This window comes from Gobio gobio (genome assembly GCF_949357685.1).
Source record: "Gobio gobio genome assembly, chromosome: 17".
Classification (NCBI taxonomy): domain Eukaryota; kingdom Metazoa; phylum Chordata; class Actinopteri; order Cypriniformes; family Gobionidae; genus Gobio; species Gobio gobio.
This window is the reverse complement of record NC_137110.1, coordinates 4,502,342-4,574,430: the sequence shown is the minus strand read 5'-3', so window position 1 is coordinate 4,574,430 and position 72,089 is coordinate 4,502,342. Positions and strand designations below refer to the sequence as shown.

Genomic DNA, 72,089 nt, shown 5'->3' with positions numbered 1-72,089 from the left:
AGCCAAATAGTTGATAAAAATTGATAAAAATTAAAATACACTGTAAAAAATTCACCCGTATATTTACAGTAAATACTGGCAGCTGTGGTTCCAGCCCTTTACTGTAATTTTACGGTTTCAATAATGCTGTAATTTCACAGTAACGTACTGGCAGCTGTGGTTCAAGCCCTTTACCGTAATTCTACAGTTTTTAATTTTTATGGCTGTTCTGTAATTTCACAAAGTACTGGCAGCAATGGTTCCAGCTATAATTCTACAGTATAAAATATATATAAATACTGTTTTCTATTTACTATATTGTCTGATATCTATTAACATCCCTATATGTACCATAATGTATACAGACATTCCAAACAGACTTTTTAATGGAAAAATAAAGAAATAGATTATGGTGCACATTGTTTGCCATTTATTTAAAACAGGTTTTAACAATACATTCATTGCATTTTAAAATGTATTTTCTCTGACTTTCTTTCCTTAAATACTGTTTTATAGGCACCAGTAGGCAAAAACAGAAACCTTACAAAGAGGCAAAAAACAAAAACTAAAAACAGCAAACATGGTCTGAGAGGAAACCATTGAGAACCAATGGATCAATAATCCTTGATAGAGGCAAAAAACTGTCAAAACCTCCCAAACCTGCTTTTGAAAGAGCTGGCCTGAGAGGAAGTCCGGATCTGAGAGGACATAATCAAGAGAACCAATGGGTGAAAAAAAACGTAGGAAGAGACAAAAAACAGCCAACACGTCCCACATCAGCTTTTGACACATCTGGTCTGAGAGGAAATCCAGGTCTGAGAGGAAAGAAAATCAACTCAACTCAACTCAATTTATTTTTATAGCACTTTCAAAGCCATTAAAATGGACCAAAGTGCTGTCCATAATTGGTAAAAACAGTAAAAAACACATATAAACATATAAACACATATAAAAAATAAAATGCAAGTCGTACCAACATCAAATAACAGCACAACAAAACACCAAGAAGAACATGAAATGTCTCATAGTTTTCAGACCTAATCAAATGCCATAAGCTTGATAGAAAAGGTGAGTCTTCAAGTCTGTTTTAAAGATATCTATACTTGGAGAGGATTTAATATATAAGGGCAACACATTCCACAGAGCAGGAGCAGCGACAGAGAAGGCACGATCACCACTTCGCCTCAAGCGAGACCGTGGAACAGTTAGCAGCATGCTCTGAGAGGAGCGCAGTTGGCATTGGGGTTGGTAAGGGATCAACATGTCCTTTATGTACTGGGGAGCCTGGTCATGTAATGCTTTATAGACAAACATTAATACCTTGTACTGTATTCTGTATTTCACCGGTAACCAGTGAAGTGATATTAATGTAGGTGTTATGGGATTCCATTTTTTGTTTTTTGTTAAGATTCTCGCTGCAGCGTTTTGAACATACTGCAGACGAGCAACGAGAAATTAATTCATGCCCAAATAAAGAGCATTACAATAATCCAGCCGTGACGAAACAAAGGCATGTAGAACAACCTCTAAGTCCTTATTTAAAAGGATGGATTTCAATTTCGACAGTTTCCTTAACTGAAAAAACGATGTTTTCACAACACTTTTAACTTGGCGGTCAAAGCTAAATTCAGAATCGAAAATGACTCCTAGGTTCTTCACATGACTATGAAAGTTTTTTGGCAATAACCCGTAATTCCCAACTAGCCCATTCCCAAGCTGTTTGTTCCCAAACATTATAAACTCAGTCTTATCGTCATTTAGTTGCAAAAAGTTTTGGGCTAACCATCCCTTTACATCAGTCAGACACTTATAAAAATTATCAAAAGAGGTATGACTATCACACTCCAAAGGAAAATACATTTGTAGGTCATCTGCGTAAAGGTGATAATTGACATTGTATTGCCTAAAGATTGACCCCAGGGGTAACCTGTACAATGAAAACAGTGTCGGAGCAAGAATGGATCCCTGGGGAACACCCCAATAGATGGTCGCGGAAGCAGAAACATAGTTCTCAATTTTAACGGCGCATGTCCTGTCATGCAGGTAGGAGGAAAACCAGTCGAGGGCTACACCATTGATCCCTACATAATCTCTGAGGCGTTTTATTAATATCACATGATCTAAAGTATCAAAGGCTGCACTTAAATCTAACATCATTAAGGCAACACTTTTCCCGGAATCAATGCTTAACAAAATAACGTTTTGTAACCTTTAATAACGCTGATTCTGTACTATGTTTAGACCTAAATCCTGACTGAAAAATATCCATCATATTATTACCAATCAAGAAATCAACAAGTTGATTATGGACAACTTTCTCTAATATCTTATTTATAAAAGGCAGTTTAGAAATAGCCCTAAAATCAAGAAAATCTTAGTGGTAAATAAAGCACATGGCAAAAACTAGTGATCACATACTCGGCGAAAACTTTTAAAAGAGACATAAAATGATCATGTTAATGTACTAAACTAATCTTAAAGAGCAAACAAAGATGTATGTTTGTTACAGCATAGAGGAAAAACATCAAAAACATAATCTTAACAGAAAGATTATGGGGTCAAGACAAGACCAGAAAGTTTAGCTGTGTGTAAAAGAAAGCGATTGTGTGTTTTCCAGTTAGCCGGAAAGGAGTAGAAAGTTAAGTGATTGAGTGTGTGTATTATAAGTGTGTATATGTATAGAGATATGTTAAAGGGTTAGTTCACCCAAAAATGAAAATTCTGTCATTAATTACTCACCCTCATGTCGTTCGACACCCGTGAGACATTCGTTCATCTTCGGAACACAAATGAAGATATTTTTGTTGAAAGCTGATGCTGAGAAAGGCTTCAGACAGGCCTCCATAGGGATTCAGTACATTTACACTCACAAGACTCATAAAAGGCACTAAAAACATCGTTACAAAGTCCATCTCACTACAGTGGCTCTACAATAATCTTATGAAGCGACGATAATAGTTTTTGAGCGAAAAAAAAAAAAATCAAAATAACGACTTTATTCTACAAGTTCTGTCTTCCTCTGCCGTGAAGTCACGAAGCACCAGGACGCATGCGTGAGAATATGACGCAGAACCGGCGTTCGGACACGAGACCCAGAAGCGACGCACGTGCGAGAATATGACGCAGAACCGGCGTTCGGACACGTGACCCAGAAGCGACGCATGCGTGAGAATATGACGCAGAACCGGCGTTCGGACACGAGACCCAGAAGCGACGCATGCGTGAGAATATGACGCAGAACCGGCGTTCGGACACGAGACCCAGAAGCGACGCATGCGTGAGAATATGACGCAGAACCGGCGTTCGGACACGTGACCCAGAAGCGACGCATGCGCGAGAATATGACGCAGAACCGGCGTTCGGACACGTGACCCAGAAGCGACGCATGCGTGAGAATATGACGCAGAACCGGCATTCGGACACGTGACCCAGAAGCGACGCATGCGTGAGAATATGACGCAGAACCGCCGTTCGGACACGTGACCCAGAAGCGACGCATGCGTGAGAATATGACGCAGAACCGCCGTTCGGACACGTGACCCAGAAGCGAGAAGGAGATTTGTTTACAACGAGCAGAGGAAGACGCGCCGTATCTAAGCTGTTGAATTCTACATTGATCGTGCTTTAGGTCTCGGCGTAGAGCTCAAAATGGGACTAAAGTGTGTATTTCATGGATTCCCGAACAAGGGCGCTACGTCATATTCTCACGCATGCGTCCTGGTGCTTCGTGAGTTCACGGCAGAGGAAGACAGAACTTGTGGAATAAAGTCGTTATTTTGATTTTTTTTTTTCGCTCAAAAACTATTGTCGTCGCTTCGTAAAATTATTGTAGAGCCACTGTAGTGAGATGGACTTTGTAACGACGTTTTTAGTGCCTTTTATGAGTCTTGTGAGTGTGAATGTACTGAATCCCTATGGAGGCCTATCTGAAGCCTTTCTCAGCATCAGCTTTCAACAAAAATATCTTCATTTGTGTTCCGAAGATGAACGAATGTCTTCCAGGTGTCGAACGACATGAGGGTGAGGAATTAATGACATAATTTTCATTTTTGGGTGAACTAACCCTTTAAGTTATATGTGCAAACAAATGTTTAAAGCAGAATAGTACATAAATAGTACATAGTACATTTGAGAGTCCAGTGGAAAAAAAGTTGTGAATCCTCAACCTTTTGGAATTGTTTGGTTTTCTGCATTAATTGGTCATAAAATGTCATCTGATTTTCACTAGTCACAAGTATAGACAAACACAATGTCCTTAGAGGAATAGTTCACCCCAAAAATTCTCATTTACTCACCCTCATGCTATTATACATGACAATCTTTGAGTCCATACAATGGCATTGATTGGCTGCCATTCTTTTGACACTTAAAAAACAACAACACAACGATCTTGACATTAATTCACAAGACCCCAGTGGATGAATCAATGTCTTCTGAAGCCAAACGATAGATGTGTGTAATAAAAATATTAATATTTTTAACTCACTTTATTTTTGTGTAAGAAAAACAAAAAAATTTAAATACTAAATTAACTATAAATCATTACTTCCAATCTACTGTCATAAGACGTGACGTAAGTGAGTTGTGAAGCTCATGCGAAGTGTCGTCATCTTTGCTTCTGTTACTTCTCGAACAAGCTTTAACAATGCACTTACATCACGTCACAATGTCCCTCTCGTAAGTGCTCATATGACAGTAGACTGGAAGTAATGAGATAGTTAATTTAGCATTTTTAGGTTTTGTTTATTTTTAGTGCACAGACCTATCATTTGGCTTCAAAAAGCATTGATTTCTCCACTGGGGTCATATGAATTACCATCACGATCGCAGGAATCACATGAGGGTAGGTAACAATGAAAGAATATTTTGGGTGAACTAGCCCTTTAAGCTAACAACACACAAACGATTACAATTTTTCATGTCTTTACTAAACACATCCCATTAAACATTCACAGTGCTGCAGTAAGTTAACTTTTTGTTGTTACTTAATAACCCATGAAAGTTTTTTTGTTTTGTTTTTGTAATAGTTGTTCATGATTCCCTTGTTTGTTCTGAGCAGTTAAACTGTCCACTGTTCTTCAGAATAAAATCCTCCCCTGGCACCCTTTGTAATAGTTGAGTCCATCAGTAGTTCTCATTGTGAAAAGATGGGTCTTTAAATCATGTAGTCAGTCACTATTGTAAAGGGTTAAATTGTGCAGAATATGTTGGAAAACCAAAGACTGTGCAGGACATGGTAGATTTTTCTGAAGAACATTGAGCAGTTTAACTGCTCAGATCAAACAAGGGACTCATGAACAACCATCACAAAACAAAAACAACATTTGTGATTCATAGAGATAACAACAAGGTAGTCACTTACCAAATTTAAATTGTTATTACACAGCCCTGAGAGTGGCTAATGGGATGTGTTGAGTAATGTCATGAAAGATTATAATTGTTTGTGTAGCTAGCTTAAACACTTTGTATTGTCTATACATGTGACTGATGAAGATCACATTAAATGTTATGACCAATTAATTCAGAAAAGCATCCAATTCCAAAGGGTTCAGATACTTTCTTACCACTGAATATGAATGCAGTTAAAGGATTAGTTCACACCAAAATGAAAATTTCCTTTTAATTTACTCACCCCAATGCCATCCTAGATGTTCATGTCTTTCTTTCTTCAGTGTAAAAGAAATTATGTTTTTTGAGGAAAACATTTCAGGATTTTTCTCCACACAATGGACTTCAATGGCAACCAGAATGTTGAAGTCCAAATCAATGCAGTTTCAAAGGACTTTAAAGTGCTTCAAAGGGCTCCGCTCAATCCCAGCTGAGGAATAGGGTCTTATCTAGCGAATCAATCTGTCATTTTCTAAGAAAAATTAAAATGTATATACTTTTTAACCACAATTGTTCGTCTTGTGCTGGTCTGCAACTCGCCAGGCATTACGTAATCATGTTGGAAAGAAATCAATGTGTCATACATACAAAACGGAACTGTTTTAATAGCTGAAAGGATATCTAAACGTTTTGCTATGTTCTGTCCATGCAAACAGAACAGCAGTAGGCTACATAGGCTAATAAATCAAGCGCGTCATCGTCACAACCATAGCCTTGTTTCCGCACGGAATAAAGTATTTTATTCTCGGAACATTTCGACTTTATTCTCCGACTTTATTTTTATTATTAATATTTTTTTTTTTTTTTTTGCAGAGGATAGATATTTCGACTTTATTCTCTGAATATTCCGACTTTAATCTCGGAGTTTCGACTTTAATCTCGGAAACGTAGATTTTTTTTTATTACATTTTTTTTTTTTTTAACATGGCACTATATGTCGTCGTATTGATCTGTCATTTAGATCTGAGATGCGCAGGTCAGAGAGCAGCTTTAACGCTCAACGACTCATGAGCCAATCAGAAGTAGTTAAGGGGCGGGCCTCGTGTCTTTGTCAAATAGATTGATACAGGTTAAGGCAATGCTCCATGCGCGAAGGTGTTTACAATTGTGTCTCATATTTCTCAACTCAAAACGTAAGTCATGGCTATGTTTATGAAGCCAGGGGAAGACATTAAAGACATTGATAAAAGCATAAAGAATAAATGGCGCTGGGCTTGGATTGAGGATGTGGGTAGCGACGGAAAGCCCTTTGGAAGCTGGTGTCAAAAACTCCGGGCAACCAGGAGCATGCTATTGCACTGTGTGTGCCAGAAAACTAATGTATGGAACTAGCGGGAAAAAAGTACTGTCACGGCACGAATTAGACCCTGTTCACAAAGCAACAGTCAGAGCACTGCAACACACCTCACGTTTGCCAGGGGCAACAGCCACGGCAGCTATTCCACCCTCAATGGCCGATCGTGTGACCGATTTAAAAATTCGCTTGTGCTCCTTCATTGCTGAGCTTGACCTGTCATTTAATATCGCCCACCCACTCGTCACTTTATGTCAAAAATTAGCGGAGGATAGACCCGCCCTGGCGCATCTGTCTGTCTCCAGGTAGCACGCAAGCTATCTTCTTACACATGGCATCTCGCCAGAGTTTAAAAAACGTCTGTCTGAGAAGCTTAAGAATGCCATGTTGTCAGTCAACATTGACGAGGCCACGGACAAAAGTATGGATAGAATTCTTAATGTACTGGTCCGATTTTATGACGAGGATGCAGGCAGTGTGAAAACACAGCATCTTGCCAGCAAAAAAGTCAATATTGCAAATGCCTCAGCTTTGATGCTGGAACTAAATGACGTCCTGCACTCATATGGGCTAGAGTGGAGGCAGGTCACCAGTATGCTACTAGACAATTGCGCAGTGATGAGGGGGAAGAAGTCGGGGCTTGAGACCCTAGCTAGAAAGGAGAACCCCAATCTGTTGGACATTTCGGGAGACACTGTCCATATGGTGTCAAATGCGGCTAAGGCTCTCATGAGCCCATTTCAATCAGAGGTGAAAGATTTTTGCTCTGGTGTTTATTATGACATAGAGAAGTCCCCCAAGCAGAAGGAGACTTTTGCACAATTTCAGAGTTAACTCCATCTCACCCCCAAGAGCTTGATAAGGCCCATTAGTAACCGATTCATTCAGATGCTTGAAGTCTGCAGTAGAATGAATGAACTCCTGGATGTACTCGTGGTGCACTACTATCATGACATGGACGCAAATGAGGAACACAAATACAGGTAGGCCTAATAAAACTCTTTTAATAATAACAGGTGTAACAAGTGTGTATTTAATGTCTGTTATTTAGTTTAGTTATTTTTAGCTCATTATGGAATGTACAGGAGGCCTAATGATGCAACATCTTTTAAGATATTTTTTAAATGGTTACTGTAGGTGTTAGAAAAATAGCAAATTAGCAGCATATTAAGGTAATAGGCTATATAGTTACATAAACGTGTGTGTGTGTGTACTACAGAAGGCTTCTTAATCAGGTGTTTGAGCGGCATGACCTCACAACTGAGGAAAAGGCCAGGATAGTAGTTCTTCAGAAAGAACAGGCAGCAGCGTCCCGGACGGGAACACAAGTTAACCAAGACCGAAAAGATCGGATCTCTGTGGTCATTTCAGAGTTCGAAAGAGTAAAAGTCATGATTGACTTATACAGAGGTATCTTTTGTATGACTAGGCAAACTAAATGCAACTTAAAATGTTGTATTTGTTAAATATTTTTGTGTTCGAAGTCCACTAGCACCTGATCTAACAAATGACCTAAGTCATGATGCAATGAAACAGTCAGGTCTTTTCTACAGCAACAATAACCAAATTAATGAGAATATGATCAACATTTAAGTACGATATTGTGAAGAACTATGTAACAAGGTATCAGTTTCCTATAATTTACTCCTGTAACATGAAAGTGAGTAGCATATTCAAAAGCCATCTCTGTAGTCTCATTAGTCTAATCTAATTTTTATTTATCAGAGGAGACCTAGACTTGATACCTAGAAACATATGTCACCTCAGAGGCTATACAGAAGCTTGATTTTTTTTTTTTTTTTTTTTTTTTTTTTTTTCTTTGTGTCAGAAAGAAAAATGTATTGTTATAGTTATCTTGGAATATATCAAAAAGTAATTCCCTCTATTATATGTATGACAAGTGTTCTGATCCAATTAATGTTTCGCTGGAAATAAATTTAGTTGTATTATTATTTAGTTACAGTGTATATATTGTATTTTAAATACATAATCATACTTTTGTTCATTTAATTGCTCAAATTGAATTATTTGTTGTTTTTTATATTTGCAGGGGTCCTTCTGACATTTCAGAGATTTGTCAAAGAGCTTCAACATGAAAAGCCAATGGTGCATTTGTTGCATGTGGAAATGGTGGCCCTTGTTAGAGAGCTCCTGAGCAAATTTATGAGACCAAAGGCTATTCCACTGAGTCACAAGGAGATTCTCAAGGTTGATGTACGGAGCAGGGATTTGCAACTGTCAAACCAGAGGCTCTCTGTTGGACAATTCTGCTACAATGCAATGAACAAAGCTCGTGTGGAGAGGAAGGTATGGGTTGGACATATCTATGACTCTCTCAGAGAAGGGTATATGAGGTCAGCAGAGTTTCTGCTAAAAAACCTTCCCCTGGATAACATCATATTAACATCACTCTCTGCTCTGACGCCGTCTCTAATTCAATCCGATGCAGTTGTTGGAGCATTCACTACATTAGGAGAGGCCTTGCCAAATGTTGTCCCTCCAGAAGAGATCGGTCAACTGGTTGAAGAATGCCGGGCTTACCAGATGGATGCGGACATGCTTCTTCGTGTACCAAACTACATCGAAGGGGACTGTCGAGTTGATGTAGACTGGTGGAGCCATGTTGCTTCTTTGAAAAATGCAGAGAGAGGTGTGAAGTATCCCACCCTGTGCAAACTTGTTAAAGCGCTTCTGTCCATTTTTACAGGCCCCTTGGTGGAAGGATCATTCAATTTAATGGATGATATCCTAGAGTCTGACAGGTGCTCCAGGAATGTGGAAACATACGAGAGCCTCGCAGTGATCAAGTCCACACTTAAGGCCAGGAACTGGACAGCCTCAACTATGAACATTGACCAGCCTTTAAGGCGATCCTGCCTTTCCTCATTCCAAAACTACCAATTACATTTAAAGAAAAAGAAAGAGACTGCACAGGCACTAAAGAAGAAAAGGCTTAGTGAGGCAGCAATGATTCTGTCCTCAAAGGAGGCAAACAAATTGTCTCAACAGGCCCGAAAAAACAAAAGGCCAGCAATATCCTCCTCTGCACAAACCTCCACCTCCTCTGCACAAGCCTCCACCACCTCTGCTCAACAGGCCATCCTGAAAAAGAGAAGACTACCCCAATCCTCCTCTGCACAAGCCTCCACCACCTCTGCTCAACAGGCCATCCTGAAAAAGAGAAGACTACCCCAATCCTCCTCTGCACAAGCCTCCACTTCCTCTGCACAAGCCTCCACCACCTCTGCTCAACAGGCCATCCTGAAAAAGAGAAGACTACCCCAATCCTCCTCTGCACAAGCCTCCACTTCCTCTGCACAAGCCTCCACCACCTCTGCTCAACAGGCCATCCTGAAAAAAAGACCACCCAAACCCTCCTCTGCACAAGCCTCCACTTCCTCTGCACAAGCCTCCACCACCTCTGCTCAAAAGGCCCTTGAAAAAAGAAGACCACCCAAACCTTCCTCTGCACAAGTCTCCATTTCCTCTGCTCAACAGTCCCTCCTGAAAATGAGAAGACCACCACAAGCCTCCACCACCTCTGCTCAACAGGCCTTGGAAAAAAGAATACCACCCCAATCCTCCTCTGTACAAGCCTCCACTTCCTCTGCACAAGCCTCCACCACCTCTGCTCAAAAGGCCCTTGAAAAAAGACCACCCCAGACCCTCCTCTGCACAAGTCTCCACATCATCTGCACCATCACAGTTTTTTCCTCTCTTTTATCAATCCAAAGCATCATCAACCATGTTAAAAAGGAATGGTTCCGAGGACCAAAAACAATGTTCATCAAAAAGGAAGAAATGAAGGGAGGGAGGCATGTTTTCCACACTGTCTTTTACAGTTATTTATTTTGGTTTTTCAGTTGTTTTTCAGTGGTCACCATTTGCATGTTTTGAAAAAAAAAACTACGTTCAGAAAGGAAGAAATTAAGGGAAGGAGAAATGTTTTTGTTAATCCCATACCGTCTTTTACAGTATATTCATTTTTTATAGTTTTTCAGTTGAATGGTGCATATTTTGCAATTAAATTTGTTAAAGAAAAATGAATGTGTGTCCTTTTCATGTCTTTTAGGTAATCAATTCCTGTGTACTTTGGAGTACTATTATTGCCACTTACTGACCTGTCTTGGTATGACTGTAGCATCTGCAGCATTTACTTCCAGTGATTGTACTAAGATGGGCTAATAAGGTCAATGTAGGCACTGAACTCATTCGGGCTTCCTCAGGGCCAGGGGTTTCTGGCCCTCCTAATAACTTGGTCCAATGCGGGCCAACTGGGGCTTGAAAAAAAATTACTTCTTCTGATGTTTCATCATCGTTTCGGACTCTCGCTGGAATTGATATAAAATCAACATCATCCTTACTGTCTGTACAGTGTGTACAATAGCTGATCTTTTAAGAAGCCTCCTGATTGAGCTGGAGTTCCATTATGGTAATAAGCGCTTATTTCCGAAATATGCGTTGTACGCGGTAGACCATTCACAACAGACTGGGCTATCTGACCAAATCAGACCAAAGCTCATGAAAATGAGGGAGAGAGACTGATTCATCCATCGAGTCATTTGAGTCATTACATTATGAGAAAATGAAACCCTTTTTTTGACCTTTGCATGTAAACCTGTTGTAGGAGACCTCCAAAACTAAATGAGAAATTAAAATGGCATAATGGGGCACTTTATGCAATCAAACTGCCCCGCATGTTTGTTTTGCGATCTCGCTGACCTGATGATGTAAAGTGATTTTGGGCTCTGTGCTACAGGTCCAAAGCTCTTAACTCCGCCCGGTCTGTTGAAAGCCCTTGCTCACACTGGCCTGACAGTGGGAAAGTAGCTAATGTGTGTTAATTATATGATTATTATAAAAGAATATTAAACTTTTTTTTTTTTTTTTTTTTCAGATCTTGCAGTTGTGACCATATATCAGGTTTGTCTGAACCAAGGTTGTCTTTTTTTTTTTTCAACAACTTTTATATACAAGTAAACATTTATGTTTTTGTTTCAATAGCTTCCCCTGGAAATCCTTTCCAACGTCCTCAAGGAAGTTATTTTAACAACTGGTGATTCTGCATATTTGACCCTTTCACTTGTATGCAGGAGGTTTAGGGATGTGGTCACAGATGAAGTTTTTCGGAAAGCTGCACACTTTGCCTGGCTAGACAGTATGTTTCTCAAAATCTTTATTTATCTTTCCTGTATTTTTTCTTTACACTTTAAGGTGTGGTCAAATGGAAATGTTTCTCTCAGGACTACCGCGAAGAGTTCAGAGAGATGTACAGCATCAGGGAATGCTTGGACTGCAGAGCCCTTTTCAAGTCCTATCCACCAGGGTATAGGGGAAGAGGTAGACGAGGTGAACTGCTGGGCTTCTACTCGGAAGATGTTTGCACAGGATTTTGCTCCCAGGACTGTTTTTTTGCTGCAGGAATCGATAACTTATGCAGACGGGGAATAATGAAAAGCTATGGCAAACATGTATCACATTTTTACAGTTTTAGTCATTTCAATCTCTCTGGTTCTTTCTTTTGTATAGATTCCATTCTGCTGTTCTTATATTTGATGCTAACATTTGCTATGTATTAAAATTTAATTCTTTAAAATTTAAACTTCATTTGCTTTTGAAAATTCTGTGCCATATTTCAGTAACCAATGATTTTAGATTTTTTTTTAAAGGGGTTTAAATATATTGATTTATACAGGGGTAATTTACTATGTAAATTCAGAATTGAGGTTTTCAGTAAAGTGCAGACCATGTAATAAATAAAAAGACAAAGAGTCCGTCCTGTCTTATTTTAAGCTCTTTAGAGAATAAAGAAAAGAGATTCTCCCTTTAAAAAATAACCATGATTTTATTATAGTAAAATCGTGTTTTTTTGGTGCATTAATTACTATTTGTGGAGCCAAAGAATGTTAAACTAGTTTTTGTTGCAAAACCATTGTTAATTTGTGGTTACAATAGTTTACAATATTTTTTTAAGTGGTTACTACTATTGTGGTGTTCAGAGACTTGCCGTGTCATAGTTTGCTATCTATCTATCTATCTATCTATCTATCTATCTATCTATCTATCTATCTATCTATCTATCTATCTATCTATCTATCTATCTATCTATATATATATTTTTTTTTTTTTAAGGTACGTGTACATATCCATACATGGCATTATATTACTGTGTCGCTAACTTACCAAAAACAGAGTAATTCCGAGGTAGAGTCTCCACCTATCGAGAGGATAATTGTAAATTAGACAATTAATTTTTATTCTGTTTGTTGTAATCCACCGCTCTTTCAATTTCTACTTCCACTGAATGTTGTGGAAACGCAACAATGATGACTTCCGCATTCCAAGGCTGCCCATGGCGTCATACTTCTCTACACCAATAAGCTCATCTTAATCAGAATCCAATAAACATTGAGGTGGGCGGGGCAACACGTGTCGCCCCGCCCCAACATGTCGCCCCGCCCCATCGTCCATACTGCACTATGGTTTCAGCCGGTACTTGGTTTCAGCCGGCAGCCGCAGCTGCCACAGCTTCCTCGTCCGCCGCTCATTACGGCCGGCCGTCTATCACGGCCGCGAACATTAGTTCCGCGGTTGCCCGCGATAATTTCGCGGCCTCTCCAACTGTGACTGTTACCTTTCCTCCTGCCACAGGTGAGTCTATCACAGCTTCTTCTGCCCACGCTTCCAACATTTCTTCCAACTTTCATCCCCAGTTAAATCCATCTAGCCATGGAATAAATACAAATTCGAGGCTACCTGTGCAAATGCCACCTTTTCCCCCCTACCCCCCCTCTTACTTTCCTCTCTCCTCCGCTATCGGAGCAGACCCAAACGTGAGGCTGCCTCCGCAAACGGTCATGCCCCCCCCCCTCCCTTCCCCCCTCTCTTTAATTTATCCTCTGCTATCGGGACAGGCCCAAGCGGGAGGCTGCCTCCGCAAACGGTCATGCCCCCCCTCCCTTCCCCCCTCTCTTTAATTTATCCTCTGCTATCGGGACAGGCCCAAGCGGGAGGCTGCCTCCGCAAACGGTCATGCCCCCCCTCCCTTCCCCCCTCTCTTTAATTTATCCTCTGCTATCGGGACAGGCCCAAGCGGGAGGCTGCCTCCGCAAACGGTCATGCCCCCCCTCCCTTCCCCCCTCTCTTTAATTTATCCTCTGCTATCGGGACAGGCCCAAGCGGGAGGCTGCCTCCGCAAATGGTCATGCCCCCCCCCCCTTCCCTTCCCCCCTCTCTTTAATTTATCCTCTGCTATCGGGACAGACCCAAGCGTGAGGCTGCCTCCGCAAACGGTCCTGCCACCCCCTCTCTTTCCTTTTTCTGCCGCCGTTGGAGCCGATCCAAGCATGGGGTTGCCTCCCCAAGTGATCTATTCTCCAACCTTATTTCATCCAGCCAATGCTTCCTCAACAGTTCCTCGCCTCCCAACATATACACTCTCAACTGCTTCTGCTCTTCCAGTTCCTTCCAACGCCCTTGCTATGGATCCACCACCCATCTCCACCCATCTACGTTCCCAGATTTTAGCAGGTGCAGACATTGACCTCTCTTCCCTCCTTCCCTCTGTTTCAATAAGTGAACCCCATCGCACCCTTGACTGTGGTCCTATGACAATCAATCTGAAAACCACAAATTCCAAATCAAATCGCACACTCACCATGGCTGAATTTTGTATCGCTTTCGGTAGATATACAGAAATTATTTGTTCTGTCTTCCCCTCTAGACGCAAGGAGTTGAATGACTTTTTAACTATCATTGCAGAACTGTCACACACTTTCGGCGGTACCCATTTCTTCACTTATTACAAGCTTTTTTCAGCCAAATGCACAGCTCGAGTCACCCAGTGGAATCAATGTCCTTATTGGGGAGCTCTTGACTTGGAGCTATACAATAAGGTTTTTCTGGGCTGCCGTAGTGTCTCTTGTGTCTTGTGTAATTCCACCACACACGAGCCTTCCTCGTGCCCCCTCTTTAATTCCGGCCCTTCAAGCAATATGAGCACCAATTCTGGCACCCCTCAATTCGTCAATTCCACATCTTACGTACCACAGTCCAGGGGCGACTCAAAGAGCCACAACTTCAGGTTCGCTTCAGGCAGACAAGTATGCAATAATTTCAATCAGTTTGGTTGTACTAGACAAAACTGCAAATATCTACATGTGTGTAATTTCTGTGGTGGAGCTCATGCTCGCTCCGTATGCCCTGTCTATCGCTCCTCAGCAAACTCCAATAAAGAATTGCGAAAGTATCTGTCTTCTCCCATCATTGTCTCCTCTCTAGCCCACGAACTGGCAAATCACCCAGACAAAAACTTCACACAATATCTTCTCAAAGGTTTAAAGGAAGGTTTTAATCCCGGTCTGGAAAGCCTCCCTACCAGTAGCCTTATCTGCAAAAACCTTCAGTCGGCAAACGCTGAACCTGAAGCAGTTGACACCTTAATAGCCAAAGAGCTAGAGTCTGGATTCATGATTGGCCCCTTTGATTCCCCACCTTTCAAAGTATTTCGGATAAGTCCTATCGGTGTAGCCACAAGGAAATTTTCAGGGAAAAAATGCATGATCATAGATCTCTCGGCTCCCCACAACAATACTCATCCGAGTATAAACAGCCTCATCCCGCCAGAAGAATTCTCCTTGTGCTACCATAACATAGACCAAGCCATTCACCTAATCAAAAATGCTGGTTACGGAGCCTGGTTAGCAAAAGTTGACATCACATCAGCATTTAAAGTCATGCCCATACATCCAGACTTTTGGCACCTTTTTGGCATTCAATGGAGAGGAAAATTCTTTTTTGCAGTACGTTTAACTTTTGGCTGCAAAAGTAGTCCAAAATTTTTTGACATGCTTTCAGAAGCGCTTTGCTGGATCCTGCAAAACAACCATGCAGTCCCTTACCTGGTGCATCTTCTGGACGACTTTCTCACTGTTTCCCCCAGCTCTTTTCCTCCAGCAGCTCACCTTTCTACCGTTCAGAGTGTTTTTTCTGAATTAGGGGTTCCACTCTCTTCAGAGAAGACACTGGGCCCTACAACATCTCTAGAGTTCCTCGGAATTAACCTCGACTCTGTTAAATTCCAAGCCTCCCTTCCCAAAGACAAAATCGACAGGATAATCGGCATCTCTTCCAATCTGCTCGAAGCACCTCAGTGCAGCAAACGAGATTTGCTATCCCTGCTAGGCCACTTAAACTACGCCATGCGTATAGTGCCTCAAGGACGCCCTTTCATCTCCCACTTGCTGTCTCTTGCATCATCCATTCAGGAATTGGATAACACCACATCTCTAACCCCATCTTGCCTCGCCGACCTGAATCTATGGATCATGTTTCTTAAACAATGGAACGGCCTTACCTTCTTTTACGATGACTTTCAATCTCAACCTTGTGATCTCCCGCTTTTTACAGATGCCGCTCCCTCAGTAGGCTTTGGAGGATTCTACAAGACTCATTGGTTCGCTTCAACCTGGCCTCCTGAGCTCTCCATGTTAAACCAACATGTTGCATCCTCAGCTCTTTTTGAGCTTTATCCCATCGTCATAGCTGCATATTTGTGGGGTCACGAATGGTCTTCTAAAAACATAGAATTCCACTGTGATAATCTAGCCACTGTACACTGCATCAACAAAGGCCATTCAAATTCCCCTGAAATCATGCCCCTCTTGAGACGCCTCACCTGGTTATCTGCCTGTAAACAATTCATCTTCAAAGCTGTCCATATTCAAGGCCACCAAAACCAAATTGCTGACGCACTCTCTCGCTTTCTCTTTCAGAAATTCAGAGCATTAGCCCCGGAGGCGGACCCAGATCCAACCCCAGTTCCTCCCTATTCAGACTTGATATTCCAGTAACTCACCCACTCAAACACCTCCACACTTCATCCCTGGATTCGATATTTCACGCTCTCTCACCCAGAACACTGCAATCTTACTGGACAGCTTGGAGAGCTTTCAAACAATTCCATTCCTCCTACAACCAGTTTTTCCCCAACTTTTCCCTCCTATCAATTTCTTCATTCATCTCATATCTCCACCAGATCAAGTCCATCCAACCCAGTACCATCAAAGTCTATCTCAGTGGCATTCAATTTTTCTTCAAACTAATCTACGGCCATCCATGTCCTGCCATAACAAACCCCCAGATCACACTCCTAATCAAAGGAATTCAAAAAACCAACCCTACTCATCCTGATTCCAGGCAACCTCTAACCATTGATCTTTTAGCTAAATGTCTGACCTTCCTCCGCTCTGGTCACATGCCCCCAGAAACAGCAAGAACTCTAGACGCTATGTTTACCCTGGCCTTTTTTGGATTCCTCAGAGTGTCTGAATTCACAACCAATTCTAAATTCAACCCAGCCATCCATCCAACCTTCTCCGACCTCCAAGTTTTAGACAAGGACACCATCCGTTTCCTGATCAAACACAGCAAAACTGATCAATTAAAAAACGGTCATTTCATCCATATCTTCAATCTCCCGACACCCATCCAGCCATATCAATCTCTTTCCTTCTTCCTTGCACACAGGGAGGCTCAGATCTCCTCTCAGCTCGACCCACTTTTCATTGATGAGAACAACCTTCCTGTCACCAGGCATTGGTTCCATAAAAAGCTTAAACACATCCTCACCCACTCTGGTATCCAAGCTCACTTGTTTTCATCTCACTCCTTTCGTATTGGAGCAGCCACAACCGCAGCCCAAAAAGGTCTGCCAGACCATCAAATCAAACTACTGGGACGGTGGTCCTCAGACGCCTTTCAGTCTTACATTCGATCTGACCTCAGCCTCATCAAACAAGCCCATCTAAATCTCACTTCTCTTTAAGGTAGCTGCCCTTCGAAACTCAAGCCAACTTGTGCCTGTAAACCTTGTTTTATCGATGCTGCTGTGTCGTGCTCCACTTCACTTGATACTACTGCTGGCTTGAGACTGCCGCTGCAGTGCCCGCCAATTTGAGACTGCCGCTGCAGTGCCCGCCAATTTGAGACTGCCGCTGCAGTGCCCGCCAATTGAGACTGCCGCTGCAGTGCCCCGCCAATTTGAGACTGCCGCTGCAGTGCCCCGCCAATTTGAGACTGCCGCTGCAGTGCCCCGCCAATTTGAGACTGCAGCTGCAGTGCCCCGCCAATTTGAGACTGCCGCTGCAGTGCCTGCCAATTGAGACTGCAGCTGCAGTGCCCCGCTAATTTGAGACTGCCGCTGCAGTGCCCTGCCAATTTGAGACTGCCGCTGCAGTGCCCCCCCAATTTGAGACTGCGGCTGCAGTGCCCCGCCAATTTGAGACTGCCGCTGCAGTGCCCCGCTAATTTGAGACTGCCAATTCGAGACTGCCGCTGCAGTGCCCTGCCAATTCGAGACTGCCGCTGCAGTGCCCTGCCAATTTGAGACTGCCGCTGCAGTGCCCTGCCAATTTGAGACTGCCGCTGCAGTGCCCCGCTAATTTGAGACTGCCGCTGCAGTGCCCCGCCAATTCGAGACTGCCGCTGCAGTGCCCTGCCAATTTGAGACTGCCGCTGCAGTGCCCCGCTAATTTGAGACTGCCGCTGCAGTGCCCCGCCAATTCGAGACTGCCGCTGCAGTGCCCTGCCAATTCGAGACTGCCGCTGCAGTGCCCTGCCAATTCGAGACTGCCGCTGCAGTGCCCTGCCAATTTGAGACTGCCGCTGCAGTGCCCCGCTAATTTGAGACTGCCGCTGCAGTGCCCCGCCAATTCGAGACTGCCGCTGCAGTGCCCTGCCAATTTGAGACTGCCGCTGCAGTGCCCCACTCTATCCCATTCAGTCGCTGCAACACCTCAGCTGTTTTATAAACTGCCACGGTAGTTACCTGTCTACCTCAATGCTGCTGCAGTGCCATTTTTTCCATTCCATCTTTTTCCATCTTTTGGGGGGGTTCTGGACTATTGAAATAATTATACAGATTCTTAAGTAATCATGAGCTGTTCCAATTCCCATAATTCGTGCTTGCTGTCTATTTATGCAGTTATGTTTTTGTATAAAAAATGTATGTTTTTTGTATGTTTTTGTCCCCTCTATAGCAGAAAGCAAGCCAAATCCGTTTACCACTTTTGCCAAGATTATATGGGCACACAAACTCGTGAAGTGAAGTTACTAAACGTAATTTCGGGAGGAAGTACGCCCATCTAATCTTCCAATTAATACCAAGGTATAAAGCCAGCAGCTTACCTCTTCCCGTTGTTAGTTCTTGCAGCATCCCTCCTCCTCCCCGGCTCCTCCCTTTTGAACAATTTTGCCTGTTATAGGGGGGCAATCGGAGCTCGGGTAGAATATCCTCTCCGAGCCCCTCTATAGCAGACAGCAAGCCAAATCCGTTTACCACTTTTGCCAAGATTATATGGGCACACAAACTCGTGAAAAACAGCTTTTGTCCTTGGTACACTTGCACATAGTTTTTCAGGTAGCTTTCGGTAAAACGTGGGACAGGACACTAAAAAACAACTTTCATGTGCATCTACCGTGCAATCTTTTTCGTTGTTAATATTAATGTATATTTCATTAAAGTTGCTTAACAGCATGAAGTTAAAGAGGGTAAACTTTATCATTCAACTGAACTGTTTGCATTGATTTTAGACACTTATTGTTCTTCTTCTGTGTATGCAATATTGAAGAATTTAAAACCAGTAATGTAGAAATGTATCTTCATATTTAAAAGTAAAGTTTCATATTACTAGTACTTTCTGTGTTTGTCATCTATTTATTTTTTTAACTGATGTTGCGCTAAACTGGAGATATTATGCATAGGCTGAAATCAGTCATGGTGTGTGTGTGTGTGTGTGTGTGTGTATGGGCAAAGAGAGCCAAAGCCAAAGATAGAGATTTTAATTAGCAGTCATCATCTGGCCGTAAACAGACAGCACCGTACTAAATTTAAACAACTAACATTTACTAAATTCCTATCACATTTCAACTAAACTCCCCGCAGTTCCACACACACACACACACAAAAAACACATTCGGGGCTAGACTAAAATCTTTCGGGGACTCAAGCCTCGAATGATTAGCCCTAGTGATGCCCCTGGTCATATCCATTACCATGCCAAACACACCGACAGTTATCATGACAGAAATAAGAAAGTTGTGTTATGAAACAACAGATGGTGCAAGCAGAGGTCCTCAATCTGCTAGCAATCACATCATTCTCTACAGGGCACAGCTGATTGGTTCCTGTTGCATCATATGCTAATGAGCTCATCAACTTTTCAAATATTTGGTCAGTGTTTGCTGTAGCAGTTTGCAGTGCGCTTTCAGAAACCCTCCACCTTCCCCAGCTCCACCTGTATAGATTCATATTTGCTATATTGTGCAGCAGCATGTCTTACATGCTCACAGCAGTATGTTTATGTACGGTATTTGCGGTAGCAAGTCAGCAAAGTCAGTGCAGCAGGAGTCAGATTTCACTTATCACATGACGAGAGGAGAGACGACTGACAAGATAATAGCGGATGATTTGGTGGGCAACAGATCCTGAGCGTCATTGACAAATATCTGATTTTGTAAAATGTGCTGTACAGAAGAGGATTAGGGCCAAGCAATAATAAAACAAATGTATCCGGTTATGCATGTAACCATGGTTCCTTGAGAATAGGGAACGAGACACTGCGTCCCCTAGAGGGTGCTATGGGGAATGCCTCCAACATGACTGGTGTCTGAAGTATGAGTAACCATGGTAACACATGCATAACCTGAAATGTTCCCTTTTTAAAAGGAAACTCACGCTGTGTCCCCTAGAGGGCGCTATAGGGAACGGAACTACGTTCATATTCAGGCCAGCGTCCTAGGAGGCTGACAGAGAGCCTAACACTCAGAACTTCTGTTCCGGCAACTCTGAAGAGTGGAGGCCTCAAACTAGAAGTCTAGGCAACACTCTAACCCAAGAGCAGTGCCGAAAGAGTCTCAGAAAGAGCTAAGCTCAGTCTAACTTGCCCACGAAGCTCCGCAGGGTGGAGATCTTATTAGAACGACTTTCATAACGAGTGGATGCCTTAATAGAACGACTCTCATAACAAAAGGAGGCCTAGCAACACTCGCACTGAGGTCAATGAGGTTCCAAAAGAGCCTAATAACCGAGCATACTACCCTACCGCCTAGCCAAGCTCTAGGAGCGAAGGCCTCAGTAAGACGGCTCTCTAAATTCAGAGGAGACCTAACAACTCTCCACACTCAGGACATCTTGAAAGGAGGCTCACAGAGCCTCTACCACTCGCAATTGCTATCCCAGCAGAGCTCAAGGGAGCAGAGGTTTCAATACTCTTTAGCGAGAGGAGGCCTGACGACGAAGGCTCACAGAGAGCCTAACAACTTTGTAAACCTTAGGCGAGGCCTAGGAGCGGAGGCCTCAGCTTGACGACTCTCTAAACAAGAGGAGACCTAACAACTCCCCACACTCAGGCTACAACTTGCAATTGCCATCCTTGTGGAGCTCTAGGGAACGGAGGCCTCAAAGGATCCAACGATTCTCGCAGTAGCCAAGAAGGCTCAGAGAGAGCCTAACAACTTAAGGGTCCTGCACACTGTGCGATTTTTCAAAATCCTCGGCGAATGTTGCTTGTCAAACTGTACGAACATGATCCCCGATGTAATACATGTCACACTGTAGGATCTCAGTTGTCATTATGTTAGACTGTACGACAGTCAGACGCGAAAAACGGACGCAAGCAAGAGCCTCGTACAGACTGAGTTTTACGTCATCAATCTGTGACACGTTCGTAACGGTGAGCCGCTTTCACAGACACAATGGTAGCGTTCAGCAAACAACAAAAACAAGCGGTGGCATTTTTCATTCACCTGACATGCTTTTCGACATGTTCCCTGTTGTGATTTGATGTTGTCACACGAAATGCGTCATCAGGTTCTGTGCTCCTATTGATTCTTGATTTGACGTCGTCCTAGGAGAAGTCACACTGCAGGATTGCGCCTCAAATCTTCTGACACTGCCAGAATTTTGTCTGAGGTAAAATTTGATCGCACCGGTCATTAATCAGTTGTCGGTGCACATGTCAAACTAAGGATCAAAGACTTCAGATTTTAGCCTAGGATCAGAGAAATCTTTTAGGATTTCAAAATTTGTCTCAGACGGCCAAATCGTGGCCAAAATCGTACAGTGTGCACCCGGCTTTAGCAAACATAGCCGAGCTCTAGGAGCGGAGGCCTCAGCTTGACGACTCTCTAAACAAGAGGAGACCTAACACACCCCACACTCAGGATATCTTGAAAGGAGGATCAGAGAGAGCCTTCAACTCGCAATTGCTATCCTAGCGGAGCTCTGGGGATCGGAGGCCTCAATAAAGACAACTGACCAATTTAGAGCCTGACGACGCACGCAGTAGCCAAGGATGCTCACAGAGAGCCAAACAACTTAGCAGACATAGTCAAGCTTTCAATTGGAGTGAAGGCCAGATCATGACGACTCTCTAAATCGAGAAATTAGCCAGTTGTTGAGATAGTTGATGATGCGAATGCCTGCTACACTCAACGGGGGCAAGGGGGACCTCTGCGACTTTGGTACAGTTTTTATTTTGTACTGCGCTAGACTAACTGAGACTTGTTACAGCACTTGCATGCTGTTGCCCCTTGTTTGTCTGATTGCTTCTATTGCTCTACTCATTTGTTAGTCGCTTTGGATAAAAGCGTTTGCTAAATGATTAAATGTAAATCTGGATTGGGACCAGCCTTGTACAGATCTCTCAACACCTTGGCTTAGTGGACTTTCTGGATTGCCATGTTGTGCAGGGCAGAGGTGGCCTGGCCAGCAAAACTGTAACCTTGCCACCAGAGATTAGGTAAACTTACAGGCCTTGGACGGAAGTCTCAGACGATTCCACCATAAATGCACAACAATTGCTCTCTTCACCTGGGGAACCTCTGAGTACCCCCGCGCCGCCCCACGATTGAGGGTAGTAAGGACGGAGGAACTGGTATATCGTGTCCTGGCAGAAAAAAGGTGCCTTCCACGATGTTGACAGTTCTTTATGCACCTCAGAGAAGAAAGGAACTGATCCCAGAAACCAATCATCCAGCCAAGACTACTCAGGACAGGGTGGAGTAGTCCACTCATGACTTATGTTCTTGCTCCTTGCATGAGAACATGAACCATCTACAAACAATGTTTCAGCGTGAGCAAGGCTCAAACACTGAAAACACAGTGGTAGTGCACGGACGGAAGGCATGATGTGAACTCACACAATCCACCGTGTATTTGCTCTTTTAGAGAAATTCGCTCTCTTGTGATGAAATTTGACTCTTTAGAGATTACAACTGAAGCACCCAGGGGAACTCTCTAAACTTATATGTGCTGAGAAGAGAGAGAGTCTGCTGATATGTGCCATATGGTCCAGGAGCATGAGGGAGGTCAATGGAATATGTGCTTCTCTTAGATGAGACGCAAGCATTCGGCTCAGAAGAACATAGCTGAATGAGCAATGCCATGCTGGTGTTTTTTATACCCGTATGTCTGGGGCATGCTCGTCAATTTCATTGGCCTTTTCTAAATACATCAGAGGGTCCAGTGGGTTAAACCATAGAACTGATACGCAGAAGGTTGCTGGTTCAATCCACCTGTGTGTCCTTGAGCAAGGCACTTTACTCCAGGTTGCTCCAGGGGGATTGTCCCTGTAATAAGGGCACTGTAAGTCGCTTTGGATAAAAGCTACAATCTAAATGCATAAATGTAAATGATTGGGGCACCCAAGAGCAGCCCCTGGTGTCGGTTCGACACAATGTTGAGTGTGACTGACAGAACTTCAACGCCCATAATGCACTGGGTGTGTTGCCATCCAAGGCCACTCCCACCAGTCTGCTATGGATTTGCTTGCCATATCAAATACCGTCAAATACCGCCTTGCTATAGTACTGTAGGAATACTTCTAAGCAAACTTTTAGTCATAATGGTGTCGACTTGTATTGTTCCCGGATGCAAGAATTCAAAAAGTAAATGTTTAGCAGTATAGTGAGTTAATTTTGGTTTCCATTAAAGAATCAATCAGATTGTAGCCAGTGGCCAAAGGATGCAAAGAACTGTTAATGCTGAGAGAACACCGTAACGGCAAATCTGAAAAACCTCTGTGTTTGTAGTCAACATTTCAAACGGGATGACTAGGAACACAGTGTAAACAAAGGGGAAAAACTTAAATAACAACTGTTCTGTCAGTTCTTTCTTTCCTCCCCTCACTCCCATCCTCATTATTTCTTTCTCCTCCCTTTCTCTCTCATGATCTCCACCCTCTTTTACATCTTAAAATGAGCATATAAAGTTGTCCGTTTACATTCAGAGCAAAAACAATTTACTAAGCAAATAGTAAGTTCGCTCTTTCAGCAATGTCTTTAATTTTGTATTTATAATTGTTAACCTGCTAATGATTTCTCATTTAATTTTCCTATCAGGTTAAATAAATGTACTTTGGACAGCCATAAAGATAGTTTTAAGGAAAAGAAGAGGGACAACAACAACAGTCAAAAATCTTACCTCCCAAGAAAAAAGGATTGTCTCTTAGGCCTATATCAAATTGAATTTGACCACTGCAAAAGCGCAATGAACTCTACAGTGCTTTTATTAAGTGTACAAGAAAGATATGCAGATGCTTTTGCAAAAAATTTTACAATCGTTTTTCTTGCAGTCATAATTCTCTCCATAAATGGAGTGTTTGTATTCATATTCTTTAGGAGTTCAATTTTCTACAATGATCCGAGATATATATTATACATTCACTTGGTTATCAATGACATGCTCATGGTTTTTTTCAGTGTAATTCTTTTTGTGATGACTTTTGCATGGCCAAATGTACCTCTCCCGTTCTGTGTTATACTGCTGATAATAGCCTCAACAACTCATAAGAACACTCCTCTGACTTTGGCCGGTATGGCCGTTGAGCGTTACATCGCCATCTGCAAACCACTGCATCACCATCAGATCTGCACCGTGCGCAGGACGTACATCCTTATCTCTCTGATATGGGGTGTAGGGGTTATACCTGGATTGGCTGACTTGATTCTCCTTTCAGTCGTTCGTCCTTTATCTAACTTTACAACTGGTACTGTCTGCAGTTCAGCATCTCTTTATAACACAGCGTATCATGGAGAATTAACCAAATTTATGAATGGGCTTTACTCATCTGTTGTGTGGGTAATTCTTGTATTCACGTATTGTCGAGTGATGATTGCGGCCAGAAGAGCCACCGCTGATAAATCCTCAGCAAAAAAGGCCCAAAGCACCATCCTGTTACATGGAGCACAGCTCCTGCTCTGTATGCTGTCCTACATTACTCCTGTGTTAGACAAAATTTATCTCCAAATTGTTACTGAACAGCAGAAGAAAATTTTCTTTTTCAATTATCTTTTAACAAACATTGTACCAAGACTTCTTACGCCTCTGATTTATGGTGTTCGGGATAAACATTTTTCTAATCATATAAAGGGACTTTTTTCATGTAAATTACCTATTGCAAAGGTTGAATCAACCAAACAATGAACAAAAAATTACTTTATTATTCTGGTTTGTTTTCTTTATTTGCTTATATACTGTATGTTTTTGTGCAGTCATAATACATTTCGGAACAATTTGGAAGGCACTGTAATCTGGTGTTTATCCCACAATTATATAGCCTACAGTACTGTGCTAAAGTCTTAGGCATGTTAGTATTTTCACCAGAACAGAAAAATGGTTTTAAGCCAGTTCTTTATATTTTTTGCTGTAGTGTGTCAGTAGGAAATATCTGTTCACATTTCCAAACATTCCTTTTGCCATTAATTGTAATAATCCAGTGAGATTTTTGTATGCACAACAGCCGGTATTGATCTGATCTCACCATCATCGAGTCTGTGATTACATGAACAAACTGAGACTAAATCCAGAAGAACTGTCAACGTCTCCAAGACGCTTCAAGAAACGTACCGGCAAAGCTACAGTACTGTGAAAAGCTTTGTGTAAAAATGCTGTAAAGTGAGGATGCTTTCAAAAATAATGTCATAAATAGATTGTATTTATCATTTAACTTCTTTTAAGTAAATCAAATCAACATTTGGTGTTCACTGCAAAAAAAAGTGGTCTAAAAACAAGATAAAAACACTAAAGCTGAGGGAAAAGGTACTCAAAACAAGTGAAATGATCTGTCCATGTAGCAAGATAACAAAGATTTCTTGAATTAAGATTGTTAAATCTAGAAATAAGCATGTCTACAGTTAAACAGCTTGTCCTTGGTACACTTGCTCATAGTTTTTCATGTAGCTTTCTGTAAAACGTGGGACAGGACACCAAAAAAACACTTTCATGTGCATCTGACTGACAAATAAACCACCCAATCTTTTTCGTTGTTAATATTAATGTATAATTCATCAAAGTTGCTTTGTAAATAGTTTAATAGCATTAAGTTAAAGAGGGTAAACTTTATCATTCAACTGAACATGTGCATTGATTTTAGACACTTATTGTTCTCCTTCTGTGTATGCGATATTGAAGAATTTAGAAATGTATCTTCATATTTAAAATTAAAGATTCATATAACTAGTACTTTCTGTGTTTGTTATCTCTCTCTTTTTTCTCTCTTTTTTTTTTTACTGATGTTGTGTTGAAATCAGTCATTGTGTGTGTGTGTGTGTGTGTGTGTGTGTGTGTGTGTGTGTGTGTGTGTGTGTGTGTGTGTGTGTGTGTGTGTGTGTGTGTGTGTGTGTGTGTGTGTGTGTGTGTGTGTGTGTGTGTGTGTGTGTGTGTGTGTGTGTGTGTGTATGTATGGGCAGAGAAAGCCAAAGCCAGAGATAGAGATTTGAATTAGCAGTCATCATCTGGCTGTAAACAGACAGCACCGTACTAAATTTAAACAACTAACATTTACTTAATTCCTATCACATTTCAACTAAACTCCCCGCAGTTCCACACACACACACACACACACACACACACAAACACATTTGGGGCTAGACTTAAATCTTTCGGGGACTCAAGCCTCGAATGATTAGCCCTAGCGATGATGCCCCTGGTCATATTCATTACCATGCCAAACACTCCGACAGTTATCATGACAGAAATACAAAGTTCTGTCATGAAACACTAGATGCCGCAGGCTGATAGGTCCTTAACTCAATCTGCTAGCAATCACATTCTCTACAGGGCACAGCTGATTGGTTCCTGTTGCATCATATGCTAATGAGCTCGCTGGTCAACTTTCAAATATTTGGTCAGTGTTTGCTGTAGCAGTTTGCAGCGCCCTTTTAGAAACCCTCCACTTTCCCCAGCTCCACCTGTATAGATTCATATTTGCTATATTGTGCAGCAACATGTCTTACATGCTCACAGCAGTATGTCTATATATTTGCGGTAGCAAGTCTCGTACTTGCTCTACAGCAGAGCAGCACTAGGCTTGCTGCGATAGTTGGTGTTACCGATGTTACTGGGACCTCAAAACGCTGACCGCGTTTATTCTCGATCACTTCCCCCAGATCTTTTCTTCTACCTCTGGCATCACGCCTCCTCCGCACACTATCCATCAAGGGCGGGGGAATGCGAGTGGCCGTGCTATCCTTCTGGCTCTGTCTCCGGCCCTGAGGTTGGGACGGGCCAGACCTCCTCGCGAGCTGAGGCGTGGACCTGGACCGGCGTGGTATAAAGGTCTTAAAAGCTGCGGAGCGCGCCTTTGCCTCTTTAAACTTCCCGTCCACCATCTCAACGGATGTGCCGAAAAGTTCTGACGGCGCATAGAGAAGAACGTTTTTCTCGTTCTTCCTGAAGTCGGCCAGGTTAACCCAGAGATTGCTCTCCGTAGCCACCATGGTACGACCGATTGTAGTGGCTGTTTGCTTTGTGGCTCGGAGAGCCAAATCTGTGGTGCGGCACAGCTCCTCTATCGCCTCAGGGGGCAGTGTTGAGGGTAACGCATTACAAGTAACTTAAGTTACGTAATCAGATTACTTTTTCAAGTAACTAGTAAAGTAACACATTACTTTTAAAATTTACAACAAAATATCTGAGTTACTTTTTCAAAAAAGTAATGCAAGTTACTTTTTCACAATTATTTGACTGACAGCTCTCCTGTCCCCATGTTGAGAAAAATCGAGAGTAAGTGCAGAGGCATTGTGTGTAAACATGATGGTTATTGTACTTCTAGGATAAATGTGAGCATTTATTCATCTCACTTGCACAATAAAGACTCTGTACTCCTCAAAATGAATAAAATCAGTCAAATGCAAAATCAGAGTACTATGCAAACCTCCAATAATTATAATAAATAACAAATATTTTTATGCATTTAATCTAGTGCTGGGCCGTTATCGGCGTTAACGTGCTGCGTTAACGTGAGACTCTTATCGGGCGATAAAAAAATATCGCCGTTAATCTATTCTCAAAGTTGGGTTGGGAGCTGGGTCTATACTACGCAAGCTATGATGACTTTCGAGTTGACGCACCCGCCTCCTCTCATTCAGTCCGGTTTAACCCTCTGAACATGGCGAACTGGATTTTTCCTCATGACAGCGTGTTAGTATTGGTGTGACCGGTCTGAATTTCGCACAGGGTTGCACATAACGTTAATTCTACTAATTCCTGCAGATTTCGCGCTCGCATCTGAAGCGCACACACACATAACGCAATAAAGCCGCCTCTGACATAGAAGTGCAAAAATGAGCTCTTTTTTCCAGCTAATTAATGGTCAAATACACTCAAAAATGTCTCAATGCCCAGCTAACAGGAACAGTGTTTGGGATCCATGCGTGCGTCAGGTCTTAAAGGGACAGAAGTTATTTATTATTCAAATTACAAAAAGACAAACGATCACTTACGAGTACACATATTCTGAATGCCTTCGGCAGAATTCAAATGAGCCATTTTAATATAGATTAATCTCCTGTGTCTCCATTATCCACAATAGCAGCACAGCAGAGCTGCATCCTCTACTGTTCATGCATGAATTAGCATTTTTACCTTATTAAAATCTGCCTTATTATTTCAATTTTAGTATGAAGAGGTCTTTACATTTGCACAAAAATATAACTTTTTTGTTATAAAAAAACAACAACAAAAAATCAAGCCCAGCCCAGGTGAGAAAAAGTAACGCAACGCATTACTTTTCTTAAAAAGTAACTAAGTAACTCAATTGGTTACTTTTTATGGGAGTAATGCAATATTGTAATGCATTACTTTTCAAAGCAACTTTCGCCAACACTGTCAGGGGGAAGTCTCTGGTCCAAGTCCTTCTGCAGGTCGGCCTGGTAGGCCTACAGCACAGCCATAGTGTGCAGCGCCGCACCAGCCTGACCTGCCGCATACACTCTGCCTTTAAAGGTCCCATGGCATGAAATTTTCATTTTATGAGGTATTTCAACATTAATATGAGTTCCCCTAGCCTGAATATTGTCCCCAAGTGGATAGAAATGTTGATCGGTGTAAAACCGAGTTCTGGCTGTCTCTCTCTGCCTTTGAGAAAATGACAGGCCAGACGAGCCAATCCTGAAGTCTCCTGGTTTGACGTCCAAGCAGGAACGGTTTCCTCCCTTTCCCCCGCCCAGAGAATCTGCCACACCCATGCAAACACTCGAGATCATCAACGTTACTTGTGAACGAGTGAACACTGGCAGTTTCTCAGTGTTTGGATGTACAAATGAAAACAGAAGTCTTTCTTCAGTTCCTTCTGATCTGTGATCATTGATTTCTTATGTGTAGCTTATTATTTATTATTTGTGGACACGCAGCGGCTTCTCTCTCTCCCGACAGAACGGTGTTTTCGTGTTTTCTATCTTGTGAGTCAGTGTTTTTGTACGTCCTTGTCGCGTCTATCTGTTCTAAAATGTGCATACAGTCTTTTCTGTTTAACATCAGCAGTCACATCTTTAGAGATAAACTTCACGCACGCCGAAGCTCGGCCTCCAACATCCCCGACCCCCAGTACTGCATCTGGCCCACAGCGGAGGCACCAAACGCGGCGTGAGATTAAGCAGAAGGGGGGTAAGCGTGAGGGTATCCGGCTAGGCTAGCCAGCTTTCCCCACAATAAACTGGATTACATTCGATTACTGCTGTTGTGTCTTTGTTTGCGCTGTGTAACGTTACTCAATGCGCGTCAATGACGCTATTCATATGATTGGAACATATCTAGAAATAATGCTATACTCAACACTTACTAACTCGTTCATCTCGCTGTAATGGTACATTGCATGTGTTACAAAGTTGGTAGAATAATGATGAAAAGGACTCGGTGTGACTGGGACTCGTGTTTATTCAGAACTCTCAGATACAAACACAAACTCGCGCTGACTGACAGCGCTCTCATAACTCAGTAGTTACTATAAATAACTTTGTTAGCAATCGCTTCGTCTCCGTGATGTCCGGTTCGCGAACGAATCATTCTTTTGAATCGGTTCTTTTTAGTGAACCGAACCAGTTCACCAAATCGGACTGAATCGTTCTAAACGGTTCGCGTCTCGAGTCAGCGCTGATCCATAATTTACTAAAGTTACTAACTTTCTGACATGAGTGACAGCCCCTCCGACTAGAAATAAACTAATAACCTGAAGTATATGCTAGTAACTACAACAGTTCACCCTGAACTGAGACATGCTGAGAGAACTGATGAGAAGTGAACACAGGTCCATCCGTCTCTCTGGCAGACTCTCGTGCCTGCTCGTGCCTCGTTAAACCACGCCCCCTCCGCTCATTTAAAATGCAAAGATGTCAGCCAATCACAACAGTGGGCGTTTTTACTGAAGTCTCACAGCAGACACGCCTCTTGAAGCAGGGCATTCAGCCACAGGGCAAACAGCAGTATAGAAAAAATGCCTTTTATTTCTAAATTATGACATTTTATGATGTAAAAATCATACTAATAATATAAGTACACCTCAGAAAACACTATAAAATAATAGAAAAATGCCATGCCATGGGACCTTTAAGGCATCGACGCGTACCCATATTCCTGCATCCCCTCAACATCAGCATAATTCGCTTGAGTGCAGAATATGGCTTTCCCCAAGATCTCTGCACCTCAGTGCTGGACGGCTATGTCCCGAGTTTCTATACTAATTTTTTCTCGAGTTTTTCTAAACATTTTATTTCAACCTTTTCCTCTAAATGTAATGATTTTTTTTCTCAAAATTTCGAGAATTTTAGTATGTATATATTTTTTTCTTGATTCATATCTGTTTTTTAATAATAAGTCATTTTAATATATTTTTAGGCTACTCTACCCTTTCTGCTTTAATACAACGTGTTGGATGAATACTTTTACAAGGATGAAATCTGCTTCAGGGTTGAGATGTAAACAATTACAAAACAGGCGACTCTTAAAGGATGAGTTCACTTCAAAATGAGCATTTCCTGATATTTTACTCACCCCCATCTCATCCAAGATGTTCATGTCTTTCTTCAGTCGAAAAGAAATTAAGTTTTTTTGAGGAAAACATTCCAGGATTTTTCTTCACATAATGGACTTCAATTGCAACCAAAATGTTGAAGGTCCAAATCAATGCATTTTCAAAGGAAGGGCTTCAGAGGCTCTGCGCGATCCCAGACGAGGAATAGGGTCTGATCCAGTGAAACGATCGTCATAAATTAAAACCTTTTTAAAAAATAAATATACTTTTTAACCTAAATTGCTCATCTTGCGCTGCTCTGTGTCGTGCTAGTGATTGCGCAAACACGTCGAAAACGTCACACTAGACGTAGACAGAAGTACCGCCCCAAGCGACCGTGCGAAGACTAATACAAACTCCCTTTACCAAAAAACACTTCATCTTCAACTTCAAAATCGTCTGACATTGTTGTTTTACCTTTTTTTTTTTTGCTAAAGGGCATTTGTATTAGTCTTCACATGTGCACTTTGTAAACACAGCGGTGCTTCTGTTTACGTCTAGTGTGACGTTTTCGACGTGATTGCGCAATCACTAGCACGTCGCAGAGCAGCGCAAGATTAGCAATTTAGGTTAAAAAGTATATATATATATATATATATATATATATATATATATATATATATATATATATATATATATATATATATATATATATTTTTTTTTTTTTTTTTAGTTTTTTTTTTTTATGACCGATGGTTTGGCTAGATCAGACCCTATTCCTCATCTGGGATCGTGCAGAGCGTCTGAAGCCCTTCCTTTGAAACTGCATTGATTTGGACCTTCAACAATTGAAGTCCATTATGTGAAGAAAAATCCTGGAATGTTTTCCTCAAAAAAACTTAATTTCTTTTCGACTGAACAAAGAAAGACATGAACATCTTGGATGAGATGGGGGTGAGTAAAATATCAGGGACTTTTCATTTTGATGTGAACTCATCCTTTAATCACAGCAACCACACACAGGTATCGTTCAGATAACATATACTGTCAAGTACAAGTCCAAGTACAAATTACATAACCACTGAAAAATGCTGTTCTCTTACGAGAGGTTCTCTCGTATTGCGTAAGTTCCTTACGCTACGGGAAAGTATTCTTTCTTCGAGATTTCTGAAAAACCCAAAATTATCCTTAATTTTGTAACATTGTCAACGCAGTGCGGCAGCCTGGCAGACCATAGCAGGCTATTCCAGCATGCTATTGGCTGCTCTGCTGGCAACTGCAGCAGCCTATCGGTGAGCCCGCGTGACGTGGCGACCAATGAGGGCGCTTCGCGCCCACCTGGCTTCATTTGCCTACAGGTGGGGCGTGGCCACGTGTATATAAGCAGGGCTCACGGGCTGCATATTCGATTTTCTTTTCTTCAGCGAAGCCCTTCGCATCGCTGGATCTGGAACCCGCCGCCGTGACCGCGCAGACAAGCAAGCAGAGGACAGCGCCTGAGGAAGCCGGCAGCATCGCGCCACCTTCAGCCATCCGTGCCTGCTCTGCTATCCGGCAGCCCATATCCTTTACGCTCAAAAGTGTTGTCGCCGCTGCGTCACACTTTTTCACAAAAAGAGCCGAGCGTTGATACAAATGTCTCGTTCCACCTGCGGCTCGTGTCACGCGCAGCTCAGCTCCGGGGACCGCCACGTGATCTGCGCTCTCTGCCTGGGCCGTGATCACGCCGCCGCCGCACTCCTCGCCGGCGGATGCCAAGAGTGCGAAGAACTGACGATGTCGACCCTGCGGGCTCGACTCGTCCTGTTCGATGATGATATCCCTCCAGTCCCTGCCACGCCGCGCAGAAAGAAGCGCCGCTCACAGCGGATTCCGGAGTTCGCCGAGAGAAGCTCGCCGGAACCTTTCCCGCCCGCTTCACTCTCGCCTTCCCCGCCCCCACCCCAGGCCGCCATTTCTGTTGCCGCCTCCGGGGATGAGGCGGATGCGGCCGCGGAACGCGCCGACAGCTGCTCCATCATGGCTTCCGACAGCGAGGACTGGTCTTCCGCGTCCTCTTCAGTCCGGGGCTCCGGACGCTCTCGAGCGGGTGAGGACGCCGAACTTTTGCGCCTTCTCAACCGGGCTGTCGAGCAGCTAGGCCTCGAATGGGCCCCGCCCAAGGTGGCAGCGCCGAACCGACTTGACGGATGCTTCCTAAACAGTCGCCGCCGTGCGCCCACCTCCAGGACTGCACCCTTTCTGCCGGAGCTTCACGAGGAGCTCGCAAAGTCCTGGAACGCGCCATTCTCCGCGAGGGTCTCGTCTCAGGCTTCTTCGACGCTCTCACAAGTTGACGGCGCGGCCGAGAAAGGCTACAACGCTATCCCTCCGGTGGAAGAGGCGGTCGCAGCGCACCTTTGCCCGCCTTCTGGTTGGCGCTCAAAGGCTGCCCTCCCGTCTAAGGCCTGCAGAGTGACGTCATCGCTGATCGGCTGCGCTTTCGCTGCCTCCGGTCAAGCTGCGTCCGCTCTGCACTCTATGGCCGTGCTGCAAATCCTCCAAGCTAATCTCCTCCGCGACCTGGACGAGAAAAGCTGTGACGCTGAGTTAATCACGGATTTGCGAAGCGCGACGGATCTCTCCCTTCGCGCCACCAAGACCGCAGCGCAGGCCCTCGGACGCTCTATGGCCTCCCTCACGGTAGCTGAGCGCCACCTCTGGCTCACGCTCGCGGACATGCGAGAAACAGAGCGCGCGGCCTTCCTAAATGCCCCGCTCTCCCCGTCTGGGCTCTTTGGACCAGCGGTCAAGGGGATCGTCGACCGTTTCTCCGAAGTGCAGAAAACGACGCAGGCCATGAACCTCTTCCTGCCTCGACGCCCCGGCGCTAGCAATAGCTCCGCTGCTCGCCGTCCTCGTGACCAGCCAGCAACGAGCTCCGCGCAGTGCCCAGCGCGGCCCCCTTCGTCTCAGCGAAGACCGAGCGGCCGCCCCAGATCGCGCTCTTCCAGCCGTGGTAAGCCGCCTCCACCTCGGGGCCCCCGGCCTAGGATCGCGCTGAAGCCCGAGCCTCCAAAGTCCTCCTAGCCAGAGGCAAGAAACGACGGTTAAGTCCCGCCGCGGCCGGACCACCGTCAAAACTCTCTTTCCTGTCAGCCCCCACCACTGTGGCTGCTGCAGATGGATTTCACGCAGCCAACGAGCCGGCAAAAATGCCTTCTCGCCTGTCAACAACCGCCGTTTTTACGGCGAACCAGAGAAATCACAAAAGTTTCATTATTTCTGGTTGCACGGCTCACGCCGTATGTGTTTCAAATGCAGTAAATGTGCCCACTTTTCTGTGTTCACCCCTGCACACAAGCACTATAAACCCCGTGTCCCCCACTCACATAAAGCGGCCACCGGCCGCTCGAGTGCTAGAGTTAGGTCACGTGTCCGCTTGTTTGCGTCCACGACTAACCACCACACGCGCTGTCACACAGCCACTCTTAACCGGTCATGTTCCACGCGTAAGAGTTGTGCCCGCTCAAACGCGCTCACACATTTTCGCGAACATTATGCCTCAGGCGCCACGCGCCGCACCACACACCACTTGTTTTCCGCCCAGGGTGGCCGGAGCGATGAGTGTAGGGCCGCACACAAGCCACTCCCCGCTCGAAGCGGCAGAGATGCAGTGTGTAGGGCGGCCAGCCATCGCGAGCGATCGGCTGGCCCACAGCACAGAGAGCGCGCGCACTGCGCCCGCCCCTCCTATACAGACCGTCAAACCCGCGAAGCACGGCGTTTCGAGCCCGGAGGCCGTTCTATCCCGTGTGGCGCACGCGAGAGCGTGGGAAGCCATTCCAGGTGTATCAGAATGGGTGCTGAAAACAGTGAAGCACGGCTACACTCTGCAGTTCGCTCGCCGCCCTCCGCGCTTCTGTGCGCGTACAGAGACGAGAGTGAGCGAGGAAGTAGCACATCTACTTCGAGCAGAAATAGCCACGCTGCTGTGCAAAGGGGCTATAGAACCGGTTCCCCATTCTATGAGCAAGTCAGGCTTTTACAGCCGGTATTTTCTCGTGCCAAAAAGGGATGGGTCGCTCAGACCGATTCTGGATCTGAGGCGTCTGAACAAAGCTCTTATGAAAAGATCGTTCAAGATGCTCACGACCAAGCAGATCCTCGCGCATATTCGCCCGAGAGACTGGCTAATCTCCCTAGAATTGAAAGATGCATATTTTCAAATCAAGATAACGCCGCGTCACAGGCCATTCTTACGATTCGCCTTCGACGGCCAGGCTTATCAATACACCGTCCTTCCGTTCGGCCTGTCACTAGCACCCCGTACGTTTACGAAGTGCATGGACGCGGCCCTCGCTCCTCTGAGAAATCGAGGGATGCGAGTATTGAACTATCTGGACGATTGGCTCATCCTGGCGCAGTCACAGGGCAATGCTGCTCAGCCATCTGGACAGCCTAGGGCTCACGGTCAATTGGACCAAGAGCTCATTAGTGCCCACGCAATCAACCTCATTCCTGGGTTTGAATCTGGACACTGTGGCAATGTCAGCCCGCCTGTCACCCCATCGCGCACGCCAAGTTCGGCACATGGCTGCGTACTTCCGGCCGGGCAAAATCGCACCTCTCAAGCTTTTTCAGAGGATGCTGGGACGTATGGCCTCAGCTGCGGCTGTGCTCCAGCTGGGCTTAATGCGCATGCGCCCGCTGCAATGCTGGTTAAACGCCCGAGTGCCTCACAGAGCCTGGGCGTCCGGTGGCTTCAGGATCAGAGTGACTCAGGGCTGCGTGTCAGCCCTAGAGCCCTGGTTAGTAGCCGACTGGTACCAGAGGGGAGTGACGATGGGAGCCATCTCACACCGCAAGGTCATCTCGACGGACGCCTCCACCACGGGTTGGGGCGCCGTTTTCGAGGGCAGATCAGCCTCGGGCCTTTGGTCGAGCGAGGAAAAACTCCTACACATAAACTGTTTGGAGATGATAGCGGTAGAGAACGCGCTCAGGCAGTTTCTCCCGCTTATACGAGGACACCATGTGTTAGTCCGGTCGGACAACACCACAGTGGTGTCCTACGTGAACCGGCAGGGCGGTGTCAGGTCCAGAGGTCTGGGCAATCTGACAGAACGCCTGCTCGTGTGGGCACACAGCTCGCTGCGCTCGCTGAGAGCTGCGCACGTGCCGGGCCACCTCAATGTGGGCCCGGACAAGCTGTCCAGGGGCCTCATTCTCCCAGGAGAATGGTCCCTGCACCCCCAGACAGTCCAGCTGGTATGGCGCCTGTTCGGCAGAGCGGAGCTCGACCTCTTTGCAACAAAAGAGAACGCCCGCTGCCCGACCTTTCTGTCCAAAAGCGAGGATGCGCTGTCCCAAACTTGGCCCAGCCTCCCGCTGTATGCTTTCCCGCCGATCTCCCTATTGCCCCAGGTCATAGCGAAAATCAGGGAAACGCGCCGTCCGGTGCTCCTTATAGCACCGCGCTGGGAGAACCAGATTTGGTACCCAGAGCTGGTGAAGCTGTCGCACTCACCCCCCTGGCCAGTTCCGCTGAGAGCAGACCTTCTCTCTCAAGCAGGAGGGTCAGTTTGGCATCCCCATCCAGAGCGATGGTCTCTGCATGTATGGGTGACCAACGGATACCCGTTGACCTGCCCGAAGGGGTTATGAACACGATTTCACACTCTAGAGCCCCCTCGACGAGGCGGTTATATAGTTCTAAGTGGTCGGTGTTCACTGAGTGGTGTGTTTCCAAGGGATTGGACCCACAGCAATGTGGGGTCCAGCGGGTGCTCTCCTTCCTCCAAGAGCTTTTGGAACGGGGCAGGTCCCCTTCCACGCTCAAAGTGTATGTGGCGGCTATAGCAGCGTTCGCTCAGACGATGCTAGGTAGCACGCTAGGAAGGAACGAGCTCATCATCCGTTTCCTCAGAGGAGCCAGACGGATGAATCCCCCGCGGCCCCCGTCGGTTCCTATATGGGATCTGGCCTTGGTCCTAGAGGCCCTGAAGGCTCATCCCTTTGAACCGCTCGAGACTGTGGAACCAAGGTTCCTTTCGCTAAAAACCGCGTTTCTGATAGCTCTGGCTTCAGTGAAACGCGTGGGGGATCTACACGCGCTCTCAGTGAGCCCGGCGTGTATGGAGTTCGGTCCTAATGACTCTAAGGTCATTCTCAGACCGAGGCATGGTTATGTCCCCAAAGCGATCGGCACTCCCTTCAGGGCGCAGATTATCTCCCTCTCGGCTCTGCCAGCGTCCGATGAGGGGGACGGTGGCAATTTCCTCTGCCCTGTCAGGGCATTGAGGGTTTATGTCACACGCTCCGCCGCCTTCAGGCGTTCTGAGCAGCTATTTGTTTCGTTTGGTGGGCGCACTAAAGGTCTCGCCTCCTCGAAACAGACCCTGTCCAGGTGGATAGTGGACGCGATTGCAGCTGCATACGCTTCCAAACACCTGCAGTGCCCGCTAGGTGTCAGAGCACACTCCACCAGAGGCATGGCCTCTTAGTGGGCTTGGGCCAGAGGGATTTCCATCCACGATATCTGTATGGCGGCAGGCTGGGCCTCCCCGTCTACGTTCGTGAGATTTTACAATCTGGAAGTTCCTGCCTTACAGGCGAAAGTGTTATCAGTTCAATAGGGCTGTTGGTTCTGCCCAGTGGTTCTGCGCAGACATAGCTCACATACTGGTAGTAAGTTCGGTACTAGGCTCATTGTGAATTTGAAGGAGACCGGCGGTGCCGTTCCCTCATTTACGAGACGAGCTGTTGTGAGTTTGAAGGTGACCGGCGGTGCCGTTACCTCACTCATATAACAAGATATTGTGAACTTGAAGGCGACCGGCGTTGCCGCTCCCTCATTCATGAGACAAGGTGTGGTGAATTTGAAGGAGACCGGCAGGTGCCGTTCCCTCATTCATGGGACAGGGTGTTGTAACCACCCGTCGTAAACCACCCGTCAGTTCGAATGAAGTGTCTGTATATGTGGTGGCCCGTTTCCTTTACCGGCCACCCTGCCCGAGCAGTGTTATGGTCCCTGGTTCCCTGGGATACATATGCTGTATGCGAGGCGCGCATGGCGTTGACAATATGTTCCCGTAGCGTAAGGAACTTACGCAATACGAGAGAACCTCTCGTAAGAGAACGATACTCGGTTACTTAACGTAACCTCGGTTCTCTAGGGAACGAGTATTGCGTTCCTTGCCGTGCGCCCCGCGGGCTTTTATGCTTCAGAACTACGAAAACCGAATATGCAGCCCGTGAGCCCTGCTTATATACACGTGGCCACGCCCCACCTGTAGGCAAATGAAGCCAGGTGGGCGCGAAGCGCCCTCATTGGTCGCCACGTCACGCGGGCTCACCGATAGGCTGCTGCAGTTGCCAGCAGAGCAGCCAATAGCATGCTGGAATAGCCTGCTATGGTCTGCCAGGCTGCCGCACTGCGTTGACAATGTTACAAAATTAAGGATAATTTTGGGTTTTTCAGAAATCTCGAAGAAAGAATACTTTCCCGTAGCGTAAGGAACTTACGCAATACTCGTTCCCTCTTCTAGAGAGAACCGAGGTTACGTTAAGTAACCGAGTATCGTTTGGTTTTGTATCAGGTAATTTTACAGTTTTACAATAAATAGAAATTGAGTGTAATGAGTTTATTCCAACTTTTTTCTTTTGTTTAATCTCACATTATGATGACTTTAATCTCAAGATGTTATTATTATTGCTTGGCCCTAATCATCTTCCATAGTACCGTCACTCCCTATAGAGAAATAATGACAGAAATAATATTTTACTCTCTTTCCTTCCCTCCCTCCCTTGATCTCCTTTTTCTTCCCCCTCTTTCTCATCTCATCTGAGTATATAAACGGGTCCATTTTCATCTGGAACCAAAATTATTTACTAAGCAAACTGAAAAGATATAAGTTGTCTTTATTATTATTATTTTTTTACATTTATACTCTTCATAGCTTATAATTGTTAACCTTTTTTCATTTCTACATCAGATTAAATAAATGGAAAAATCTTCGAGATAAATACCATCGTATTGCAACTGGGATGTACTTTTGACAGTCATCAAGATCGTTGGAAGGAAAAGAACAACAACAACAACAACAACAACAACAATCAAAGATTTATTTTAAAAAAATCTGAATTTTACACCAGTACAATGAACTCTTCAATGTATCTATATAGTGTACAAGAAAGATATGCAGATGCTTTTGCAAAAAATTTCACCATTGTTCTTCTAGCAGTCATAATTCTGTCCATAAACGGCATGTTTGTATTGACATTTTTTAGGAGTTCAATTTTCTACAATGATCCGAGATATATATTATATATTCACTTGGTTATCAATGATATGCTCATGGTTTTTATCAGTGTAATTCTTTTTGTGATGGCTTATGTATGGCAAAATGTTCCTCTCCCGTTCTGTGTTACACTGCTGATAATAGCCTCAACAACTCATAAGAACACTCCTCTGACTTTGGCCGGTATGGCCGTTGAGCGTTACATCGCCATCTGCAAACCACTGCATCACCATCAGATCTGCACCGTGCGCAGGACGTACATCCTTATCTCTCTGATATGGGGTGTAGGGGTTATACCTGGATTGGCTGACTTGATTCTCCTTTCAATCGTTCGTCCTTTATCTATTTCTTCTACAGCTACTTCTTGTGGTGCATCTATTTTGTACAGCACACCATACCATGAAGTCCAGTCCAGATTTATGAATGGGCTTTACTCATCCGTCGTGTGGGTAATTCTTGTATTCACGTATTGTCAAGTGCTGATTGCGGCCAGAAGAGCCACCGCTGATAAATCCTCAGCAAAAAAGGCCCAAAGCACCATCCTGTTACATGGAGCACAGCTCCTGCTCTGTATGCTGTCCTACATTACTGCCGTTATAGACAAGATGTTTGTCCCACTTATACCAGTTGATCGGGCAAGACTAACCTTTTTAAATTATCTTCTAACAAACATATTGCCACGACTACTTACTCCCCTGATTTATGGTGTTCGCGATAAGCATTTTTACAAACATATGAAGGGACTTTTTTCATGCAGATTATTCATTGTAAAAGTTGAATCAATCAAACAATGAGCAAAAAAGGGCAACATCATCAGATGTTGCATAAAAATGCATCACAATTGTTGGTAAAGCGTGCATAATTCTTCATGTAAGTGTGCCAGATGAATGTTTTGCCACATTGATGCATATGTTAAACCTAAGAAGAAAATGCACTGCCATGCTGTTATGCCATACATTAATAGTGTTCTTTAATTTTTCAACAATACTTTGTTGTCCATGAATTGACATAATGAACTTATGTGTTAAAATGGCACATCAGAAAGTAAAGAAATGCAAGTAATGTTTGCATTAAAACATACACTAATGAGTATGAGCAGGCGGACCATAGCTAACTTTACACTGTCCTAACACTCTACTGTAAATCTTGTGTGTTTATTGTTTCCTATACAGTTGGATTACCAACATGTAATAGTGCAAAGATATGTTAGACGAAGTAAACCATAATCATGCTTCTGTAGTAAAAGCAATATTTTCAACAAACAAAATAATAGTACAAATTAAAGTGAAAAACGTTTTTTATTACTATTATTTTACATTTTCATGTGATATGTAATTTGATTTACTCAAAATTTTACAGTGTTGTTCTGGTTTGCATTCTGTCTTTAATAATAATATTATAATAATTAATCATTTTAATATATTTTTACCCTTAAAACAGTTTTCTCCTTTAATTCAACGTGTTGGATGAATACATTTACAAGCATGAAATCTACTTCAGGGTTGAGATATAAACAATTACAAAACAGGCGACTCTTAAAGGTGCACTATGTAACTTATTTGCAGTAAAATATCCAAAAGCCACTAGGCAAGTGTTTTGTGTTTTGTTCTGTTGAGTACTTACAATATCCCAAATGTTTCCAACTATTTGTAAATTGTGAGAAATTGGTCTTTTACCAAAGGAACCGGGACATGTGAGGGCGTGGCATCATATCTGCGTTCCCCTTGGTTTCTGGTTTTATTCTACAGAAACGCTTTACTCTCACTGCAGTGTGAACAAGTGTCATAGCAGCCGCCAAGAGAACGCACAGAGTAACATCATAACATCATTAACACACTCAGATTTGTCTAATATTCTAAACAGAGCTGCGTTACCTCATACTCATGAGCGGAGGAGTGGAAGTGGCGCCGGCGACTGTCATAATAAAAGTCCCACAGGTGACTGTGTCATAATAAAAGTCCTGCAGGTGACTGTGGCATAATAAAAGTCCCGCTGCTCGCGAGGCGTGTGTTGCGTTCATCTTATTAACAATCGCTCCAGCGGTTCCTCAGCTCCACAACACTCGCTCTTCTCTGCTTCAGACTACAGTTACATTAATAAACACATCCATCAACATGATTTCTGCCCAAGTCCTATCCTGATTCTTTCCCACCGGCTGTGAGGTGAAGACCACATGTCCCAAGATTCTGCGCTCAAACGTGGCGTCATCAAACTACGCCTTTGTTTTGAATAGGCGTCCTCTAGTGGACGGAAAAGTTACATAGTGCACCTTTAATCACAGCAACCACATACAGGTATCATTCAGACAACATATACTGACCCCATGTGATAACCAGAAGTCCAAGTAATAATAATAAACCACTTCAAAGTGCTGTTTTGTATCAGTTAATTTTGCAGTTAGCATTAGCAATGAATAGAAATTGAGTGTAAATACAAAGATTATGAAAGTTTTATCAATGTAATTACAACATTATAGTACAGTAGGTTGTATAGATGAGCACAGTGCTAAAAAAATTATTTGTGTTGAAATAAAAGCCTATACTGCAATGTTGTATAGATTTAATTTGAATACTTTTATTTTTTTTTAACATCATTCAAACGTCATCCACTAATGTATAATAATGGCAGTCACTCTTGGTTACACAGGTCATAGGTCTACAACACAGTTAGTTAGAAGAGAGTAAGCCCATAAAATAACATGCAAAAAGTAAATAGTTACAAGCGCTAACAACACCCGTTTTAACCAATTTGGTGGATTTTGTCCATTTTGCAGAGGAACTCAGGTATAAGCTTGGCCAATGCACTGTCCTGTTGAACAACATACTACATATGCTCTTGATCTACTGTAATGGTAGCCTCAGTTCTCACATAGGCAATAGTGTACAGCTTGGTACATAGAAATTTGTTCGTTTTCTTGAGGTGGCAAGAACAAAGTTTGTTCTGGCCAGGACTTTCCATACTTCGCGAGAAAAGCAGGTGCCGAACAGACCAATCACACAATAGTTCTCGGACACCCACACGAAAGAAGTTCTGCTCAGATGATGTGTCGACAACAAGCTGCGAGAACTCCCAAACCAGGCCCGCGAGAACAAAATCATTTTGGAAGCGAGAACTTTCTCTCTCTGTTCTTGCGGAGTATGTAATGGCCTTTACCCTAAAATGTCTGTCATTAAGGGAACACGCCACTATTTTGGAAAATAGGCTCATTTTCCAACTCCCCTAGATTTAAACAGTTGAGTTTTACCATTTTCAAATCCATTTAGCCGATCTCCGGATCTGGTGGTAGCACTTTTAGCATAGCTTAGCATAGATCATTCAATCTGATTAGACTGTTAGCATCTCGCTCAAAAATGACTAAAGACTTTCGAATGACCAAAGGGACTTCACCTGTGACTTCCTCATCGAAGTGGATTATCTGGTCTACAGTGAGGCTGATATTAATGAGGTTTTCAACATCTGCCTCAATCAGCCTCTCAGCCTGTGGGAGATGGAGAAGCTGGGGAATCTTGGTTTCTGGGACTTTGTGTACCACGTATTTTTATTGTGGGGATCCTGAACCTCCACCTCAAGCAGAGTCCCACCCCACTGACTGTTTTCCACTTCCACCCCAGCCCTCCGGTGACCCACAAATGGAGGAGGAAGAACGTGTCCGCCTCATCTGTCACCTCTACTGGGGTTAACGCTGCAGCACCCCCAGAGGAGGCTGAAGATGCTTCAAGATCCATGTCACCACCTCACTCTCGTAAACGAAGGAAGAAGGCTTCCTCCACCTCACAGGGCCCAGAGGTCATCCCAGAGTCGCTGCCGGCCCGGAGCCCATCCCCAAGCACTTTGCCCTGCCGGCTCCGCCTTTGATGTCTGTCCTTTCGGCTCCACCCAAGGTGTCTGCCCTGCCAGCTTCGCCCTTGCTGTCTTCCCTGTCTGCTCCGCCCAAGCTCCCGGCTTCCCAGAGGCTTCCCATTTCCATAACATCCTTTATATTTTTAATAATCGCCCCTATAGACATTTTCTTACACATTTTGCAATGCAAAGACGGTAACGGTACCACAAACTAGTTAATAAAATATATAATGGATGGAGAAGCTTCAGACAAAAATTCAATAAACGTGTCTGTCATGAAAGTAACAGCAAATGTTTGAACAGGCAAATTTACATTGACTCACTGCAATGACCAACATACTTAATATTCATAATTTGTGACCTTCCCACAAGCCATAAATAACACACGAGTAAAACTCATGTGAGCTTCAGACTGCCCACAATCCAGAACTGGTTATTCTACTCCAAGGTAAGTCTATTTCAAAGACTTCTTAAAAATGAATAGAATAGTTCACTTCTTAAACACTTTCTCCTCTTTCTGATCCAGGTCCTTGCCTGTAAAGACCCGGAAAATGAACTCGACGATCTGGATTGTGGATAGTTATGAAGAAGCTTTTGCCAAAAACATTGTGATTGTTACTCTTGGCTTTATCATTAATTTCATCAACGGAATGTTAGTAGTGACTTTCTTCTCCAATCCAATGTTTTCAAGAGACTCCAGATACATTTTATACATTCACCTGGTACTCAATGACATGCTCATGATCTGCGTATCGGTGACTTTATATGTGTTGTCCTACGTTTCACCACACTTAAATGCTTCATTGTGTTGCATATTGCTTGTTCTTGGTACAACCACCTTTATGATCACTCCTTTGAATCTGGCCGGTATGGCCATAGAACGGTTCATTGCTATCTGTAAGCCACTGCATCACTCTCAGATTTGCACTCCACAAAGAACCTACATCTTTATATGCTTGCTATGGGTTTTAGGAGCTATACCTTCTCTGGCAGATATCATTATTTTATTTTTAATCCAGCCCATATCTTTCTTCAGGTCTATTGTACTTTGCTACCTATTCACTTTGTTCCCTTCCAAGGCCCACAAGGATCGCGCCACTGCTTCACAAGTCATCTTTATGTCTTTGGTGTGGATAATTCTCATTTACACTTATTGCAGAGTCCTGTTCACTGCCAGAAAGGCGGTTTCAAAGGGTTCAGCAAATAAGGCTCGGAGTACAATATTGTTGCACGGCGTCCAGTTACTTCTTTGTATGCTTTCCTATATCACGCCTGTTATGGATATGATTGTCCTCCCTTTCTTTCCTTTTCACAGAACTAAGATCAGTTTCTGTGTTTATCTGCTCACAAACATTATGCCAAGATTACTGAGTCCTTTGATCTATGGGGTCCGAGACCAAACGTTTATGAAACAAATGAAGGAATTCTTTACATGTAGAGTTATTATTGTAAAGATTGTGCCATCAAAATCATGATTTTTGTTAGGCAACATTTTATTTAAAACAAAATGTAAATATATTATGACATTTGTTTTATTTGAGATTTGAGAATCTTTACAGTGGCCTAAAATGTTTAGACACTTAAATAAAACTTGAAAGTGTAGGAAAGCTATTGAACAAGATAACAAAATATCAAACCATTTGGCATATACAAATAAATGATGAGTGTACTTTGCTCAGAACTAGTCCTTTTGTTCAATGTTTTTTAATGTCTTCAGTTCTCCTGAAGTTCAGACATGAACTGTGGAAATTATCCATTAAGAAATCACAACTACAAATGTTTCTCTTTATTTTGAACAGTATAGTTTTATCAATTGAAATGTCTTCATAACCCAACTACAGTTTTAAGATGAACAATTTTGGAAAGCTGCTTATTAATGTTGATCACAGTACTGTATTATGAATATTATTTTTAATAAATATATTGCAGTGTAAATTTGTGTTTTTCTCTTTGTGTTTTAAGTTTACAGTTTTATTATACTATTTTTAATGGATTACTTAAATCCATAAAATAATTTTGGTATTTTTCTGACAAATTTGTTTGGCAAAAAAGGGGCAAAGCTGCAGGTTTTATTGGTAATGCTTTATTTTACAGTGTCAATGTTACACACACTATATTGCCAAATGTTTTGGGACGCCTGCCTTTACATGCACATGAACTTTAATGCCATCCCATTCTTAATCCGTAGGGATTAATATGGAGTCGGCCCACCCTTTGCAGCTCTAACAGCTTCAGCTCTTCTGGGAAGGTTTTCCTCAAGGTTTAGGAGTGTGTTTATGGGGATTTTTGACACCAACACCAAAACTCGCTCATCCATGTCTTTATGGAGTGACGCTTTGTGCATGTTGGAACAGGAAGGGGCCGTCCCCAAACTGTTTCCACAAAGTTAGGAGCATGAAATTGTCCAAAATGTCTTGGTGAAGCATTAATAGTTCCTTTCACTGGAACTAAGGGGCCAAGCCCAACCCCTGAAAAACAACTACACACCATAATCCCCCCTCCACCAATCTTTACACTTGGCACAATGCAGTCAGGCAAGTCCCGTTCTCCTGCCAACCACCAAACCCAGACTCGTTCATGGGATTGCCAGACAGAGAAGCGTGATTGGTCACTCCAGAGAACACGTCTCCACTGCTCTAGAGTCCAGTGGCGGCGTGCTTTACCCCACTGCATCCCACACTTTGCATTGCACTTGGTGTTGTAAGGCTTGGATGAGCTGTTCGGCCGTGGAAACTCATTCCATGAAGCTCTCTACACTTATGACTGTTTTCATTGGCTGTGTGTTCATGCTTTGCTTTGTGCCATGTGCTCTCATGTCTATAGAGGGTATGCATCAACGTCACTTTCCCGCCGGAGCACGCCCCCTCAGCCAGGACTGAGTGGCAGAAGAGCTGCTGCATGACTGGAGTTAACAACATGACATCATGACTTTGCATAAACATACACGCCACTTTCTAAAGCCAAATGGCGTTTTATCTGTACGCATTTTGAGCTATCCGCGTGTATGTCTATGTCGTGTCATTCCGCGTGTATGTGTACGCCGAAACGAACCATAATCTCCGCGTGTATGTCTACGCCGTGTGATTCCGCATTTATGTCTACGGCGTGTGATTCCGCGTGTATGTCTACGGCGTGTGATTCCGCGTGTATGTCTACGGCGTGTGATTCCGCGTGTATGTCTACGCCGTGTGATTCCGCGTGTATGTCTACGGCGTGTGATACCGCGTGTATGTCTACGCCGTGTGATTCTGCGTGTATGTGTACGCCGTGTGATTCCACGTGTATGTCTACGGCGTGTGATTCCACGTGTATGTCTACGGCGTGTGATTCCGCGTGTATGTCTACGCCGTGTGATTCCGCGTGTATGTGTATGGCGTGTGATTCCGCGTGTATGTCTACGCCGTGTGATTCTGCGTGTATGTGTATGCCGTGTGATTCCGCGTGTATGTCTACGCCGTGTGATTCCGCGTGTATGTCTACGCCGTGTGATTCCGCGTGTATGTCTACGGCGTGTGATTCCGCGTGTATGTCTACGGCGTGTGATTCTGCGTGTATGTCTACGCCGTGTGATTCCGTGTGTATGTGTATGCCGTGTGATTCCGCGTGTATGTCTACGCCGTGTGATTCCGCGTGTATGTCTACGGCGTGTGATTCCACGTGTATGTCTACGGCGTGTGATTCCGCGTGTATGTCTACGCCGTGTGATTCTGCGTGTATGTCTACGGCGTGTGATTCCGCGTGTATGTCTACGGCGTGTGATTCTGCGTGTATGTCTACGGCGTGTGATTCCGCGTGTATGTCTACGGCGTGTGATTCCGCGTGTATGTCTACGGCGTGTGATTCCGCGTGTATGTCTACGCCGTGTGATTCCGCGTGTATGTGTATGCCGTGTGATTCCGCGTGTATGTCTACGCCGTGTGATTCCGCGTGTATGTCTACGGCGTGTGATTCCGCGTGTATGTCTACGGCGTGTGATTCCGCGTGTATGTCTACGCCGTGTGATTCTGCGTGTATGTCTACGGCGTGTGATTCCGCGTGTATGTCTACGGCGTGTGATTCTGCGTGTATGTCTACGCCGTGTGATTCCGCGTGTATGTCTACGCCGTGTGATTCCGCGTGTATGTCTACGGCGTGTGATTCCGCTTGTATGTCTACGGCGTGTGATTCCGCGTGTATGTCTACGCCGTGTGATTCTGCGTGTATGTAAATGGATTTATAAACATACTAAATGAGGTTTTTTTGAAAATTTAAAAATGCAGAATGTTTCTTGTGATCGGTAGGTTTAGGGGCAGGGGCAGTGTGTGTGTGTGTATGTGTGTGTGTGTGTGATGGGTAGGTTTAGGGGTAGGGGCAGTGTAGGGGGATAGAATGAAACGGCGTTGATAAGCACGTTAAAAAGCGATTATGCGTCTTGATAGCACGCCAAAATTGCATAGCGAATTGGCGTGTCATACATACACTATTTCATGAGATCAGTCTGGGAGTTAATAGGGGAAACTGCGAGTAAAACAAACAGTTATCAGTTTAAACTAAAGGTTGGACTCGATATAGTGTTCTTTACAACTTGGCAAAGATTCAGTGATCCATGAATATTGACATGCAGCCAGGAATCGTGTTTTCCTGACATTTATATGAGCCTGATTTCGATACATAAATATCACTGTCAGTCATCACAATTTCGGGAATGAATCCCCCATGTATATGCGGATATGGGTCTATGTATTAAAGTGTGTATGTGGCCGCTTGTCAAGAATGGAAAACAAAAGTTTTATTCAAATTCTGAATATATTATAGGCCTATTAATATTTTTTTATATCGCCTAGACAGCGCGCAAATAGTGCTGCTCCCTTTATAATCACTGAAAGCTGTCACTCATTCAATGAACGCGATCTCACAAAGTTCCATTATATCAGTGAAGCTGACGGTACAATGAATCTTATTTACATGTCTACACTTTATTAGAGAGGATTAGTGAGAGTGCAGAACTGGACAACCACTCGAGCGGTGAGTGGATCCTAACTTCAACACTTGTGATTGGCCATTGCGTTTTTAGAAATCAATAAACAATCTGTGATTGGCTACATTACTCACCGAAGGGGAAACACGTTGTGCAAATACAGAAACGCACTGGCTCTTTTGCCAAATCATCACTAATAAGATGCTATTATTACAATTTCTTACAGTGGATTACAGATCCTAGATCAGCAGTGTTGGACAGCTTTTCCCTCTAAAAGCAATATGCCGAAGCAGTAAGTCCTGAGTGCCTGTGCACTGCCTGGGCAGTGGTTTGAGTGCGAAAATGACACGCTATTATCAAGTCCATCTCCCTCGGTCCAGAGGGGGGCACAGGGATGTCCATGGGGTCCATGGCCAAGCCTCTCCCGACCACCCCTCTGGCATCGGATTTTTTGTCATTTGTCAAAAATAATTTTTTGCGGCATTCACGCTGTAAACCAATGCTGCCTCTCAGTCGTTTTGCCACTCAATGTGGCGTAACCGCAGTCACTCCAGCTGAAGGTGACATCATGTGCATACCCACTATTGGCTTGAACCATCTTGTTACCTGATTATTGGTTAATTTGCCCCACCTGTCCTCCCTCGTTACCTGCCTTGTTGGTTCCCTATTTATTCTCCTTGTGTTTGCAGTCCTGTGCCAGGTTGTTGCTCAATGTTTCCTGTCGTGTTGTTCCTGAAGCAAAGCCAAGTCAAGATCAAGCTTGTGTTGTTTTCACCCCCCCTTGGGGTATTTTGTTTTTGTTTATTTTTATTATAAATAAAAAGCCCATCTATCTGCACCACTGTGTCCTCGCTTCATCCCTTTACCCCATTCTTGACATAACAATCTGGCCACAAGAGGACTGAAAATGGGCGTCTTCCTTTTTCCATCTCCCATCACTGAACTTTCTAACCGCCAGCTGTTGATCCAGCATGTCCACTCTTGCAACATTCATCAGCAGAGGGCTGCCGTGAGGGACTTCCTCATTGAAGTGGATTATCTGGTCTACAGTGAGGCTGATATTGAGGAGGTTTTCAACATCTGCTTCAATCAGCCTTTCAGCCTGTGGGAGATGGAGAAGCTGGGGAATCTTGGTTTCTGGGACTTTGTGTACCACGTCTTTTAATCATGTGGAGCCTGAACCTCCACCTCAAGCAGAGTCCCACCCCCTGACTGTTTTCCACTTCCACCTGCAGTCAGTGGAAGCCCCAGCCCTCCGGTGACCCACAAATGGAGGAGGAAGAACGTGTCCGCCTCATCTGTCACCTCTACTGAGGTTAACGCAGCAGCACCCCCAGAGGAGGCTGAAGATGCTGCAAGATCCATGTCACCACCTCACTCTCGTAAATGGAGGAAGAAGGCTTCCTCCGCCTCACAGGGCCCAGAGGTCATCCCAGAGTCGCTGCCGGCCCGGAGCCCATCCCCAAGCACTTTGCCCTGCCGGCTCCGCCTTTGATGTCTGTCCTGTCGGCTCCACCCAAGATGTCTGCCCTGCCAGCTTCGCCCTTGCCGTCTTCCCTGTCTGCTCCGCCCAAGCTCCCGGCTTCCCATTTCCATGACGTCAATTATATTTTTAATAATCGACCTTATAGACGCCGCCTTGTCATGTAAAAGATAATTCCATGGTTTGAATTATAGCTGCCGAGCTATGTTGTAGGCTGTTTGTTCTACTGAAATGAAGTAAATATGCTGTCATTTTTAAGGTGTAGAGGACACAGAACGTGTTTTTGCTTTGAAAAACTCAAGGTCTCGAGATGCATTTAAAAAAAAAAAGTTTAACTGATTTTAACTTGACCGTTTTAGAACGCTGTCTGCAAAAGTTGTGATCGCAACGGTTATACCTCTGTCTAGCGCGTGTTTACATAGAAAAACAATGGAAAAGTAGTGCATTGGAATGGAAAAACACATTCTGTATAAATTGCCCCTTAAACTGTTTTGCCCCTTCATTTTAAGATGGGACCCCCAAAAAATATAATTCTGGCTACGTCAAAGTGCAATATTTACTAACGTTGTATTATGAATTGTTCTCACACATTTTGAAATGCAAAGACTCAGAAACGGTACCACAAACTAGTTAATACAATATATATGTTACAAACAGAGTTAGACACAGATAACAGAGGCAGGTGAAAGCAGAGTTTATTTCGGAACCAGGAAGTGAGCAGGTGCGGTGAGAGTCTGAGTGAGAGTATCTGGTAATGCTGGATAGGTTGGTAATACAATACGTCTTGGGATCTTGAACACAGGAACAATGGATCGAAGGAGACAAGGACCAGGAGACAGGATGAGATGAGGGGACACTCAGGGTTCGTTGGGGATCAGGTAAGTAGTCAGGTGAGTCCGAGGAAGCAAGCATGTAGGGTCATGTGCAAACGATACCGGACAGTGACTGAGTGTGAGCGTGGTGCTTAAGTGCAGGTGGTGATTGCAGTGATGATGATGTGCAGGTGTGTGTGCTCAGAACTCAGGTGACAGGGATCGTTGTGGTAGTGAGGGGGTGGAGCCTGGCGTGCATGTAACATTACCCCCCCTCCACGGACATCTCCTGAGGGCCGAGGACCCCGACGCCGTGGTGGTCGACCTCTACCCCGCAGGTGCCGGTCGATCAGGGCAGGTAGCGTGGAATGTCTCTAGAAGATTCAGATCAAGGATGTCATGCCTGGGTACCCACGACCTTTCTTCAGGGCCGTACCCCTCCCAGTCTACCAGGTACTGTAGTTGACCACCACGACGCCGGGAGTCCAAGATGTCCTGGACCTGATATGCTGCGCCGTCGTCAACGAGAAGTGGAGGGGGAGGCTCCGGAGTAACGCCAGGCTCTGGGGAAACAGAAACAGAGGGGTAGTGAGGTTTCAGGAGAGACACGTGGAAAGTGGGGTGAATCCAGTACTGAGGGGGTAGTTGGAGCCTATACGTCACCGGATTGATCTGCTGCAGGATCTCGAAGGGGCCAATGAACCTGGGACTCAACTTCTTGCACTGCAGACGCAGTCTGATGTCCCGGGTGGACAGCCAGACCTTCTGCCCCACCTGGAACGTCGGAGCATCGGAGCAGTGAAGGTCGGCTGTCAACCTGCGTCTGCAGAGTGCCCGTTGTAGCTGGTGATGGGCTGAGTCCCAGACCCTCTCACTCTCCCGGAACCAGTAGTCAACCGCAGGGACGTCGGAGGGTTCCCTGGACCAGGGCAAGAGGGGCGGTTGATAGCCGAGTACGCACTGGAAAGGTGTTAGGCCGGTGGTGGGTTATCGAAGCGAGTTCTGTGCGTACTCGGCCCATCCTAGGAACTGGTTCCAGGAGTCCTGGTGGCCGTGACAGAAGGTACGGAGGAAACGGCCAATCTCCTGGATCTTTCTTTCCGTCTGCCCGTTCGTCTGAGGGTGGTATCCGGACGTGAGGCTGACGGTCACACCTAGGAGTGCGAAGAAGGCCTTCCATACCTTAGAAATGAATTGAGGACCTCTGTCAGATACGATATCTTCGGGAATGCCAATATACCGGAAGACGTGGTTAAACATGGCATCCGCAGTCTCTAGAGCTGTGGGAAGTCCTCGTAGTGGGAGCAGCCGGTAGGACTTCGAGAAGCGATCGACCACTACGAGGATACATGTGCATTTCTCAGAAATGGGCAGGTCTTTGATGAAGTCCACCCCTAGGTGTGACCACGGACGGTTGGGAACGGGCAGAGGCAGGAGTTTCCCAGCTGGCAGGTGTCGAGGGCTTTTTGACATGGCGCATTCCCGGCATCCCCACACGTACCTTCTGACATCAGCTGGCATGTGTGGCCACCAGAAGCGCTGGCGTAGCAGCGAGAGGGTTTCATTGACCCCAGGGTGACCAGTGACCAGTGAAGTATGTGAGGAGTGAATCAGAGGGATGCGTCGTGATCGAGTGATGTATTGCAACCCCGGAGGACAGCCCGGCGGCACGTTGGTGGAGACATTGGTAGAGGGCAGGGTCTCTTTTGACCATGAGATGGGACTGAGGAAGAGCTTCGTGGGGAGAATGGGTTCCTCTTCTTCTTCAGAATGCTCATCTGGGCCGTGGATGCGGGAAAGGGCATACGCCTTGATGTTCTTGGCCCCTGGCCGGTAGGAAATGTGGAAGTCAAACCTTGTGAAGAAGAGTGCCCAGCGAGCCTGTCGGGGGTTGAGTCGTCTTGCCTCTCGGAGATACCCCAGGTTCTTATGGTCAGTCAGGACCAGGAACGGATGTTTGGAGCCCTCTAGCCAGTGTCTCCACTCCTTCAGTGCAAGCTTGATGGCCAGAAGCTCGCGGTTGCCGATGTCATAGTTAACCTCCGCCGGGCTGAGCTTGCGGGAGAAGAAGGCACATGGATGGAGACGGCTGGGGTTCCCCTGCTGCTGAGAAAGGACCCCACCCACCCCGGTGGTAGAGGTGGTTTGTCCACGACAAAGGGAATCTCGGGATCAGGATGGACCAGGAGGGGAGCTGTCGTGAAGGTGTCCTTCAGGGTCTGGAAGGCTTGGGTGGCGGATGGGGTCCAGGACAGAGACTTGGGCTTGTTGCGGAGCAGGCTGGTGAGGGGACTGGCGATGGAGCTGTAGTTTTGAATGAAGCGTCTATAGAAATTTGCGAAACCCAGGAAGCGTTGTAGTTCCTTCACGGAAGTGGGAGTTGGCCAAGACCGGATGGCTTCCACCTTCCTCTCATCCATCCGGATGCCACTGTGATCTATGTTGTACCCGAGGAACTGCACAGTGGGCTGGTGGAATGAGCATTTCTCGGCCTTGAGGTAGAGCTGGTACTTCCTCAGGCGTTGTAGGACCTCCGCAACGTGGTGGCGATGGTCGGCCATGCTCCGGGAGTAGATCAAGATGTCATCTATATATACCAGCACGAACTTGTGGAGACACTCCCGGAGCACCTCGTGGATGAAGTCCTGGAATACGGAGGGGGAGTTGGCGAGTCCATATGGCATCACTAGGTACTCGTAGTGACCAGTGGGCGTGGCAAAGGCGGTCTTCCACTCGTCCCCCGCACGTATCCGGATGAGGTTGTAAGCGCTGCTGAGGTCCAACTTCGTGAACACAGTGGCACCACGGAGATGTTCCAGGGCAGCTGGGACGAGAGGAAGGGGGTAACGGAACTTGACAGTGATGTTATTTTAAGACCGGTAGTCGATACAAGGCCGCAAGCCTCCGTCCTTCTTTGCCACGAAGAAGAAGCTCGAAGCAGCAGGGGAGGTAGATGGACGGATGTAGCCTTGCTCCAGCGCCTCCATGGCCTTCTCCTCCGGGAGAGAGAGGGGATAGATTTTCCCCCTGGGCACTGGTTCACCTGGCAGCAGATCGATGGCGCAGTCCCATGGCCGATGGGGAGGCAGCTTGGAGGCCCGTTGGGGACAGAAGACGTCTCTGAAGGGGGCGTAACAGGAGGGGACATCCACTGATCGTCTCTCTACCAGACTCTCGATGGAAGTGGCACAGACGGGGAGATCTTGGGGACGCGGAGAGGGACGAATCGGTGGAGATGGGAAGCAGTCCGGGAAGCAGCTGTAGCCCCACTTCAGGACCTCTCCTGTCTTCCAGGAGATGACTGGGTTGTGCTGCTCTAACCACCATCTAAGATGATGTCAGCGTTGGATTCCTCCAGAACCAGCAGGTGTAGTCGCTCCATGTGGAGGATTCCGACTTGCACTCCGATGGGACTCACGGAGCGACTAACCTGCCTCCGACTGAGTGGTCTGCCCGTTACCGACTGGACCTGGTAGATCGTCGAAGTTGCAGACGTGCGGAGCTTGAGCTGACGGCAGAGGGTTCCCGAGATGAAGTTCCCGGCTGACCCAGAATCGAGGAGGGCAGTAACTGAAAGGGAGATTCCAGCAGCAGGTTCACAGTTGTGGTGAGTGGCTTCATTTTAGAGAGTGAAGGAATGATTGCACTCACCATGGGTCGAGGAGGACGGACTGGGCATTCTGAGATGTAATGCCCAGGTAGACCGCAGTAGAGACAGAGATTCTGGGTCAGCCGTCTCTGCCGTTCAGCTGACGTCAGCCGGGAGTTCTCCAGTTGCATGGGCTCGGGGTTGGGTTCTGGAGTGCTGACATCACCTGGTCGGCGGAGGAACAATGACGACTGGCCCTGGTGCTCTTCGATGCACGACTGCATACGAGAGGCGAAGCGGATGGAGAGTTGGATGAAGCGTTCTAGCCCGATGGTATCCTCGTATGCAGCGAGATGCAGCCGCACCCGAGGATCCAGACCCTGTCGGTAGGTCGTAAGCAAGGACTGCTCGTTCCATCCACTAGCAGCAGCGAGGGTTCGAAACTGTAGAGCATACTCATTAACTGTGGAGGTAACTTGTTTCAGATGGTATAGCTGTTCTCCGATCGACGAATCCCATGATGGTTTCCCAAAGACCTCCTTAAAGTGCGACAGGAACCCCGACAGGGTCTGGATCACTGGACTGTCTGTGGACCACATGGACTCCGCCCAACGGAGCACTTTACCGGATAGTTGTGATGTGATAAACGCTACCTTAGCGTGATCGTTGGGGTATAGGCGCGGCTGCATCTCCAGGACCAGCGAACATTGCAGAAGGAATCCGTTGCAATCCTCCGCCAGAGAAGGCCGCCGGTCTGGCCATGAGACTGGCGTTCTCGGGGGGCAAAGAAGTGGTTGTGTGGATCCCGGAAGTGCTCGCCGATGGAGGTGCAGGTGCGCTGGTGGGAAGAGCTCACCGAACGGCGTCGACGAGCTCTTGGAATGGATCCGGGGTGCTCATCCTGGTGCGCTGTGTTGGTCCGGTATTCTGTTACAAACAGAGTTAGACATGGATAACAGAGGCAGGTGAAAGCAGAGTTTATTTCGGAACCAGGAAGTGAGCAGGTGCGGTGAGAGTCTGAGTGAGAGTATCTGGTAATGCTGGATAGGTTGGTAATACAATACGTCTTGGGATCTTGAACACAGGAACAATGGATCGAAGGAGACAAGGACCAGGAGACAGGACGAGATGAGGAGACACTCAGGGTTCGTTGGGGATCAGGTAAGTAGTCAGGTGAGTCAGAGGAAGCAAGCATGTAGGGTCATGTGCAAACGATACCGGACAGTGACTGAGTGTGAGCGTGGTGCTTAAGTGCAGGTGGTGATTGCAGTAATGATGATGTGCAGGTGTATGTGCTCAGAACTCAGGTGACAGGGATCGTTGTGGTAGTGAGGGGGTGGAGCCTGGCGTGCATGTAACAATATAATGGATGAAGAAGCATCAGACAAACCTTCAATAAAGGCACTAATGTCTGTCATGAAAGTAACAGCAAATGTTTGAATAGGCAAATTTACAGTGACTCAGGGGCAATGACCAACATACTTAATATTCATAATTTGTGACCTTTCCACAAGCCATAAATAGCACACGAGTAAAACTCATGTGAGCTTCAGACTGCCCACAATCCAGAACTGCTTCTTCTACTCTAAGGTAAGTCTATTTCTAAGACTTCTTAAAAATGAATAGGCTAAGCCTAGAATAGTTCACTTCTTAAACGCTTTCTCCTCTTTCTGATCCAGGTCCTTTCCCGTAAAGACCCAGAAAATGAACTCGACGATCTGGATTGTGGATAGTTATGAAGAAGCTTTTGCCAAAAACATTGTGATTGTTACTCTTGGCTTTATCATTAATTTCATCAACGGGATGTTAGTAGTGACTTTCTTCTCCAATCCAATGTTTTCCAGAGACTCCAGATACATTTTATACATTCACCTGGTACTCAATGACATGCTCATGATCTGCGTATCGGTGACTTTATATGTGTTGTCCTACGTTTCACCACTCTTAAATGCTTCATTGTGTTGCATATTGCTTGTTCTTGGTACAACCACCTTTATGATCACTCCTTTGAATCTGGCCGGTATGGCCATAGAACGGTTCATTGCTATCTGTAAGCCACTGCATCACTCTCAGATTTGCACTCCAAAAAGAACCTACATCTTTATATGCTTGCTATGGGTTTTAGGAGCTATACCTTCTCTGGCAGATATCATTATTTTATTTTTAATCCAGCCCATATCTTTCTTCAGGTCTCTTGTATTTTGCTACCCATTCACTTTATTCCCTTCCAAGGCCCACAAGGATCGCGCCACTGCTTCACAAGTCATCTTTATGTCTTTGGTGTGGATAATTCTCATTTACACTTATTGCAGAGTCCTGTTCACTGCCAGAAAGGCGGTTTCAAAGGGTTCAGCAAATAAGGCTCGGAGTACAATATTGTTGCATGGCGTCCAGTTACTTCTTTGTATGCTTTCCTATATCACGCCTGTTATGGATATGATTGTCCTCCCTTTCTTTCCTTTTCACAGAACTAAGATCAGTTTCTTTAACTATCTGCTCACAAACATTATGCCAAGATTACTGAGTCCTTTGATCTATGGGGTCCGAGACCAGAAGTTTATTAAACAAATGAAGGAATTCTTTACATGTAGAGTTATTATTGTAAAGATTGTGCCATTAAAATCATGATTTTTGTTAGACAACATTTTATTTAAAACAAAATGTAAATATATTATGACATTTGTTTTATTTGAGATTTGAGAATCTTTACAGTGGCCTAAAATGTTTAGACACTTAAATCAAACTCGAAAGTGTATAAGCTATTGAACAAGATAACAAAATATCAAACCATGTGGCATATACAAATAAATGATGAGTGTACTTTGCTCAGAACTAGTCCTTTTGTTCAATGTCTATTAATGTCTTCAGTTCTACTGAAGTTCAGACATGAACTGTGGAAATTATCCATTAAGAAATCACAACTACAACTCGTTCTCTTTATTTTGAACAGTATAGTTTTATCAATTAAAATGTCTTCATAACCCAACTACAGTTTTAAAATAAACAATTTGGGAAAGCTGCTTATTAATGTTGATCGTATTATGAATATTATTTTTAATAAATATATTGCAGTGTAAATCTTGACCTGTCCTCCCTCGTTACCTGCCTTGTTGGTTCCCAATTTATTCTCCTTGTGTTTGCAGTCCTGTGCCAGGTTGTTGCTCAATGTTTCCTGTCGTGTTGTTCCTGAAGCAAAGCCAAGTCAAGGTCAAGCCTGTGTTGTTTTCACCCCCCTGTGTTTGTTTTTGTTGATTTTATTATAAATAAAAAGCCCATCTATTTGCACCACTGAGTCCTCGCTTCATCCCTTCACCCCATTCTTGACATAACAATCTGGCCACAAGAGGACTCAGCTGAAAATGGGCATCTTCCTTTTTCCATCTCCCTTCACTGAGCTTTCTAACCGCCAGCTGTTGATCCAGCCATGAGGGACTTCCTCATCGAAGTGGACTATCTGGACTAGGCTGATATTGAGGAGGTTTTCAACATCTGCTTCAATCAGCCTTTCAGCCTGTGGGAGATGGAGAAGCTGGGGAATCTTGGTTTCTGGGACTTTGTGTACCACGTCTTTTTATCGTGGGGAGCCTGAACCTCCACCTCAAGCAGAGTCCCACTATGGGAGAAGCTTCAGACAAACCTTCAATAAAGGCACTAATGTCTGTCATGAAAGTAACAGCAAACGTTTGGGTAACACTTTAGAATAATGGTCATTAGTTAACATTAGTTAATGTATTAACTAACATGAACTAACCATGAGCAATACATTTGTTACTGTATTTGTTCATCTTTGTTAACATTAGTTAATATAAATCCAGCTGTTCATGGTTTGTTCATGTTAGTTCACAGTGCATTAACTAATGTTAACAAGATTTTAATAATGCATTAGTAAATGTTGAAATTAACAAAGATAAATAAATGCTTTATAAGTGCAGTTCATTATTAGTTCATGTTAACTAATGTAGTTAACTAATGACCATTATTCTAAAGTGTTATCAACGTTTGAATAGGCAAATTTACAGTGACTCAGGGGCAATGACCAACATACTTAATATTCATAATTTGTGACCTTTCCACAAGCCATAAATAACACACGAGTATCACTGTACTGTTTAAAACTCATGTGAGCTTCAGACTGCCCACAATCCAGAACTGGTTTTTCTACTCCAAGGTAAGTCTATTTCTAAGACTTCTTAAAAATGAATAGGCTAAGCCTAGAATAGTTCACTTCTTAATACTTTCTCCTCTTTCTGATCCAGGTCCTTGCCCGTAAAGACCCGGAAAATGAACTCGACAATCTGGATTGTGGATAGTTATGAAGAAGCTTTTGCCAAAAACATTGTGATTGTTATTCTTGGCTTTGTCATTAATTTCATCAACGGAATGTTAGTAGTGACTTTCTTCTCCAATCCAATGTTTTCCAGAGACTCCAGATACATTTTATACATTCACCTGGTACTCAATGACATGCTCATGATCTGCGTATCGGTGACTTTATATGTGTTGTCCTACGTTTCACCACTCTTAAATGCTTCATTGTGTTGCATATTAGTGGTTCTTGGTAAAGTCACCTTTATGATCACTCCTTTGAATCTGGCCGGTATGGCCATAGAACGGTTCATTGCTATCTGTAAGCCACTGCATCACTCTCAGATTTGCACTCCACAAAGAACCTACATCTTTATATGCTTGCTATGGGTTTTAGGAGCTATACCTTCTCTGGCAGATATCATTATTTCAATTTTAACCCAGCCATTATCTCTCTTCAGGTCTCTTGTACTTTGCTACTCATTCAGGTTGTTCCCTTCCCAAGCCCACCAGGACAACACCACTGCTTCACAAGTCATCTATATGTCTTTGGTGTGGATAATTCTCATTTACACTTATTGCAGAGTCCTGTTCACTGCCAGAAAGGCGGTTTCAAAGGGTTCAGCAAATAAGGCTCGGAGTACAATATTGTTGCATGGCGTCCAGTTACTTCTTTGTATGCTTTCCTATATCTCGCCTTTTATGTTCTTAATTATTAATTCTTTTTTCCCTCTACACCGAACTAAGATCACTTTCTGTGTTTATCTGCTCACAAACATTATGCCAAGATTGATGAGTCCTTTGATCTATGGGGTCCGAGACCAGAAGTTTATGAAACAAATGAAGGAATACTTTACATGTAGAGTTATTATTGTAAAGATTGTGCCATCAAAATCATGATTAGGCCCTATATATAGCCTTCTATAGATTTCTGAAATGGAAACCGGGGACATTTCCTATTTGATTGGTCAAAATATCACTGAAATGTAATTTGTTATTATCTAATCGTTTGAAAAATGGCGACAATACATTTTTGAATGTTTTTTTTTGTGTGTGTGTGTGAGTGTGTGTATCCTATATTATTATTAACATTAATAATTATTATGATATAGTTTGATCATTAGAATTTTTGCTCTGGTTTAAATAAAATTCACTGCAACCGCAATAAATAAATAAATAAATAAATAAATAAATTAAAACACACAATGAAAACAGTTAATAGCAATCATAGCAAACAGTTCAAAACAATATTAGGCCTATAACAAAATTATGACTTTACAAAAACACATTACAAGAATAAAGCAACATAAATACGACATCATAAATAAATGTATTGAACCAATATTTAAAAAATTTATAATTATATGTAATATTTTCATTTTCACAAGCTGTTTATACTGTATACAGAAATTACAACTTTTTTAACTTCAAGTTTGTGCTTGAAAATGACTCTTATTCTTCTTAACTGGGCTTGATATTTTGCATTTTAGGCTTATTTCAAATTGAAAGTATGTGTATTCTGCAAATATATTTGTTGCCAACAAACGTCTGGTCAACTTATAGCCTTCATGCCTACGACTAGGCTAAACAAAAAGAGCCTGCTGCTGCTAGTTGACATTGGAAATACTAGTCATTTACACTTTTCTTGTTGTGCATAATATGTTTTGAAGAATGCTGCGCATGTGACCTATTTTTATGATTAAAAAGTTAAGTAGGCCTATGCTATTTCATTTTCGACTAGTCGGTTACAACATTTTCTTTTAAACGTTATGTAAATTAGTTGTGGTCTAATACAAGCCTTCATTTTCTGTCTTTCTTTTAAATAGGCTATTTTGTTGAATGCAAATATGTATTCAAAAAAAAGATTTTTACTTTGTCTTTTGTTGCATGAAACATCTTTAACAATCTGTTTATCTCCTGATTATGATAAATATGACCAGATCAATTAATTTAAACAAAGTGTTTTGTTAAAACTGTATGAATTATCCTACATGCCTGTATAAATCAAATGAATGTGTATAATTTATCTGTAAAATATGCAACACTGTAATGGACTTTGTTTTATTGAGCCTGTTAGAGGCCTAATCTTGAGAAAGCGTCAAATGGTATAAAAACGATTTGATTATTTATATAACAATTAATAAATATACCTACTGCCTGACACTATTAGAAATGTTTTTTGTTTTGTTTTGTTTTTTAAATCACAAACGATTGAACGGTCCATACAGCTGAAAAAAGTAGGCCTATCCACTGTCACATGACAGGAAACGTCGGCAGATAAATGGCATTATCTACGAAAATAGGGAGTATTATTTATCTTCATCTTATCTGACCAATTTGAGACAAATGCCTGATCGCTTAGCCAGCCTTGTAGTCGGGGAGCCAAAGTCTCAAAAGCTCAATAAAATGGGTTGAACCTGACATGGTCTGCCATACTTTTTATTTGTGTTTTTTCTGTTAACTTTGACCCTAAGAACCAATAATTGGAGGGTCTGATCTGCCGGAAATATCGCAAAAAAAAAATTGTGGCCATTTTCATGTATGCACCCTTTATTTTTATCAGAAAAAATAAAAAATGATTTTTTTTCCTCAAATCCTCAGTGGGTTGGGTAGGCTGTCAATAAATGCATTCCAGATACACAGAACATGTGCTGACAACATCCACTGAAAAATTAACTCTTAAAACACATTTCTACATGATTTTGCATCAATTTAATGCAAAAAATAGGCGTTTTCTCACTTTTTTTCTAATATTTCAATCTTTACTTTATTGGCAATCAACTATTCCCCCACTATTCTTTTCACCAAATAGTATACTCATTCCACAGAAAAAATTATAAAAATCCAATCAAAATCAATGGATCTGTGATGATTTCACTACTAGTTGGCAATCAACAAGCTCAGAACCTCAATAGAATTTAAAGCTACTCTCAAAATTATGAAAAACATGCTGGATATTTTGCATCATGGCACACTTATGATCTTAGTAATTTGAATGAGTTTGGAACAGCCAACAAACGGTAACCAACGGTCACCAACGGACTTCGAAGCTGCTCATCATTGTCTGTGGTATGTGACAGGTCTGCCCCAGCATTTTGGGAAAAGAACGGTAGGCCTAATATGGATATTGTAATGGTAATTAACTGAAAGGACCACGCCAGTTTTCAACAAGTACATTTCTGTTGATTCCTCATCCCAAATGTATCCCTGTAGCAGCAGCAGAATTCATTCTCTAGTAGTTTACTTTGCTAGCTTTAGCCGTTTTAGCTAATTTTGGTGGTTTCTTTAAACGGCCATAACTCCTCAAAGGAATGTTTTTTTTTTTTTTTAAGTATGTCCACGACTGCTCCCTGCCGGTCAGCCGCTTCAGGGAGTCAGGAACGAGGCTCGGTTGACACCCGAGGCCAACCTCGAGAGGCTGGTTCCCTTAGCAGATTATCTCGGTGCATGGTTATGCCTTCCGAATATATCTTATATTACCCTCTCCTGAAGTTCAACAGGTTGGTCTGGACTGCAGTGGTCCCAGAGCAGGTTCGGGTAAGGGAACAGGAAGTTCACCCTCTGTTGGTAAAGGAGGCCATAGAACGTGTTCCTCCGCCAGACAGGGAGTCCGGGTTCTACAGCCGGTACTTCATAGTTCCCAAGAAGGATGGGGGGGTTGCATCCAATTTTAGATCTGAGGTACTTGAATCGTTCTCTGAGGAGATTCAGATTTGAGTTGCTCACAATTCCAACCATCGTGAGTCAGATCCAGTTTGAGGACTGGTTTGTCACGATACTTCCATGTATCCATCCTTCAGGAAGTTCCTGAGGTTTGTTTTCGGGGGCGAAGCATACCATTATCGGGTTCTTCAGTTTGGCCTGGCTTTTCCCCCTCGCATGTTCATCAAGTGCATGGATGCAGCTCTGGCTCCAACTGAGTCTCAGAGGCATCCGTGTACTGAACTACATCGACGACTGGCTCAAATTGGCCCAGTCGCGAGTAGTGGCAGTTCGGCATTGAGATGTCGTCCTTGGCCTTCTTGGCACATAAATTGCCTTAAAATGCTGGCGGTCTACAAAGCTCTGAGGAGCTTTTTCCCGGACCTTCGCGGCCACCATGTCCTGATATGTCAGTAGTCTCATATCTAATTCATCAAGGGGGTCTGAGGTCGTAGTGGTCAGCCCTCTATGCAGACTGGCACACCAGATCCTCCTGTGGTCCCAAGGGAGACTGTCGAGCGATATATGTCCCCGGCGACCAAAATCAGGGAACAGACGTCCTGTCAAGGCAGGGGCTGAGGCCGGGGAGTAGCGACTTTACCCAGAGGTGGTGAAAGCCATGTGCGAGAGGTTCGGCCCAGTGGAAGTGGATCTGTTCGCGTCTCGAGAGACATCCCACTGGCCTCTGTGGTTTTCTCTCAAGTGCAGACGTAGCTGCTGCATCTATGCATTTCCCCCGTTCACTCTGCTCCCGGGAGTCTTGGAGCGGGTCCGCCAAGAAGTGATCAGCCTACTTTTAATAGCACCCTGCTGGCCGACCCAGGTATGGTTCTCGAACATCGTAGTACTGCTAGCAGGCCTCCCGTCTCAGGCAGGGGGCACAATATTTCACCCCCGGCCAGAGCTGTGGAACCTTTGGGTCTGGCCCCTTAGGGGGCCTGGTACCTAGAGGCGGGCCTATCGGCAGGTGTAGTTGAGACCTTACTCAGCTCCAGGGCTCCTTCCACGAGGAGATAGTACAGCATGAAGTGGAATGTGTTTTCCACTTGGTGTAGAGAGCGTTAGGTGGACCCAGTCAACTGCCCAGTGGCTTCAGTGCTGGAGTTCGTCCAAGATGGTTTCTCCGCCGGTCTTACCCCATCCACACTTAAGGTGTACGTGGCTTCCATTGCAGCTTTCCACTCGTCTGTAGGTGATGGGCCTCTGGGTAAGCAACATTTGGTTGTACGTTTCCTCCATGGAGCTCGGAGGATAAGGACTGCGACTCAGTCCAGAGTCCCAACTTGGGATCTGGCAGTGGTTCTGGAAGGGTTGTCTGCGGCTCCCTTCGAACCGAGTCGGCTGAGGCAAAGAACCTGACCTTTAACCCTCTCGAGTCGGCAATCACGCCGGCGTGATTGGCTTGCTTTTTTTCTTATCAGTGCCAAAGAGACTCAAATAACAAAGTTTTTTTTCATTCAGGCAAGTGTTATACATCATTATAATCTGTTAAATTTCCATTTTTCTTACTACAGTCACAATAAAAACAAATGGTTGTGCTTTTTGCAAAATAAAGAAATCAAACATGATGCGCGATCTGCAGTCTCTCTGTCAAAGACGTTCATTCAGATAGTCTTCAGAAAATGACTTCTAGCTTATTGAATACTTGTCTGACAAACATGAGCCATAAGTCTAAAGAAACGCTGAAATGTCAGGTTTTAAACACTGTAAACCAAATCAAAAACAAATATTCTGTGTTTATGTAATCCGTTTGAAAGCAGATCGATGTTAGTCGTTCCTGAGCGGCTCATTATAGACTAATGCGACCACGGCCACGAAGCACGCGCTCTATTGAGATTCAAATACTGAGCCGACGCCCACACACACATCAGCTCAAACAAACACATCGTGCACAAGGGCGCACTGAAGCTTTCTTTGTTTAAATTAGCTCAAAATTACTGTCAGATGTAAGTAATTACCTTGACAAACTATACATCATTTAAAAGATCTAAGACTCAAGCTTCAATTTTTGACCTCTTTTTTATTCTCAAAGTCATATAGTGACCGTAATTTGTTAATATGTGTCAGGAGTTATGAATATGAAAACCATCGGTACCTTCTAAAGATTGTAATACGAGCGTCAGGTGCTCTCATTCATAAAAAAACTCTTCATACTATATGGACTACATGTGCACGGAGCGCCCTCCGGCTGCCAGTATGAAGTATGAAGAGTTTTATGAAGAGTTTTTTATGAATGAGAGCAGCTGACGCTCGTATTACAATCTTTAGAAGGTACCGACGGTTTTCATATTCATTTATCGATTGCTGGAAGCTGTTTATGTCAATGTCACATGGTATCACCATGTGACATTGACATAAACAGCTTCCAGAAATCACTCTAACAATGTTAGACTAACATGCAGATAGACAAGTTTGAAGATAATAAACACACAATCGCGACAATATATGGCTTATCTGTGTTATTTATACCATGTTGGGTGTTTTCATAATAGATTATATTTATAAGGCAATGCTACTCGAGATTTTATAATTATGCAGAATATTGTAAAATATATTTTCTGTCTGATTTTTTGATCCAAAGCCAAATGAGATCACATAAGGTTATTTAAAACAATTGGTGTAATTAATCATGAATTATAGTTTAATAAATCATAAATTCTTGTGGCAGAGAATATAGATCCTTTGTTCTGTTGCTCTCTGTCACATAGGCCTACCTGCAGCTCATTCATTATGCAGCTCATTAATGCGAGTCCTTTGTTATCTCAGGTGCTATCTCATCATTATTCATTAGATACCACGCCTCCTCGCATATTGGCTTTGTGAAGAGAAACCGTCTTACAAATTTTAAATCAGTGTATTGTTTTATGTGAATGAGTAGGCTCAATGATTCTCACATCAGTATAAAGAAACAACTCTATGCAAATACAGACAGGAGTCAAAAGTCTTGGGAACAGATATCTATTGTGTGTTTTGAAGCCTTAATTAAAATTTTTTTTTTTTTTTTCAAAAATCTGTGCATAAACATTTTTCTCTCAAAAATACAAGCATGTACATACATGTTGCTCACATATTATGGTAGCCCTGTTTGTGCTGAATACAGTGTAATTACTCTTTTGCCATTAATGTGTTTATAAGCAACTGAAAAAAACACAAATGTCAGAGCATATCAAAACTTCTAAAGGGCCCCAAAACAGCTCAGACTCCTAGGGGTTAAGGTGGCCTTTCTTCTTGCTATCACTTACTGAGGAGGGTGGGGGACCGGGGTCGGTTACGCCAACTTGCCTGGAGTTTGCCCCTGGCGGAGTTAAGGCCATCTTACTTCCAAGGCCGGGCTATGTGCCCAAGGTGCCATCGAGTGTGGCACGGTCAGTGGTTCTTTAGGCCTTCCATCCTCCACCTCACGTGACGGCAGAAGAAAGGAGACTTCACCTGCTCTGTCCGGTCAGAGCAGAGTTCTGGAAAAAAAGAGTTTATCTGGAGAAGTCTTCACAGTGGAGGAAGTCAGACCAGTTGTTGGTGTGCTTTGGCTCATCCAAGAAAGGGCTGCCTGCGTCAAAACAGACAATCAGTAAGTGGATTGTCCAGGCTATAGCCACAACTTATCAGGTGCGTTAAGAGCAAGGGTGCTCGCGTCCTGAGTGTGCGTGGGTTCCAGCTTCACACTAGGGTGGGCGTGATTCTCGTTTGGCCTAGTGGGTATTCGTTCCCCAAAGTGTCGTTAGATGCAGTGCGAGTTCCCTCGAAAGGGAACGTCTCGGGTTACAACTGTAACCCTTGTTCCCTGAGAAGGGAACGAGACGCATGGAGCGTCTGCTTGATCGCTATGCTTAGGAGCGTCCCCAAAGTGTCGTTAGATGCAGTGTCTTGTTCCCTTTTCAGGGAACAAGGGTTACAGTCGTAACCCGAGATGATTTCTTTCACCTGAATGCACAATATTTCCCATTTGCAGATTTGGTTCTGATCTTATTTTAGGATTAAACAAGAGAGGAGAAGCGTGGAGGAGAGGAGGAGAGGAGGAGAGGGGAGAGGAGTAAACAGGAGAGAACAGGAGAGGAGTGATGTGAATTGGAGAAGAATGAAGGATGAAGCCTGAGTTCTCAACCAAACAGCTGAAGAGAAAGCTGCTCAGTCCCAACTATACTGCTTGCATAATATGTCAGAAAACAGACAGTGATGCTGGTCCTCTTCAGAAACTGACAAATCAAGGCTACCCTTCCCTCCTATATGCTGTAACCAACAGAAAGGATGATGTCTCATACAGACTTGACAATGGGCTGAAACCTCAATGTGACTTTCTGAGGAGGAATACTTTGTGGCACACACAATGTTGTGCGAGGTACACAGATCGTAAAACTGTTGACCAGACGAGGAAAAAAGTTGAAAAGCCAGAAGTCAAGCTCTTTCATCCAGCTCATTTCAATTATTCCATGGTGACAATGCGGGCAGATCAGTAGAGCATGCGCGACCAGGGGGAATAGATCCCTCATTTTGATCGCCACTTATGACAGACAGAATGCAGTTTGGGAAAAAGCAAACAAACTTGAAGATGAAGAGATACTACACAAGATTTGTGGTCCTGATGGAAACAAGTGTTCTGATATGATTGCTGAGGTCTTCCGGTACCACAAGGAATACATGACCAACTACCTGACAGAGCGTCTTCGTTCACAGGAAAGGACTAGTACTGCCACCACTCCATATGATGCTGCACTGAACCAACTCATATCTAGGATAGATGAGCCCTTTTTCAAAGAGCCATATTCTTAGTTACAGCTTTGAGGGATGAATTCTGTAAATACTTGGAAAGCCATGGAGTTCAGAATGTTACCTCATACAGATGTCAGTCCTTGACTGCCCGCCTTAGAAGGCACAATGAAGTAGGTGGCAATTGTAAAATAATGGTTGTTCCACAGAAAGTATGTTCCAGCCTGAATGTTCCAGCAGAAATGAATGTTGGCTGCATGCTCTCAAATTTGAAGGAACTTTAAGGGTTACTTCAGTGATTTAGCATTAAGCTTTGTATCAGTAGAAACCCGGTAGTATATTCAAATTACGGTACTTTCCCCCCTCATATCCCCCTGAGACGAGAGAATTATGCATTTTATTTCTGGAAAAAATCCTCAGATGATGCAAATATCTGAGTTGACACCAGATGACACCATAGTCTCTTCCTACAACACTGCAAAGAGAATATGGAAGGACCTCCAGAACCAACGTAAGCAGATCCTGAAGGATGCAAGAGAAGCCAGAACAGCTCAAGCCAGTGGAAGTCAGCAGATGCCTGGAAGTATGACTGAAGACCCGTCACTGCAGCTAGAGATATCATACCTGGACGCATCCCGAAGAGTAAGGTCTAACCTGTATAACCACCTGGCATGGATGATAACAGATGCAACTCCACAGTTAGGTGAGGACGACCGGGTAAAAGTCAGTCCTAAGCAGCAAGAACAAGTTCTCAACCTTGCCCAGGATGTCTGCCAAGCAGTTGCCAAGATCACAACACTCTCAATAGCCTAAAATGCTATTGAGGTTCTGAGCTTGTTGATCGCCAACTAGTAGTAAAATCATCACAGATCCATTGATTTTGGTTGGATTTTTATGATTTTTTCTGTGGAATGAGTATACTATTTGGTGAAAAGAATGGCATATTGACAGATGTCATAACTTGGGGGAAAAGTTGATTGTCAAAAAACTGGAAAAAAAGTGAGAAAACGCCTATTTTTTGCATTAAATTGATGCAAAATCATCTAGAAATGTGTTTTAAAAGTAATTTTTTCAGTGGATGTTGTCAGCACATGTGTTATGTGTATCTGGAATACATTTATTAACAGCCTACCCAACCCACTGAGGATTTGAGGAAAAAAATAATTTTTCACATTTTTCTGATAAAAAATAAAGGGTGCATACACTAAAATGGCCAAAAAAAATTTTCGCGATATTTCCGGCAGAGCAGACCCTCTAATTATTGGTTCTTAGGGTCAAAGTTAACAGAAAAAACACAAATAAAAAGTATGGCAGACCATGTCAGGTTCAACCCATTTTTGAGACTTTGGCTCCCTGGCTATTAGTGGTGATCGCATATGGATCAAGAACTCTAACCCCTCCCGAGAAAAATTACCATCTTCATTCGGGAAAGTTGGAGTTTTTGGCCATGAAGTGGGCCATATGTGAGCGGTTTAGGGACTATGTCTATCACGCACCATCATTCGTTGTGTACACGGACAATAACCCCCTCACATACGTGATGTCAACAGCCAAGCTAAATGCCACAACGTACAGATGGGTAGCAGAACTTGCTGACTTTCGATTTTCCATCAAATACCATCCAGGAAAGTCAAATGGGGATACTGACGGCTTGTTGCGTATGCCGCTGCAGATGGAACAGTACATGAAAACCTGTTCAGGAGAAGTGCACCCTGACGTCATGGTCAATCGACGGTGGTACAGAATCAGGAGAGAGGGTCAAGGTTATGTCCACTTACCATTGAAACAGCATTGTTGAAGGAACAGGAGGAGGAGCTGTTCACATCAGTTTCAGAGATCCCCAAGGATGTTCTGAAAAAAGCTCAAGAAGATGACCCGGAAATCAGAGAAGCAGTGGAGTACCTCAAATCCAAACCGCGGTCAATGAAGAGAAGCCGGGGTAAAGAGTTTCGGGGACTGATGAGGGAACGAGCTAAGTTACACCTGGATGAACATGGTCTCCTGTTCCGCAAAACAGCAACTCGTCATCAGTTGGTATTACCTAGGACAGTGGTTCCCAAACCTGTCCTGGGGACCCCTCACCACCGCACATTTTGTATGTCTCCCTCATTAGACACACCAAATTCAAGTCTTGCAGTCTCTACTAATGAGCTGATAAGTTGAATCAGGTGTGCTAGATGAGGGAGACATGCAAAACGTGCATTGGTGGGGGGTCCCCAGGACAGGTTTGAAAACCACTGGCCTAGGAGATACCATGAGCTCGTCTACAAAGAGTTACACCAAGACATGGGTCACTTGGGAGCAGAAAGGGTGCTGAACTTGATCAGAGATCGGTTTTATTGGCCCCACATGCAAAAAGAAGTGGAACACATTGTCACACATGTTTGTAGCTGCTTGAGGAGCAAACGTCCAAACAAAATCACCCGAGTTCCTCTGACAAACATCACCACCACTTACCCATTTGAGCTGGTATCTATTGATTTTCTACATCTAGAGAGGTGTAAAGGAGGATATGAGTACATCTTGGTGGTGATGGACCACTTTACACACTTCGCTCAGGCGTACGCATGAAGAAACAAAAGTGCAAAGACAGCGGCTGAGAAGGTGTTCGGGGATTTTGTTTTAAAGTTTGGGTTTCCGACAAAACTGCACCACGACCAGGGGAGGGAATTTGATAACAAGCTGTTTGTGAAGTTGCAAGAGGACAGTGGTGTGCAAGGCTCCCATACTACACCGTATCACCCGCAGGGAAATGGTCAAGTTGAGCGGTTTAACCGAACTTTGTTAGCTATGCTGAGGACCCTTCCTGAAACTGCCAAAGCCGACTGGAAGACATCACTTGCAAAGGTGGTAAATGCGTACAACTGTACAAAAAAGTGAGGCGACGGGTTTTCCTCCCCATTATCTCCTGTTTGGCCGTACTCCCAGACTGCCAATTGATATAATGTTCGGTGTACCAGCAAAAGACCAAAGCTCCTCTTACTATGACTATGCGGAGAACTGGAGGAAGAGAATGGTGGAAGCCTACAAGTTAGGCACAAGAGTGTCACAAAAAGAGAAGGAAAGAGGAAAAGATTTGTATGATAAGAAAGTGCACGGAGCTGAACTGATCCCTGGGAACAGAGTACTTGTCTGGAACTTCAAAGAGAAAGGTGGACCTGGGAAACTTCGATCATTTTGGGAAGAACAAGTTTATGTCGTCACCCAGAGGAAGTACCAGGATGGTCCAGTATATGAAGTTCGACCGGAAAACGGAAAAGGAAAAACAAGAATACTGCACAGGAATCTTTTGTTACCGTGTGACTACTTACCCGTAGAGAGAGTATACTCACCAGGAAGACCTGAGAAAGAAAAGAAAAGAGGCAAGATTGGAAAGACATCACCACAGCAGAATCAGAGACACTGTGACAGTTCGGATGGTGAAGATGATTGGAGATGCCTGGTTGGAGTGCCCGTCGACAGAGAGAGTCGGAGTGAGAGGAGGTACTACAGGAAAAACCTTCAGTACATCACTCAGTAGAGACAGTGATTCTGAACGATACAGGTCCAGAGGAGGAAGATGAGCAAGGAGTTGGACAGGGAGATGTGTCATCCGGAGGAGAGGTTGGAGAAACAGAGGATGCGGAGGAGAGTGACGCGGAGCCTCCTTCACAACCTGCCTGCAAAAGAGTATATCCTTTGAGAAACAGAAAAGTAAAAAAAAATGTTTACTTACCATACCCTAGGTCAGCCTAGTATCGTAGAGGGGTAAGCTGTTGAAGTAAATCAAAGTAACAAGTTCTAGTTAACAAATTAAAGTAAAACCAGAATAAGATTGTTCTTTTTTCTCTCTCTCTTCTTCAGTTTTAAAGAGAAAGTAGTAACCATAGCATTCCAAAAGGAAACAGTTACACAGTCAATTTTCTATGGTTAAAGGTTAGATTCCTTCAGTGAAAGTACAGATTCCGGTTGATAGACAGTGATGGTGGTGGAAGATCATGGTGCACAATGATGTCTGCTGCAAACACACCGCATGGAAAAGGAGATAAATGTTGTGTGTCACGTGTCAAAGTATAGCACAGGTACTAAAACTGTTGTATCACTGACTCCTACCAAAGAGATTATCTATGGGTGGTTATCCTGTATTGTATTCTGTGAATGTCGGGACTACATTCTATTTTGTAGGGGAGAATGTGGGGAAAATCTAGAATATATATATAGATTAATATAAATGTGAATTGAAAGCTAGACTCACCTAATCTTTATTATGTTTATATAATTTTCGTTCTGTTATTAATAATTGCTGGTTAATTATTCAGTACATGCATATAAATTTGTAGTATACTATAGCTATGTGAAGGGTGTCCAATGGGTGGCGGTAGCCAGGTGCGGAACCCCAGGGTAGACCTAAAAGAGAAGAAGAAGAGTTAGTTTGTTGTTCACGCGAGGTTTTATGAGACGATCAGTATATAGTATGGTATTGTACTGTGTGGTACTTAGCTGTAGCAAATGGTGCTGACTGCATAAACGAACCCAACCAAATCACGCGCTTGTCATCTCTTTCAAGTGTGTTACAATTGGCTGCGTGTTCATGCCTTGCTTTGTGCCATGGCCTCTCATGTCTATTGTCTTTACTGCCTTTACTGCCCCCTTGGGGTAGTTTTTGTTGATTGTATTATAAATAAAAAGCCCATCTATCTGCACCACTGAGTCCTCGCTTCATCCCTTCAGCCCATTCTTGACATAACAATCTGGCCACAAGAGGACTCAGCTGAAAATGGGCATCTTCCTTTTTCCAGCTCCCTTCACTGAGCTTTCTAACCGCCAGCTGTTGATCCAGCCATGAGGGACTTCCTCATCGAAGTGGACTATCTGGTCTACAGTGAGGCTGATATTGAGGAGGTTTTCAACATCTGCTTCAATCAGCCTCTCAGCCTGTGGGAGATGGAGAAGCTGGGGAATCTTGGTTTATGGGACTTTGTGTACCACGTCTTTTTATCGTGCGGAGTAAAGTTGACCCTTCCCTTCCCTTACACCTAACCCTACACTTAAACTTACCCATACCACCACACCTGTCCCTAACCCTACCCATATCCCACCTCAATATAAGCAAAAGTGTTTTGCAATACAATATAAACACAGTAAGTACATTGTACTTATTTTTTGATGTAAGTACATAGTAGTTAAGGCCCATGTTTACATAGAAAAACAATGGAAAAGTAGCACATTGGAATGGAAAAACGCATTCTGTATAAATTGCCCCTTAAACTGTTTTGCCCCCTCATTTTAAGATGGGACCCCCAAAAAATATAATTCTGGCTACGTCAAAGTGCAATATTTACTCACGTTGTATTATGAATTGTTCTCACACATTTTGCAATGCAAAGACTCGGAAACGGTACCACAAACTAGTTAATAAAATATATAATGGACGGAGAAGCTTCAGACAAACCTTCAATAAACGACACTAATGTCTGTCATGAAAGTA

At 44.1% G+C, this 72,089-nt stretch overlaps 5 protein-coding genes across 5 annotated transcripts; all 5 read left to right on the top strand.

Annotated features, from left to right (window-relative positions):
- Positions 1–24,209: 24,209 nt before the first annotated feature.
- LOC307140704 (odorant receptor 131-2-like) lies at positions 24,210–25,145 on the top strand (the record flags this gene model as incomplete). Its single annotated transcript, XM_079840374.1, has 1 exon — positions 24,210–25,145. One exon carries the CDS (start codon positions 24,210–24,212, stop codon positions 25,143–25,145), a length of 936 nt encoding a protein of 311 aa, XP_079696500.1.
- A 13,943-nt stretch (positions 25,146–39,088) lies between these two features.
- Positions 39,089–40,024, top strand: LOC307140453 (odorant receptor 131-2-like; the record flags this gene model as incomplete). Its single annotated transcript, XM_079840010.1, has 1 exon — positions 39,089–40,024. The coding sequence occupies one exon, from the start codon at positions 39,089–39,091 to the stop codon at positions 40,022–40,024; it is 936 nt and encodes a 311-aa protein (XP_079696136.1).
- A 3,597-nt stretch (positions 40,025–43,621) lies between these two features.
- On the top strand, positions 43,622–44,545 carry LOC307141251 (odorant receptor 131-2-like; the record flags this gene model as incomplete). Its single annotated transcript, XM_079841307.1, has 1 exon — positions 43,622–44,545. The coding sequence occupies one exon, from the start codon at positions 43,622–43,624 to the stop codon at positions 44,543–44,545; it is 924 nt and encodes a 307-aa protein (XP_079697433.1).
- A 10,916-nt stretch (positions 44,546–55,461) lies between these two features.
- LOC307140525 (odorant receptor 131-2-like) lies at positions 55,462–57,195 on the top strand. The gene is made up of 2 exons (XM_079840087.1): positions 55,462–55,501; positions 55,591–57,195. Exon 2 carries the CDS (start codon positions 55,616–55,618, stop codon positions 56,537–56,539), a length of 924 nt encoding a protein of 307 aa, XP_079696213.1. The 5' UTR covers positions 55,462–55,501; positions 55,591–55,615; the 3' UTR covers positions 56,540–57,195.
- Positions 57,196–58,192: 997 nt separating this feature from the next.
- On the top strand, positions 58,193–59,116 carry LOC307141250 (odorant receptor 131-2; the record flags this gene model as incomplete). Its single annotated transcript, XM_079841306.1, has 1 exon — positions 58,193–59,116. One exon carries the CDS (start codon positions 58,193–58,195, stop codon positions 59,114–59,116), a length of 924 nt encoding a protein of 307 aa, XP_079697432.1.
- Between the last annotated feature and the right edge of the window lie 12,973 nt (positions 59,117–72,089).

What these genes read in the sequence shown, in the direction of transcription:
- LOC307140525 (XM_079840087.1), top strand. Translation starts at nt 55,616, where the DNA reads ATGAACTCGACGATCTGGATTGTGGATAGTTATGAAGAAGCTTTTGCC.